This window comes from Muntiacus reevesi, chromosome 8 (genome assembly GCF_963930625.1).
Source record: "Muntiacus reevesi chromosome 8, mMunRee1.1, whole genome shotgun sequence".
Lineage (NCBI taxonomy): Eukaryota > Metazoa > Chordata > Mammalia > Artiodactyla > Cervidae > Muntiacus > Muntiacus reevesi.
In genome coordinates, this window is record NC_089256.1 from 5,119,712 (window position 1) to 5,191,800 (window position 72,089).

General features: G+C 39.4%; 1 pseudogene; it reads right to left on the bottom strand.

The window, feature by feature from the left end:
• Nucleotides 1–11,779: 11,779 nt before the first annotated feature.
• LOC136173551 (gamma-enolase pseudogene) lies at nucleotides 11,780–47,526 on the bottom strand (annotated as a pseudogene).
• Between the last annotated feature and the right edge of the window lie 24,563 nt (nucleotides 47,527–72,089).

The following is a 72,089-nucleotide window of genomic DNA, read 5'->3' on the forward strand; positions in this document are numbered from 1 at the left end:
CATGACTGTGTGAATATACTAAAAAAAAGTCACTAAATTGTGTATCATAAATGGGTGAATTATGTGGTATACAAACTATATCTCAGTAAAACTGGTAAAAACAAAAAAAGAAAACACCAATGAGCCAAACAAAGCATATCTACAAGCCTGACATTGCCTGCAGACTCTCCAGTTTAGGGTCTCTGCTTTATACCTCCTTATTTACTGAATGTTTTATAGTAAGCACCCACTGCCATGACAAACCACCATAGAGCTGGTGGCTGAAAGGACAGACATGCCTCTCATCATTCTGGAGGCTAGGGTGTCCAGATCAGGGTACTGCAAGGTAAATACCATTCTGCAGCCTCTTCTCTTGGCTTACAGGCAGCCACCATTCTCTGTATGCTCATACGACATATTCTTTGTCCACGTGATAGGAGAGACAGCAAACAAGCTGTCTGGTGTCTTTTCTGATAAGGACACTGATCCCATCTTAAAGCCCTACTCTTAAAGCTCATCTAATCTTAATTATTCATCAAAGGCCCCTTCTCCAAATGCCATCTTACTGGGTGTTAGGGCTTCCATATCTGGATCTTATGAGAGCACAAACATTCCGTCCAAAATAAGCATGAATTACTCTGAATTAACTATGCTTTTAAAAAATACTTTAATAAAAATAATGAAACCAGGACTTCCCTTACGGTCCAGTGGTTAAGAACGTGCCTGCTAATTCAGGGGACGCTGGTCTAGGAATTAAGATCTCACCTGCCATGGAACAACTAAGCCTGTGCGTTGCAACTACTGAGTCCATGTGCCATGATTAAGATCTTAGGCAACTGAAAATAAATAAATAAATATTTTAGACAATAATGAAATCCCTCCTTCCTATACTTTGGTTTTATCCTACAAACTGGGAGTAAGCTCCATGAGAATGGGGGCTGGTGAATCTCAGCTATCTGACATAGAATTGGCTCTCAAAAATGTTTGTAAAAAGAAGGGGTGAAGGAAGAGAGGGCTAATCGGGGCCTAGGACTGAACCTACTGGCATTTGATGCTAGGGTAAGGGGTGGGAATTAAGAATAGGAAGTAATTGAACCTACAGAGCTGCAGAGATGCGGAGTCAGGCACTCTGAGACTTTCATCCTTAAATTTCACCCTTTTCATTCAGGTACCAGGGTTTGTCCATCCTGTTTTAAAGACAAGCAGTGAATTGATGTGCAAGTAATTCATCACTGTAGGTAATCCTTGTGCCCTGCCTTAAGTGATTCCAAATGACACAGATGCAGTAAGGTTGTCTACACATGGACATGAATCAGGTCATTGAATTAGAGGTCAAGTAGCAGAACTAGACCAAGCCTCGGTGAAATGAGAGAACAGTGACCTGCTTATCGTGGGGTGCTCTCGGTGGACTCTGACACATGTGGCAGCATGGAGTGAAGTCAAGGGCAGATGTTATGAAAGCAGCCATGGGACTCTGTCCAGCATGCAGAAGTGCCTATAACACCTGTGCCTTGTCTGTTAGGAAACGCAAGAGTTTCACAGTTTTCACAGCTTTGCCATGAAAGGAATATTCATGTGCTGCTGATCACATCCCAGTTGTGTTCCTCAAACATTTCAATCTCTCCCCAACACATCTGACAACCTCACTTTCTTTCTTCCGCTTTCTTCCCTGCCCTGTTCCCTAAATTAACCTTCAAAGGTCTGGCCTGACATCTCTTACTTCCTAACAGTAAATATATCTAAAGTAATAACCAACATTATTGCTGTCAAATCACACAAGCAAGGAACTCAGCATCTGGGGAGAGATTTCCAAGAAGAAGCACAGACATCAGTGCTATGTTTCAAAATGGCCCTTTAAAAGACACAGTGCTAGGCTTCCCTGGTGGTTCAGTGGTGAAGAATCTGCCTGCCAATGCAGGGTACATGGGTTCGATCCCTGGTCTGGGAAGATGAGATCCCACATGTCTTGAAGCAGCTGGGCCTGTGCAGCATAACTCCTGAGCCTGTGCTCTTAAAGTCCAGGAGTCTCAAAGTACTGAAGCTTGAGCACCCTGGAGCCTGCTCCGCAACAGGAGAGCCCGCCACAATGAGCCAGGGCACAGCAACCAGGCAGCAACAAAGACCCAGTTCAGCCAAAAATATATTAAAAAATTAATATTTTTTAAAAAAGACATTGGCGGTGGATCAGGATGGGGAACACATGTAAATCCATGGCTGGTTCATGTCAATGTATGGCAAAAACCACTACAATATTGTAATTAGCCTCCAACAAATAAAAATAAATTTAAAAAAAGACATAATGCCTTGTATTTGTACAGATCTTTACACATAACAAGCACTTTCCCATGTTTATCTCATTTGATTTTTTTGAATCTTACAGGTACTGTATTCTGAAAGCTGAAGCTCAGAGAACGGACATGGCACAAAACATTTAAGACTGAAGGGAATATTCACACGGTGCAGACACTGCTGTTGGTGCTTAGGTGTGTGAAGCCACCTAATGTTCAGGACAACTTTGGCAGAAGGTACAGTTATTTCTCAGTGAGGAGATGGAACACCAAGAAGCCCTGTAACCCTAAGTCAAGAGCTCACAAGTTTGCAAAGGAAGCAGTAGGACAGAGGGGACGCAAACGCAGCCTGGCCACCTCCTGAGCACACAGCTTCAGCCTCTGGGCTCATCTGCCTTCCTCCGCATGAGTGGCAGAAACCATTCTGTGATGCCAGAACTTTTGCACCATCTGTTCATCCAGATCATTACTATTGTTTATGATGGCACTGAGGTAGTGGGAGTGTTGGAATTTCAGTAAAGGTAAGTGATTTGTAACCTTGTCTTTCTGAACTTTTACATCCTATAACTAAGCATGTGTGCACACACACACTCGACTTGTATGAATTGATGACATTTTTTCGATGATTGAAGAAAAGAATCTTACTCATTACTCTTTGGAGAAAAAGAATATTGTGGGTCTTCCCAAATCCCCTCAAAACAAGCTTCATGAAGGAGATGCAGGAGTTGGAGACTGAATAGAAGGTGGGGCAGGTGGAGAGTGGGGGCTTGGGGGATGCCTGAGAAAGTAAACATATCAAGACATGCTCATTTTGCTTCTATTATCATGTGCCTAATTCTGGCAGCTGTGAAAATGTCCTTTTCATGGATATTTCCCTCAAAGAGCTTACACTGTCAAGGAGACAAGCCCTACAGATATAAAATAATTAAGAGAACTCCACTAACACAATTGTGAGAGCGTGTGGTATTGACAAGTGATTCTCATTTTGGACATGAGGATCTACGGCCAGGTACAGTTACTATGCACAATCTCTGTAGTGGCATGTGATAGCCTGCAAGCGTCCTTTTTTACATACCTCTGTGTATGTGTGTGGCAAGGAAGTGTGATTATACTTTTAATCTCTATTGACTGAGAATATATATATATGTGTGTAGATAAATCCAAGAACACCCTGGAATAAGTATCCTGCATCCATGGGTGCAGGCCCTTCATGTTTTAAGAAAAAAGAAAATAAAATGAGACCGAATGAGAAGTTGTGGGACTGAGCATAGACAGTGAACAACTAGTGAAATGTGAATTGAAAGAAGCATGAGATGTTCAAAGCAGAGCGAATACAGATCAGATGAAAGCATCACTTTTGAATCGGTGGGGCCTACAGGAAGTGATGATATTTTCTAATATTTATTTTATTTCTTTATTTCTTTATTTTGGCTGCTATGGGTCTTAGTTACAGTTGACAGGATCTTTTCCACACCAAGTGGGCTTCTTAGTTGCAGCAGGTCGACTCTTAATTGCATGCATGAGGGCTTTAGCTCTCAAACCTAGGTTCCCTGCCTTGAGAACATGGAGTCTTACCCACTAGACCATCGGGGAAGTCCTCAGTAATGCCATATTTAAGCTCTACTTTTTTCATGGTTTTATCTCTTTATAATCTTATATAGTTAAGCAAGGACCTACTTGGAAGGACTTCCCTGACAGTCTAGTGGTTCAGACTTTACCTTCCAATGCAGGGGGCATGAGTTCAATCCCTGGTCAGGGAACTAAGATACCACATGACTTGCAACCAAAAAACATAAACAACAGAAGCAATATTGTAACAAAGTCAATAAACAATTTTTTAAAAATGGCCCACATAAAAAATTCTTTACAAATTAAAAAAAAAATCTACTTGTAATACAATGGCTTCCTATAATTTTGTGGCCAAATGTATCATGAAAATTATTCAAATGGCTATATTTTTCCAGTGCAATGTTTCTAGGCCACTTAGGTAATCCATAGTAGTAACATATGAACTAGGCCAGATGACCATTGACACATACTTTACATCCTTACTGGTAGGGAAACTCTGAAGTGAAAACTATAATGTCACATACAGATTTCAATAACTACTCAAAGACAAAAATAGGCATATATTTAAGATTCTTTTCATCAAGATATGGTTAAATGGATCTTGCCATGTCTGGACTGCTTAACCCTCTGGAGAGGAATAAAGGCAGCATTACATCAAATACCTCAGTAATCTGCCTATTTATTTTATCATTGTTTTGAGAAGTACCAGTGATTCTTTATGATTTTCCGAAGAACATGAAACAATAGTGGAAGGAATGATTCTGAGAGCACAGGGCTAACATTTTAGCTTTATAGCTTGACATCTGAGATTACACAGACAACCTTCAGTTTCCTATGTCCTCAAGCTCATAATATTTTACATCCTAAAAGACCTTGTGTTGTTTCCCAGCTTCAAGACAAGGGTCCTAAAGAGAAAAAGAGATGTTAGACACTGTATGGTGTCCCAAGTGAGCCAGATGAATGAAAGCAGAGCTAGAGGTGGAGGAATTAGGTTGTTTCACAGAGAAAGTAAGAGGGGGAGAGAAAAAAGGTGTGTCAGCTACTGTTGTAACAATGCAGCATGATAAAGTATCCCAAAACTCAGGGGACTGAAACACCAGCACTGCTTCTTATACACAGGTCTTTAGCTTTGCATACATGACTGCTCCAGGCTGTGGGTTGGTTCTAGAATGCACACTGGGACCAAACCTACTCTCAACATCTTTCATCTTCCTTGAACAAGTATGGACAAGTGAGTGAAACAAGTTCTTTCTGATACTCAGCCACCTGGGTTACTATCACAATCAAAAATCAAATGTGAGAAAAATCTGGAACTACTTAAGACTCTCTTGAGATGTAAGAAAAAGAAAAAAATACCAGTCATGATCTGGAAAATATGATTCTCTCTAAACAACCTTCCTGATCTCACACCTTTGCTTCTACCTCCTAAGTATACTTTCCGATGAGTTTCTGAACTGTGTCTACTTCTTCAAATCTACAAATACATGGCTAAACTCATAATTTAAAAAAAAAAGGATATTGAAGAAAGAAACAAAGATAAAAGGCCACATTTGATAATAAGCAGCAGACACCACTGTGTAAATCACTTTATTCTTTCTGAGCCACAGTCTCTACAAAATGGGACTTTTGACCATAGACAATGTTGGCAGCCTAAAGGACTAAAGTAACTGGATGGAAGGGAATGTAATTCCAAAGTCTTGAGTGTCTTCCTGAGAGATATGCAAGCATTAAACAAATTTAGCAGCATCCTCCCCTTAAATAAAAATCACCATTATGAGAGTTTCTAAAGGCCAAGTCTGAACCAAAAATAAATATGTTAGTAGATATTTATTGGAACAATTGCCCTGAGAAACAGGTTTCACTTTGCAGCTGGATTTTTTTCTCTGAGGGTAGTTTCAGGGTAGGGAGCGATATCAGCAACAGGAATGAGGAAGGTCACTGATGACTTAGAGGAGGCAGGTTTTCTCTTGGAATGGCACACAGACTACTAGAAACTCCAGTCCCATTACTTCCTTTCTCTCTGGCTCCATGTCTTCTCCACACTTGGCAAGATCAATTTCACTTGTCAAACAAAGGAGCTTCCATGAGCTTCCTCCTACAACCTCCTCACCTTGGATGATGAATAGCAGGGCAGGGTGGTGGAGCAACCCCTCCCTGCCATTTCCGCTTGTACTATTGAGTTTTGGAGACGTTGTTATTCCACTGGCCTTCAGGCTCAGAGCAAATGCCCAGACATGCAGGGACAGCACATTGTCGTGTTGATCACCAGAGACTTGCCAACTCTTGGCCAAAGAGGTGGCTGCTAAGACTGGAAAATCAACTTGGTAGGAGGCACCTGGCAGGCAGCAAACTCTTATACCAAGCAATGAAAACAAGGAAGGAAGGACTAGCCTCAGGCACGCGGGGGAATCAGGGCCCCAGCTCCTATCTTGCTGCCAGCTGAAGCCCGAAACTGCTCCCCTGATAACGTGGGCCAAATATGCCCCAGTCCTTTAGGAGCACCTTGCAGCATGTGGAATGGGGCCAGACTCACAAGCCCAGAGAGAAAATGAGCTTCAGGATCACAAAGCTGCCAGCTGGATGGTATCTATGCCCTGAGTGTTTTCTTGGTTTGCTTTTCTCACGTTCTCCCTCAGTACTGACTACAGTAATCTTTTCACGCCAGCCTATCTCAGTGGTGGAACTTTCCAGAGAAGGCAGAGCTCCCCCAACCCAGAGCAGTACGTGGTGGCATGGTCACTCTAGAAGAGAGTGTCTCAGAGGTGATAGACTTGGAGCTGCTTGGTTCAGGTGGTTTTCCCTATTACCAGCAAACTGGTAAATTTTCACTTTAATGGAGGAATTTCCCTCCCACAAAGAATGGCATGCTATTCCTTGTGTAGGGAGGAAGCTCCCTTGGGAGCCAAGAATGTGGTTTCTGGAATTAGACCTAGGACTTAATTTGGTGGACTTCCCCAGTGGCTCAGTGGTAAAGAATTTGCCTGCAATACAGGAAATGCAGAAGACACAGGTTTGATCCCTGGGTCAGGAATATCAGGAGTATCCGCTGGAGGAAGGCAAGGCAACCCACTCCGGTATTCTTGCCTGGAGAATCCCATGGACAGAGAAGTCTGTCGGGTGACAGTCCATAGGATCTCAAAGAGACAATTGAAGTGACTGAGCATGCATGCATGCACTAAATTTGGTCCCACCACTTACAGCTGTGTGGTCTTGAATAAGTTGCTTAATTACTGAAACTACTTTTCTCATCTATAAAATGGAGATAATAATTGTAATTTAAAGGTTGTTATAATGATTAAATAAAGTAAAGCTTGTAAAGTTCTTGGCACAAGGCCTGGAAGAACTGAATACATATTTATCATTATCACCTTATTATTATTATCATTACTCCTTATTCTTCCTGGAAATTTGGAGAACAGAGGTGATACTCAAAACTTTAGGGTAGAAGAAATTGTTAATTCCCCCATCTTTCTCTATTTTGGTCTCCCCATCATATGTGGACTGCTGGCTCCAATTAATTTAATAAGATCACACTTTCCAAGGTGGGAGGAACAGTCATTGGAAGTTCATAAAGCTCTTTCGTGAAGCAAGTTGACTACTCAACAACTGAGGCAACAAATGCTCCTCAGTTGCATCATGGATGCCAAATGCCCCTCATGTTTTCTGATGCAAGATTAAGGTCTTAATATTGATTAAATCATTTAAAAAATGAGAAACAGATTTCCCCTTCACCAACATTACAGTTTAATTTTGCAGGACAAGCTACCTGTATTAAGCATACAATTTAAGAATCCATGATTCACAACCATTATGGAGAATAGCAAGGAGATTCCTTTAAAAAACTAAAAATAGAGGTACCACATGATCCAGTAATCTCACTCTTGGACATATATCCAGAGAAAATCATAATTCAAAAGGATGTGTGCACCCCAATGTTCACTGAAGCACAATTTACAATAGCCAGGACATAGAAGCAACCTAAATCCATTGACAGACGAATAGATTAAAAAAAATGTGGTATATATACACAATAGAATATTATGCAGTTATAAAAAAGAACCAAATAATGTCATTTGCAGCAACATGGATAAACCTAGTGATTATTATACTGAGTAAGTCAGACAGAGAAAGACAAATATCATATAATATTACTTACATGTGGAATCTAAAAAATAAAATAGTACAAATGAACTTACAAAACAAAAACAGAATCACAGATATAGCAAACAGACCTGATTACCAGGGAGGGAATGGGGGAGGAATAAATTGGGAACTTGGGGTAGTTTTCTTCACTGCAGGCTAGACCAGTTATTTTGGACTTTCCATTGGGTCCTAGGTATTTTAAAACTACTATACATAAAATAGATAACTAAGAAGGACCTGACTTTCCAGATGGTACAGTGGTAAAGAACCCACCTACGAATACAGAAGATGAAAGAGACATGGGTTTGATCCCTGCTGTGTGAAGATCCCCTGGAGAAGGAAATGGCAACCCACTCCAGTATTCCTACCTGAAAAATTCCATGGACAGAGGAGCCTGGCGGGCTATAGTCCAATGGGAGGCAAAGAGCCAGACATTACTAAGACTAAGCACACACACACGATAGGGACCTACCATATAGTACATAGAACACTTCTGTATACTCTGTATGACCTATACGGGAAAGAAGCTTAAAAAGCGTGTGTCTGTGTGTGTGTGTGTGTCTGTGTGTCTGTGTCTGTGTATGCATATATACATACATGCATATAATTGATTCACTTTGCTGTACAGCAGAAATTAACACAACATTGTAAATCAACTATACTCAAAAATAATTTAAAAAGAAAGAAAAACCGGAAAGGATAAAACCAAGGTTAGAATTCTTTCCACATTATCCTCCTGCCTCCCTCAGTAAAATGCTACTATAAAGACAAAAAAAAAAAAAAGACAAGAGTTCATGATTTATGACTCATGATGAGGGACCATCGAAAGGAAAAGTTAAATTGGAGAAACAACATCCCCCATCCACTGGACTGAAAATTCTCCTTTCCCATACTCAATACAACAAGATTCACTAAATAAAATATAAAAGAAGAGAGATGTTCCAAATGGCCAGATCTTTTCCTTTGATGAGGGGTATTTTTAGATAAGTGGGAAAGGACAGGGATGTTCAGGTCATAGAAATAGAGACCCTGAGGGCAGGGCAGAAGAAAATGGAAATATCACCAGGGACACCCCCCCACACCCACACACACACGTTTTAAAGTACCTAGGAACCAATGGAAAGTCCAAAATAACTGGTCTAGCCTGCAGTAAAGAAAACTACTTATATCTGCCCACTGTGGAGTGCCAATTTTGGTGAGACTAAAGATACCAGCAAGGAGATCAAACCAGTCAATTCTAAGGGAAATCAACCTTGAATACTCATTGGAATGACTGATGCTGAAGCTGAAGCTCCAATACTTTGGCCACCTAATTCGAACAGCCAAATCATTGGAAAAGACCCTAACGCTAGGAAAGATTGAAGGCAAAAGGAGAAGAGGGCAGCAAAGAATGAGATGGTTGGATGGCATCACCAGTTCAGTGGACATGACCTTGGATAAACTCCAGGAGATGGTGAGTTACTGGGAGGCCTGGCGTGCTACAGTCCATGAGGTGGAAAAAAGTCAGACACAATTTAGCGACTGAACAACAGCAAAAGATACCAAATGGAAAGGGGAGGGAAAGGGTCCCGTTTGGTCCTATCTCCTCCCAAGCTGAGAGGCAGCAACAAAAAAACCAAATGAAATGTATTTTGAAATTCCACATAGAGGTCAATGGTATGGGTTAATGAGGCCAGGAAAATCAGGGAAGTCAGGACAGGCTCAATGAGTCAAAGAAACACTAGCATGACAGGTGGAGAGAATAAAAAGTAGAAAAGCTGAGATAAAATAATAACCACTAAAGAAATCAAATTAGAGAGAAAAAGTTTCCCCCACCTAAAGACAGGCTTAGACAATTACAGGAAATTACCTCGGCAGTTTTACTAAAACTTCAAGTAATTAATGCTATAAATCTTACAGGACTTGCCTCAGTGATGAAAAAAAGTGAGGAAGCTACTTGACTCATGTTGGAATCCCAATATGACCCAGAGGGCACAACTGGATAGAAAGAGCATATCAAAAGAAAATGTACATCTGTTTCTCTTATGAGCATAGACTCAAAAACATGAAGTAAGTAATAGTACATCAAATTCAGTAGCTTCTGCTTAAAAATGAAAGAGAAGGATTATTCTAATATTCCAGGTTTTTGTCAAAAAAAAGCAGCTATAATTTAAAAAAGAAATCAGAGGAGAACCTACAGTGTTTTGGGGTTTTTTTTGGTTTTTTGGTTGTTGTTTTTTTTGCCAAACTGGCCCCAAACTCCATTTCATAATACCAAGATTCAAAGAATGCTTAAAATGCATTTAAACAGGATTTAAAAGTATTTGTCTAATGCTTCAATCACCATGATCTTATTGCAGCAAACAGGAAGGCGAAAAAGGGGAAGAGGGGCATGACCTCCTCATTGAAAGACACTCCTCAAAGTCTCACAGAACACATTCACTTACATATATTTTGCTGGAGTTTAATGAAATGTCCACCCTCAGCTTCAAATGCAGCAGGGAAATGTGGCCTTTGTTCCAGGCAACCCTGTTCCCACTTAAGGCAGCAGATCTCCTCCTAAACTAGTTCTGTTGTTGAGTCACTCAGTTGTGTCCAATTCTTTGTGACCCCCATGGATCAAGTAGCCTGCCAGGCTCCTTGGGCTGGAGAAAATCCATGGGATTTTTCCAGGCAAGAATACTGGAGAGGGTTGTCATGCCCTCCTCCAGGGGATTTTCTCAACCCGGGGATCAAACCTGTGTTTCCTAAATTACAGGCAGATTCTTGACAGTGAGCCACCAGGACTTCCCTCCTAATATAGATGATAGATAGGTAGATGATAGATAGATGGATAAGAACAAGAAAGCTAGGATTGGGAAGAGTGGGACAAGGGTAGAGCCCGCAGGCACATATCTCCACCTCTGGACTGAGCCAGGTTGCAGTGAAGGCTTTCAGCACACACAGGGACCATCATCGAGGGCCCTTTCTGTTACTCTTCCCATTTCGGCAAGATCCCCACCTCAAGCCATCTAGTAATCTACATTCACAAGAAATACAGACACACGGTCCCCTAGAGTTATGGGGAAGTGATTTATTAATTAACAGGATGAATAAAAAATAAATAAAAACATACATTTATTTGGAAAAGGAAATGGCAACCCACTCCAGTATTCTTGCCTGGAGAATCCCACGGACAGAGGAGCCTGGCAGTCCACAGGGTCGCAAGAGTCAGACATGACTTAGCGACTAAACCACCACCACCAAACGCATACATAATCTTAGGCCAGGCCAGGGCACACAGGCAGCACCTGCCTTCATTCAGCGCTGCACAGGCCCTGCCTTCTACGCAACCTGGAACCCAGAGAGGGCAGAGTGGAGGCACCATGGGCTGAGCCAGCCAAGAAGCAGTGCAGCAGGGCAGCCTGGTGTCTGGAATGAAATTGCAAGCAGGATCGAAAGGTTCCAGGAGAATGAGCCAGGGGTTCCAAGTCTCAGGCCACGTAGAAGGATCACAGTATGCTGGGATTACAGACATTATGTCCTGGCAATCGAGCTTCATGCCCCAGCTCTTCTGTGATTCTCACTCATGAGCAGATTGTACTTAGCCAGGTGCACCAGGCGCCAGTATTGATCTGGCCTGTGAACAGTTCCCCCACGATATTGGCAATGAATGTGTCTTCAGTATCTCCCAAATGGTGACTCACCACGACCCTCAGCCATTCTCCTGGGCTAGCTTGCACACTTGGATGGCTTTGCTGATCAGATTGATCTGCCTAAACTTCAGCCTCAAGGGACACAACAAGACAGGCCCTAACAAAGTCCTGGTCCCCAATGATGTATCAGGAAGACTTAAAGTCTTAAAGTCATATCTGCTACCATAATAAACCTCTGAGGTGGCAACATCCATGCTGATGACCATCTTTTCTGTGTAGCCAGCCTTGTCAATGGCTGCATTTACCAGCTCCAAGGCTTTGCTTGGAAGCTTCTGATCTCCAGAATTTAGGAGGCAAAGCCATGTTCATCTCCCACATTGGTGGCATCTTTGCCATGCTATTCCTAGATGAGTGTGTGATAGACCTCCACCTTGAGTTGCATGACATCCTGAAAGCTCTCTGCATCCATGGGGAGGATCTAAACTCCTGTGTGGTCAGCTTGTTCCAAGCATGAGAGCCACCACTGAGCATGTTGTAGGCACAGGCAGGATGAGATCTGAGTTCTTGACCAGCTGAGCAATGTGGTGGTGAAGGGGCAATTCCAGCTTGACTGCCCCTGCTTTACACGTGGCCAAGGACACATTCAAGACGGCTTTGCCCCCAAACTTGGACTTGTCCTCAGTCTCATCCAAGTTCAATATCAGGTGGTCCAGCTTCTCTAATTCCATCACAGAGAGACAAGCTGATGAGGGTGCAGATGATGGCAATGTTGATGTGGTCCATTGCCTTCAGAACACGACTGCTTTGCAGTTTGTCCCTATCCCTTAGCTCCAGGGCCTCAGAGATAACAGTGGAGGCTCCATTGGGTACTGCCGCCTGGAAAAGACCTGAAAGGGGAACATGGAGTGAGGAGGAAGAGGGAGGACACTACAGGAATCAGAGGGTCCTTCAGCCTTCTAGCTCTGCACTCCTGTAGCCACATCCAGCCTTCTCCCCATACTGCTTCTTAACACCCACCCCTTCCACACACATAGACATGGAGGCAGATGCACAGGCAATGGCCTCCTCATCTGCCCAACTGGAGCCCCACATGCACAAATAGGAACCCGAAGAAATGAAACTATGCAGGCAGCACACACAATACACACATACAGCACACACACAGGGGGAAGAGGCAGGATGCATCTCCAAAAACCTGCTATTGTGTAGGGAAAGTTAAAGATGCATTTCAAACCATCAGTCCCATTCTTGGAATGAGAGAAACTCCCCTACTTATGAACAAGAAACATAAGGAAGGAGAACCAGAGTAGCATTATTTGTCATTGTGAAAATTAGAAACAACCTCATACGTGTCAAGGAGAATGGATTTTTTACATGAGGTATATTCAATATTCATTCAATACCATATTGCTACTGCTAAGTCACTTCAGTCATGTCTGACTCTGTGCGACCCCATAGATGGCTGCCCACCAGGCTCCCCCATCCCTGGGACTCTCCAGGCAAGAATACTGGAGTATGTTGCCATGTCCTTCTCCAATGGGTGAAAGTGAAAAATGAAAGTGAAGTCATTTAGTTGTGTCCGACTCTTAGCGACCCCATGGACTGCAGCCTATCAGGCTCCTCCATCCATGGGATTTTCCAGGCAAGAGGTCTGGAGTGGGGTGCCATTGCCTTCTCCCAATACCATATTACATAATGCTAAAATGAATGATCTTTAGGTCATGTATAAGGCAATATGTATCAAAACAGATAAATCTCAGAAATGGAAAGTAAAATCTGGTACTATCTACACAAACTTTGAAAATGTAACACTTTAAGGATTACCTAGGAGTCTGTGGTGGGTAGGGCAGGAGGGAAGAGCATGTACATGTATATAAATGGAATAAAGTGTGAAAATGTACTTGAGAATGATAAATACAAGATTCATAATGGAGGTCACTTCTTAAAAATGAAGAAGGGAAATGGGATCTGGGTGTGTTAGAAGAAGTACTATATTAATTAACTATATTAATCGGTACCGAGGGGTCCTTTATGCTACTGTACTTATCTGCTATCATTTAAATATGTTAGAATTTTAAAAATATTAAGAATTTACTAGTAGCCTGTAATTTTAAAGCTGTTTCTTTCACAAAAAGGCCAATATTTGTTTCAAAAACATAATTTTTTGGATAGAGTATTACACATGTAAAGTAGTTTCCTGACTTATGAAACAACTTCCTTTTAACAAACTCTGAAGTATATCCTTAAATTTCATTAAGTGTCAATTCTGTTTAGCTCCACATACTTGCAAATTCTTGGGAAATACTTCTGTTGATACGAATTTAAAGACTTGTCATTGGATAGTAATATAGTTAATTATTAAAGCAAGAGATAGGGAAAACCTGGAACCACTTAGATTCGGTGTTAGGAACTAAGCTTAAAAAGAGTTTGGGAAGGTAATGTTTACACTGCTATATTTAAAATGGATCACCCTGTACAGCACAGGGAACTCTGCTCAATGTTATGTGGCAGCCTGGATGGGAAGGGAGTTTGGGGGAGAGTGGATACATGTGTATATATGGCTGATTTCCTTTGCTGTTCACATGAAACTACCATAACCTTGTTAATCAGCTATACCCCAATACAAAATAAAACGTTTCAGTTCAAAAAAATAAATAAACAAATAAAGGAAGAGATAAATACCTGCCCAACGTGCTCAGACAACTGGAAGAAAAAAATATGGCTAGTTCTTGTAACAAAAATTTACCAAAATGTAATCATTTCAACTGTGCACACACTGACTGCTCTAACTGGCATGTTATGTAATAAAAGCTTGCAAATATAGTATTACTCACAGGATATATGTTCCAAAAACACCAGTGGATGCCTGAAACTACAGATAGTACCAAACTGTAAAAATACTGCTTTTTCTATATGTACATCCCTTTGATAAAGTTTACTGTTTAGGCACAGAAAAAATTAACAATACTAACTAATAATAAAACAAAATACTTATATACCATAATAAAGTTATGTGAATGTGCTCAGTCAGTCAGGTCCAACTCTTTGCAACCCCATGGACTGTAGCCCACCAGGCTCCTCTGTCCATGGAATTCTCCAGGCAAGAATAATGGAGTGGGAAGCCATTCCCTTCTCCAGGGGATGGCTGACTCTTTACAACATAGGGATCCAACCTGTGGCCCTGCGTCTCCTGCATTGGCAGGCAGATACTTTACCACTGAGCCACTTGGAAGCCAAAAAGTTGTGTGAATCCCACTTCTCCCTCCAAATATCTTGTCCAAATTTCATGTCTTTTCCATCTTCACTAAGCACTTATCACACACGCCTGTTCCATAACTTCTGCAGTTTAAAGCACAACAGCAAAACTAGCACAAATTTCTTTTTACTTCTTTCCACAATTTCATGGAGAAAAATTGTTCTTACCATAGATTTCAGCAATCTCAGCATGTGATTTTTTTCTTTCTTTATTAGGTCAGGAACTTTTGCCTTTTCACTTGAAGAAATCACTTCACAGCTCCCCTTTGGCATATCTGACACCAGCATCACTACTCTTGTGCTTTGGGGCCATTATTATTGATAAAGGAAGGGTTATTTGAACACCAGCACTGAGAAACTGCAACAGTTGACCTGATAACCCAGAGGGCCTCCAAGTGACTAACTGGTGGGAAACACTGAACAAAGGGATGGAGCAGGTGGGATGGAGTGGGATGGTGCAAGATTGCATCACTCTAGAAAAAAATGGGTACCATTTAAATCTTACAAATTGTTTATTTTGGGAATTTGGGAATTTCATTTAGTATTTTCAAACTGTGATTGACAAGGGTTAACTGGAACCACAGAAAGTAAAACTGAGGATATGAGGAGTATCTCTGTAACTCCAGTTAAATTCTACAGAGATTGCTACTTTCAATTTTACAATATTTGAGATAAGACAGTGACACAGTAAAGAAAAACTCAATAACATTTATCTCTTCCCCTCTTCATTTCTTGTGTGGATCTAAAGTTTTAACCTGTGTATGTACTAAGTTATACTAAAACTATCAAACAAGGCATCTTAGCCAGTGGAAAAACCCCAGACTAAGGAGTGAGTAAGACTTGGATTTCATTCCAAGCCCTGCCACTCTCTAAATGTTTGACCTAACTTGAGAAGTTTCTTTATACTGAGTTTCAGCTTCCTTGTCTATTAAATTAAGATAACAGTATCTACCTTATAAAGTGAAGGATCAATGCACACACTCGTGTAAAATGTAAACAATAGTCATACAACACATACCAGCAAATTGGATTTTTAATCTAGAATATAATATGCATTAATTATATTTTATGGGCTTCCCTCATAGCTCAGTCAGTAAAGAGTCTGCCAAAATTCAAGAGACCCGGGTTTGATTCCTGGGTCAGAAAGATCCCCTAGAGAAGGAAATGGCAACCCACTCCAGTATTCTTGCCTGGAGAGTCCCATAGACAGAGGAGCCTGGCAGGCAGTCTATGGGTTTCCACAACTAAACACACACAGCAGCAATTATATTTTATAGAAATATGTGCATTTTATTTTTTAATTGAAGCATAATTGATTTACAACGGTTCAGATATACAGCAAAGTGATTCAGTTACACTTGTGGCTCAGCTGGTAAAGAATCTGCCTGCAATGTGGGAGACCTGGGTTCGATTCCTGGGTTGGGAAGATACCCTTGGAAAAGGGAAATGCTCCCCACTCCAGTATTCTGGCCTGGAGAATTCCATGGACTGCTTAGTCCGTAGGGTCACAAAGAGTCAGACATGACTGAGCGACTTTCACTTTCATGTATATATAATATATTTTCTTTTTCAGATTCTTTTCCATTAGAGGTTATTACGAGATATTAAATATAGTTCCCTGTGCTATACAGTAGGTCCTTATTCTTTATCTATTTTATACATAGTAGTGTGAGTATCACCACTCCAGTGTTCTTGCCTGGAGAATCCCAGGGACAGGGGCCTGGTGGGCTGCCGTCTACGGGGTCGCACAGAGGCGGACACGACTGAAGCGGCTTAGCAGCAGCAGCAGCAGCAGGGTGGGTATCTGTTTTCAAGCTCCTAATTTATCCTCCCCGCATTCCCTCTTTGGTAACTGTAAGTTTGTTTTCTATGTCTGTGAATCTATTTATGTTTTTAAATAAGCTCATTTGCATCATTTTGTTTCAGGTTCCACAGGAAATATGTAAATTTTAAAAGTACATTATTATTAGTCTACTGCAAGGCAAGTAATCATAGCTTCAGTTCAAATTATAGCTTACCCCTCCCACAAAGATAACTGATTTAATAGATAAGTTTTTTAGGGTCTTATTGTTCTGCTATGATGTCCTAGGAGCAAATGGTACACAGGTGGAAAGTGATTCAGAAAAAAAGGTCCAACTTTTAATTATTGAATTCTAACATGGCTAGCAAGAGTAGCTTCTTACTCCGACCAACACTACCTGACACCAATTATAACCCTTTCCTTTTTAAAGAATTACGGAATGTGATTGACTCCTTGCTTTTCAACTCTGAAAGATCATTCTGGAGATTTATTACTAGCTAGTTGAGTTGACACAAGTGTAAACAAGCAAGCTGTAAAAGTGTTTAGGAAAAATATGACAAAATATCCAATATATTTATTCTACCAATACTATGGGCAAGGCTCAGTGCCAGGGCTAGCACCATTGGAGAGTATAACAATGAAGCATATATGAATATTCCCTTAAAAACTTTAGATGATAGGAACTTGAAGACCATCTAGGTATTGCCATTTTTAAAGGCATACTTACAAATTTAGAAATATCGAAAAAGCAGGAGAAAGCAACTGGAAGAAAAATGCATTTTAAAAGATAGAGATAAATATAAGGCATCAATTTGTTAACGAGGCAAAGATAAAATGTTCCAGGAGTTCAGAATAAGGAGTATTACTTCCAGCTGGGAGAGCAGAGAAAGGAGGTATCATGGAAAATGTCACCAGGAAGATGAAATTGGAGACAGGAGAGGCAGCATTTGGACTTCAAACACAGGGTAAGCCATGCCTGCAAAAAGAAGGAAGTAACACTGGGAGGTGAACAGAGCATCAGGGACATGGAGAGGTCTTGTGTAGGAAGGATATTGATTCAGGCTTGCTGGCACATAGGATAAATCAAGAGAATCTGTCAGAAATGGGGTCAGAGAGGTAAACTGAGGATGGATTTGGAGGTTCTCCAGTGCTACACAGAAGGGTCTTATTTTATATCACATACACAACTGACAGGAAGAGGACAATGCAAAGCAAAAATGGACAGGTGTGTTCTTTTACTGTGTCAGCACTATCTGCAAATATCAGAATCATCTTTGATTTCAACGTCACAAAGAAGCAAGACTTTTCCATGCATTTTGGAAAATCATTAAAACAAAGGACAGGTGACTTAGCCTGCTTGAAATGTGATCAGGGTAAAGAATTTTGCATTTCATTTTAACTTTTTATTTACTTTTTTAAACTTCTTAGACACATATTTTTACATTTTTAATCTGGGGCGAAAAAGTTTTCCAGTATCTTTCACCATGAAAATGAGATTTTCATACCTGATATAAAGAACACAATGTATTCAAAATTTCACTTAGCTTGGAGTGGGCTGTATTGATATGGGAAAGCTTTAAGTTGCAAGTGATAGAAAACTTCAATAAAACTAGCTTAAAAAAAAGAAATAAGGGGTCAGAAATGGTCCAACCTCCTGCGGCAGCCCCTTGCTTCCACCCCGACCCTCTGCAGGTCTGTGGGTTTGAGAGGTGCAGGAAACAGCAAGGATAAAACCAGGAGCAATGGCGTCCAAAAAGAAACAAGCAGTAAAAAAAAAAAAAAAAAAAAAGTTTGACTGTGGAAAATGCCAACCAGGAGAATGAAATAAAGGGTGAAAAAGAGCAAGATTCTAATAAAGAGCCCTTAGCCCTCCCTTTGTAAGCTGAGTTGGTGACTGTTACATACCTGGAGGAAATCATAGGCTCTGTTAGGCAGCCCATCCTGGTGCATGACTCAGAGGCTTAGAGAGCCACAGGCAAGAATGAGAAAGAATTTGGAAAGGATGGGGGAGAAGGTGAGATGGCTGAAGGAAAAGCAGCTGAGTCATAGTCTGTGGGCAGTTAGCACCAAACACACCCCCGCGCCCCACCCCACCCCAACCTCACCATGACCATTCTAATGAGTTTTGCCATATGCCTTAAACCCTGATGTTTTCTCTGAAGTTAATAGGGAGACACGCCTACTTCATAAATATACATATCTGCGATGTGCCTTTGTTGTAAGACTTTGGAGTTACTTGTTTCTTGTGGGTCTCCTACTACCAACTTCTTATTGAAAACGTTGTGTTTTTGACCCAACCTGTAAATTTTTGCCAGCAGGAGAGATTTACCTATTGCATGGAGAGATCTTCATTATATATTGTGAAATCAAGAAAGTAGTTTCATAAAGTAAATAAATAAGACCAACAAGGAGCTACTATATAACACAGGGAGCTATATTCAGCATTTTGCAATAACCAACAAGGGAAAGTGAGAGATATGAATCTATATATGTATATATATATCTGAATCATGGCACTACATCTGAAACTAACATAATATTATAGATCAACTATAATTCAATAAAAAGATTTTAATTAAATTTTTAAAGATGAGTTGGGTACATACTGAAAAACTAGAAACAAATGAAGAAAACAATCAACTCTTAAGCCAAAAAGCCATAAGTGTGAACCAGGTATACATTTGCATGTTGAGTTTTCCCACGCTTGAGAAGATAACTGAAGTCATGAGCTGGGAGGAAGGGATAGGAGAGAAAAGCACAGACTAATTAAGGGCACAGGAGAAGATGACACTGACAATCTTAAACTCACAGCAGCAGCTGAGTTGTCCTCACTTCTTCCATTGTGGGGCATCAAGTAAAGAGTGGAAACAGAATAAAAGAATTACTTGCAAAGATAAAAAATAAACAAACATATAAGAATGACTGCATCATATAACTAGAAATCCAAGACAGACAGTTTCCAAAATTGGTTAATTCAGCAACTCAAAAACATCACCCAAAACCCGAGCGATTTCCCTTTCCGCTCTCTATCCTCAGCATGCCACTGGCCTTAGGGCTAATGCCCTTCATGGTGACAAGGTGGCTGACTCAGTTCTAGGCAGCAAATCTCAGTCAGCAAAGCCCAGCTGAAAAAAAGGAGGGCATCAGTCCTGTGTGGCTGCTTTCATGAGCCAGAGAACCTTTACACAAAGCCCCTCAACAGACTTGCCCTCTCATTTCACTGGCTAATTGCCAGGAAGAATTCTATGCCTCTTCTTAAGGCTGCAACCAATCAGGATTAGCTCTGGGTTAATGAATCAGAGGTAAAAACCTAAAAAATTAGGATCAGTCACCAAGGAAAAGTGAATGGCCTTGGGCTGGCAACCAACCATGCATGCCGTATAGTCTACCACTCCATCCTGGATGACTGTGTATATATAATGTTTAACTTCTCTGAAGCATGACATTCTCATCTGTAAAATAAGGATTTTTATAAGTTCCCTATCTTACTTTTCAATGTCCTATTAATTATCTTGCATGACATGTTATCTTCCTCTTCCAAATTTTCTTCTCTTTATTTGTATTACTTGCATTGTTGAAATTTAGGAAGTTGGTGGTTTAACACTGCAAAGGCATTTCAGAAAATATTGAGATGAACAGATAATAAAGAGGTAAAAAACATTTGCCATTTATACAGAAAAAGGGCTAATTTTAAATATATTATATGTATATATATATAAAAAACTGAGTGACACTTTCACTTTTTATAAATATAGATGTGTATATATATACATATGTTATATATATAGCTATTTGTGTTGTTGTTTAGTCACTAAGTCGTATCTGACTCTTTTTAACCCCATAAACTGTAGACCCACCAGGCTCCTCTGTCCATGGGATTTACCAGGCTAGATTACTAGTGTGGGTTGTCATTTCCTTCTCCAGGGGATCTTTCCAACTCAGGGATCGAACCCATGTCTCCTGCATCTACTACATTGGCAGGTGGATGCTTTACCACTAAGCCACCTGGGAAGCTCATATATATGTATATATATATATATATGAAAGAAAGTCCCTTCAAATTGGAAAGAAAAAGTCAAATTAAAAAAATGGATAAGGTTCATAAAGAAACAGATCCTGAAAGAAGAAATACAAATGATTCTGAAGTATATGAAAATGACACAGTTTAGTTATAATGAGAGCAATTTGCATTAAAACTGCACTGCAACACAATTTTTTACCTATTAGACTGGGCAAGAGCCAAATGTTTGGTAATGTCTTCTATGGGCAAAACTTCAAGAAAGCAGGAGCTGCATGTGATTCCTATACAATTGTAGATGGAGAGACCTCTCTGGAGGGTAAGGAACTGACAGTGCTCCACAACACAAATACACACGCTCTCTAAGCCAGTGAAGAGTCACTTGATGCTAAGAGCCAACGCACTGGAAAAGACCCTGAGGCTGGGAAAGACTGAGGACAGGAGGAGAAGAGGGCAACAGAGATGAAATGGTTGGATGGCATCATCAACTCATTGGACATGAATTTAAGCAAACTCCAGGAGATAGTGAAGGACAGGGCCTGGTGTGCTGCAGTCCACTGGGTTGCAAAGAGTCGGACACAATTGAGTGGCTGAACAGCAACAGCTGAGCCAACAGAATCAATTTTAAAATATTGTCCCATATTGTACCTCTGGTAACAAGATGATAAGCTGCAAAGTTATTTTTAAAACAAAATACTTGATTGAAAAGTAGCCATACTCCAATAAAAATTAATAAAAGATTAACAAAATAAAATGCCTCTATCAAAAACAGATGTACAACTACAACTTACACGATTTAAAAACTTACTGTAGACAGCAAGGAAATGTAAAAAAATTCCAAACTAAGATGCTCTTTAGAAATTGGTAGACTTTTATCTTACCACTAACATGAGAAATATCCACTCTAGAATAAAAAAGTACTTCTCTCAAGCTAATAAAATCAATAACCCCAAATCATAAACAGACTATTGGACCCTGCTGTAACTCACACACCACATCAACATGGATTGTGAAATTCAAGGAAAACATTGACTTATCAAGATTTGGTTTAAAAATGAAGGTAAAGCCCCTACCCCTGATGATGTTAAAATATTTTTAGGAAAGCTTAATATCTCCACAGTCAAGTGTCTGTTCTTGGTGGTATCAGCAATGTTCAAAAACTTCCACTGAGTCTTACTTCTATCCCAATGTACCTTCCCACCTTTGAAAAGTGATACCAAATAAACTAACAAGAATACATGTACTGTGAAAAAAATACTAGAAACATCTAAATATCTGTCAATAGAAGACTGAGTTAAAGAATTAAACATACTGCGTGGGTGGTTAAGTCACTAAGTAATGTCTGACTTTTGTGATCCCATGGACCATAGCCTGCCAGGCTCCTCTGTTCATGGAATTCTCCAGGCAAGAATATTGGAGTGGGTTGCCATTTCCTTTTCCAGGGGATCTTCCTGACCCAGGGATCAAACCCAGGTCTCCTGCACTGCAGGCAGATTCTTAACCAACTGAGCTCCCAGCGATTACCTAATATACTGCATACATACAGAGAAATAATATGTCTGAGGAAGAGCAAAAAAAGGAAGACTGAGGTGCTAATATACTAAAGTGTGTGTGTGTGTGTGTGTGTGTGTATCTATATATGGTGAAGATATCGCATTCTTTGGACGTATAGTCCAAAAGAATGCACATGGTATGATAATGTTTGCTCAAGAAAAGTAGAAAGATAGATACTATTTTTGCTCATATTTATTTATTTTAATTTTTATTTATTATTTTTGCTCATGAATAGTTTAAAAATGAATCATGTTGATTCCCAGTGTGAAGGAAAATGACAGCTGAGATACAGAGCTAAGAGAAAACTTTTTTCACTGTAAGTTATTTTATATTTTTGAATATTTAACTATATAGATACATTGCCCATTCAAAGTTAAATAAAATGTTTTAAAATTATTTTGATAGAGGCCTCATAAAACTAAGTTTGCTTCAACATCTATCTCACAAAATGTAACAATAATCATCATAAGTTGAAAAACACTCCTACAATATAAATTTCTATTCAGGAAAACGTAGACTTTTTAATTTTAAAAAATACATAAGTAGGGACTTCCTTGGCAGTGCAGCAGTTAAGACTCCATGCTCCCAAGGCAGGCAACCCAGGTTCAATCCCTGGGTCAGGGAACTAGATCCTACATGCTGCAACTAAGATCCGGCCAAATTAATAAATAAAGGCAACAACCAAGAGAATATATAAGTAGATTTTTTAAAAGTATTTGCTTATTGATTATTATTGCCTGTTCCTAAAAATTATGCTTCTGGGGCAGTTGATAGTTTATAACTGTGAGCATCTGGAAATTGATTATGTATAGAAATCCAAACTTTGGTATCCTGCAACCAGCTGCTGTGGCAATCATGTAGTTCACTCACAAGGAGCCACTTCAGGACAGGAGACAAGCCAAAACATTTCCTTATTTCCTGATTCATCTGTTACAAACCAACAAAATATGACTAGACCCATGATAAAGATCAACCCTCAGCTTCACCTGTATCATTATGGAGATTGGACTTTCTTTAAAGATGAGAATCAGGACCACAATTTAAGCAAGTGCATGTATCTATTTTGAACACTGGGCAATAAGAAACTTCCATGATTTTAGCTACAGGAAGCTATTTGAGGAAACTATGATAGCAGGAAGACTGTCCAGAATAGTCAGCCACTCCCAGAAATGAAACTCCTCCTTGTACATTTCTGATTGGATACCAGGGATACAATTTTTTGACTGTGCTTCCCATACATCCTTCATATCCTATTTACAAATAAATTCATTTCTATATTATCTACATTGACTTCTTTAGTAATAAACTATGCATAAAACCTACTCAAGAAATAGCAAAACTTTTTAAAAACCAAAAGATAAACATAAAAAGTTTTAATATTTCCTTCCTACACTCCAGCATCATGTACTCCTTGTGGTGCATGCAATCTAACATAGAATATCAAAATATCAAAACTCAGTAGTTTTCTCATAATTTTCATAATATGAGAATTTTTGCTTGTGACTATAGTTATAATTAATATCTGTACCTGAACCACCTCCCCCACAAAAAAAGAAAAAGATTTCATGGGACTTCCCTGGAGGTCTAGTGGTTAAGATTTTGTACTTCCAAAGCAGGGGGAAGGGTTCAGTCCCTGGTCTATGAACTAAGATCCGACATGCAGCACAGTTCAGTTCAGTCCAGTTCAGTTGCTCAGTTATGTCCGACTCTTTGCGACCCCATGGACTGCAGCACACCAAGGCTCGCTGTCCATCACCAACTCTCAGAGTTTACTCAAACTCATGTCCATTGAGTTGGTGATGCCATCCAGCCATCTCATCCTCTGTCGTCTCCTTCTCCTCCCACCTTCAATCTTTCCCAACATCAGGGTCTTTTCTAATGAGTCAGTTCTTTGCATCAGGTGGCCAAAGTATTGGAGTTCCAGCTTCAGCATCAGTCCTACCAATGAACACCCAGGACTGATCTCCTTTAGGATGGACTGGTTGGATCTCCTTGCAGTCCAAGGGACTCTCAAGAGTCTTCTCCAACACCACAGTTCAAAAGCATCAATTCTTCTGAGCTCAGCTTTATTTATAGTCCAACTCTCACATCCATACATGACTACTGGAAAAACCACAGCCTTGACTAAATGGACCTTTGTTGGCAAAATAATGTCTCTGCTTTTTAATATGCTGTCTAGGTTGGTCATAACTTTCATCCAAGGAGCAAGCGTCTTTTAATTTCATGGCTGCCATCACCATCTGCAGTGATTTTGGAGCCCAAAAAAATAAAGTCTGCCACTGCTTCCACTGTTTCTCCATCTATTTGCTATGAAGTGATGGAATCAGATGCCATGGCCTTTGTTTTTTGAATGTTGAGCTTTAAGCCAACCTTTTCACTCTCCCCTTTCACTTTCATCAAGAGGCTCTTTAATTCTTCATTTTCTGGCATAAGTGTGGTGTCATCTGCATATCTGAGGTTATTGATATTTCTCCCAGTAATCCTGATTCCAACTTGTGTTTCATCCAGCCCAGCATTTTTCATGTTGTATTCTGCATATAAGTTTAATAAGCAGAGTGGCAGTATACAACCTTGACATACTCCTTTTCGTATTTGGAACCAGGCTGTTGTTCCATGCCCAGTTCCAACTGTTGCTTCCTGACCTGCACACAGATTTCTCATGAGGCAGGTAAGGTGGTCTGGTATTCCCATCTCTTTAAGAATTTACAGTTTTTTGTGATCTACCCAGTCAAAGGCTTTGGCAGAGTCAATAAAGGAGAAATAGATGTTTTTCTGGAACTCTCGCTTTTTTGATGATCCAGCGGATGTTGGCAATATGATCTCTGGTTCCTCTGCCTTTTCTAAATCCAGCTTGAACATCTGGAAGTTTATGGTTGATGTATAGTTAAAGCCTGGCTTGGAGAATTTTACACATTACTTTACTAGCATGTAAATTGAGTGCAATTGTGCAGTAGTTGGAGCATTCTTTGACATTGCTTTTCTTTGGGATTGGAATGAAAACTGACCTTTTCCAGTCCTGTGGCCAATGCTGAGTTGTCCAAATTTGCTGGCATAATGTGTGTGGCACTTTTACATCATGTTTTAGGATTTGAAATAGCTCAACTGGAATTCCATCACCTCCACTAGTTTTGTTTGTAGTGATGCAGCACAGAGTGACCTAAAATTTTTTTTTAATTCATAAAAAAAAGATTTCATGATTCTGAACTACACAGAAGGCTGTGTTCTATTTGTTTTGAATGACATGATGATTAAGAACTCATTATTTTCGTCCTTAAGGAGCATGGAACTCAGAAGGGATGTTGCAATCTATCCTTTCATCTAAAATCTACATTACCAGAAACTGACAACTACCATACATTCAAATGATTTGTAGAGGGAAAATTAAAGGGCATTTCAACAGGAATCTTCAAGAAAGATATGACTGAAGAGGCTAGGTTACACCTTGGGTTTGAATAACAAGGAGCTTTTCAACAAATGGAGATGAGCATGGGCAGGTCATGCTAGATTGTGATGCTGTTCTATATGGGGAGAAATGCAAAAGCAATATGCCAGAAGGATGTAGAATATTCAAAGGACAAGGAGAGGTGAGCTGGAAGTGTGAACTGGGAGTCAGACTGTGAAGGACCTTGAATTGCTGGCTAAGGATGTTGGTGTTTACTTAACATTCATTAAAAAGCTCTGGAGAAATTGTGACAGAATTTGAAGAATTCTAAAACAAGAGTTAGGAAGCCCAGTTCTAACTCTACTTACAATTATTTGAGATCAAGAAAATTAATCATTCTAAACCTTATTTTCTTTCCTAGTTGAAAGCTTCTTTCATCTCTAATATTTTATGATTCCTCAAGGACTTATGAGCTTGCTTTTCTGTGAGCTGGAATACAGTTAAAAGTTCAGTTCAGTTCAGTTCAGTCACTCACTCATGTCCAACTCTTCGTGGCCCCATGGACTGCAGCATGCCAGGCCTCCCTGTCCATCACCAACTCCCAGAGTTTACTCAAGCCCATGTTCATTGAGTCAGTGATGCCATCCAGCCATCGCATCCTGTGTCGTCACCTTCTTTCGTCCCCTTCCGAGAATCCAGTTAACAGTATGAAAAGGTTAAAAGTATATCATAATAATCCAGAGGAGGGTAATGGGGGCCTACACTAGGGAGTGGCAATGGAAGAAGGCCATGGTGTCCACAACATTGAAGCAATCACTACCCTGCTCTAGGCTCTACTTAAGAAATTTTCCAAGTGACACTGGGAAGGAAGAAAGAATATGAATGGCATTGCCAAGATCCTACCCTAGGGCATAATGAGTAATTGCATAATGAGTAACAAGTGGATAGGAGAGAGAAATTCAAAACTTGTTAGCTTACATCACCAAGAGAATTTCAGGACCATTAACAGAGAGATTGGCATTTTTAAAGGATAATATTTTAGGAGAAGGAGGTGAGGACACTTTGCAGCCTTTTGAGTTAAATATGTGGGAGATTGTCCAGGTCAAGATGTCCAGTAAAAGGACTTCCCTGGTGGCCCAGTGGTTAAGACGCTGTGCTCCCAATGCAGGGGCTCCAGGTTCAATCCTTTGGGGAACTAGATCCTGTGTGCCACAGTTAAGACCTGGTCAAGTAAATTTAAAAAGAAAAATAAATAAACTGGGGAAAATTTATTTTTTAAAAAAATATCTACTAAGAAGTTTTTAACTTGACATTGAAATTATAGATTTGAGAGTCATGCCTCCAAAAAGGAAAATTCAAGATGAGAATTATAAGTAAATGTTTTCAAAGACTTCATGAAGACATAGGAAAATGCCCAGGAAACTATTCTCAAGTGGAAAAAAAATAATCTATATATTTTTGTTGTAATGTATTTAAATATATGTTCCTAGACAAAAGGTAAAAACAAAATGATCAATATACTATCATTCAATCAACATTATGAATATATGAGTGAATTTTATCCATTTTTCTTCCAGTGTTCTATAATGAACATATGTTATTCTTATAAACAGAAAAGAAAAACAGCAAAAAATAAAATGCAAAAATAAGAGTGACAATCAAATTTTCTGTTAAACATTGATAAGATTTTTAACATAAATGTCTCTTAAAAAAAAGAGGTTTGTTTCAAAAATCCTTGTACTGACTAAAAATCACACTTCACGAAAGTCCAATGGACACAATGCAAGAATCAATTTTCTCAAGACTACTTGGTTCCAGTTATAAATAATAATCTATTTATTCTCACATTCCTAGTAGAATTGGGCACATTTTATCTGTCTTCTTCTATAACAGGCTTCTGTATTCTTAAAAGAGAAACAGAGATATATCTGGGCATGGAGAAAACATTTGAGGGAGAAAAGGTAACTCAAAGTGTCAATATAGAAAACTTGAGCTTCAATACAGGACTGCCCTCATTAAAATCACTCCATCACCAGGTATTAAAACAAAGATTTCAATTTTAATGTTACAGTTTAATACATGTTGGCAGCATCTTATTCTCTGGAGAAAAATTATATCAAACATAGGAGGAATTTTAAACTGAAAAAAAAGCATTTTTATTAAATCTAGAATTAAGTAACCTAATTTGTTGGGTCAGATGTAACAAAAGTATAAAAAACAAAGTAAATATATTGGCTTTGTCTACTCAGAAACTCACATTTGTACTAACATTAACTACAATTAGCCTGGAGCAGTATATAGTAGATAATCAACAAGATACAAGATTCCAGGAATCCTCTGAAATTGGTTAGTATTTTTCCTTCTTAACTATCTTGAAGGGAGCTGTTTTATACCAAGTGGCCTGAGACATTCATTTATCCTAATGAGAACTCTCCCAGGGCCACTTGGATATAAACATAAACATAATTGATCCATGTGATGTCATGACTAAAGAGACCAGACAGTGAGAGAAGCAAAGGAGAGGTCATTCCTTATGTATCATTTAGGCGGGAGGTAACTCAGGTACCAGTTGCTCAGCTGTAATTTCTTCGCCCAATGAGAGTGGTCCCTGGGTCATCCTAGACTGCTAATCCCACATCTGAGGCACTAGAGTAATGTCCAGCTGAGTACTTAACCTAGCCTAGAACAGGCCTTCAAAAAGAACTATAGCTGCACCATAATTGACTTTCTAATATCCTCTGCTTCTGATCTCTCCAGGGTTCTGGAAAACAACATAGCATATGTAAAGGATGACAGGCTTTGAAACTACAAAGACTTCGATTTAAATTCCAATACCACCATGTGACACTTATTATGTGACCTTGGACAAGTCATTTAACCATCTGAACCTGAATTTTTGCATCTGTAGAAATAAGGGGAGGGAATTCCCTGGTTGCTCAGTGTTAAAGAATCCTCCTGCCAATGTAGGAGACACAGGTTCAATCCCTGATCCTAGAAGATCCCACATTCCACAGAGCAAATAAGCCCATGCACGTACTACTGAGCACGTACTCTAGACGCCGAGAGCTGCAACTCCTGAAGCCTGTGCACCCTAGAGCCATAAGAGAAGAGAAGCCACTGCAATGAGAAGCCTGCACACCCCAACTAGAGAGTAGGCCCCACTCTCCACGACTAGAGAAAGGTCTGAGCAGCAGCAAAGATGCAGCACAGGCAAAAACTAAAAACATAATTTCGTTCTTAAATGAGGGGTGAAAATTTTACCACAGGAGATAATCATGAGACTTAATTGAGATAATTACATATTGATACAAATATTATAACTGTATAAACAATGCTAATATACAAAGAAGTCTTGTATTTAGGTTCTCTAAAGAAGCAGAACCAACATGAAAGAGCTGATTGATAGATTCTTATATACATACATACATGCATACATAGTTAGATACATAGACACAAGGATAAATACATAGATATCAATACATAGACAGATCAAATACATAGATAGATAAACATATAATCGACAGATACATTCATTGAGAGAAAGAAAGTGTGAAGATTATGGAGACCCAGAAGAGCTGATGATATAGTTCAGTTCAGTTCAGTCGCTCAGTTGTGTCCGACTCTTTGTGACCCCATGAATTGCAGCATGCCAGGCCTCCCTGTTCATCACCAACTCCCGGAGTTTACCCAAACTCATGCCCATCGAATCGGTGATGTCATCCAGTCATCTCATCCTCTGTCATTCCCTTCTCCTCCTGCCCCCAATCCCTCCCAGCATCAGGGTCTTTTCAAATGAGTCAGTTCTTCTCATCAGGGGGCCAAAGTATTGGAGTTCCAGCTTCAGCATCAGTCCTTCCAATGAACACACAGGACTGATCTCCTTTAGGATGGATTGGTTGGATCTTCTTGCAGTCCAAGGGACTCTCAAGAGTCTTCTCCAACACCACAGTTCGAAAGCATCAATTCTTCGGCGCTCAGCTTTCTTCACAGTCCAACTCTCACATCCATACATGACCACTGGAAAAACTACAACCTTGACTAGATGGACCTTTGTTGGTAAAGTAATGTCTCTGCTTTTTAATATGCTATCTAGGTTGGTCATAACTTTCCTTCCAAGGAGTAAGCATCTTTTAATTTCATGGCTGCAGTCACCATCTGCAGTAATTTTGGAGCACAGAAAAATAAAGTCTGACACCGTTTCCACTGTCTCCCCATCTATTTCCCATGAAGTGATGGGACCAGATGCCATGATCTTAGTTTTCTGAATGTTGAGCTTTAAGCCAACTTTTTCACTCTCCTCCTTCACTTTCATCAAGAGGCTTTTTAGTTCCTCTTCACTTTCTGCCATAAGGGTGGTGTCATCTGCATATCTGAGGTTATTGATATGTCTCCCAGCAATCTTGATTTCAGCTTGTGCTTCTTCCAGCCCAGCGTTTCTCATGATGTACTCTGCATATAAGTTAAACAAGCAGGGTGACAATATACAGCCTTGTCATACTCCTTGTCCTATTTGGAGCCAGTCTGTTGTTCCATGTCCAGTTCTAACTGTGATGATATAGTTTCAGTCAAAAAGCCAACAGACTTCAGATTCAGGAAGAGCCAATGTTTCAGTTTGAGTCCAAAGGCAGGAAAAGACTGATGTTCCAGCTCAAGAAGTCAAATAGGAAGAGATCTATCTTAATTGTCATGATGTTAGCCCTTTTGTTTGATCCAAGACTTCAACTGATTGGATGAGGCCCACCCACACTGGAAGGACAATCTCCTTTATTCAGTCCAAAGATTCACATGTTAATATCATCCTGTAATACCTTCTCCCACACACCCAGAATAATGTTTGACCAAATACCTGGGCACCTCATGGCCCAGTCAAGTCAACACATAAAGTTAACCATCACTACAAGATCTTAGTGGTTCACAAGGAGCATTCATGCTTCTTAGACCAATGGCTACAACAAGCATGATCTGACAGCAATGGCAGACATGCATGAGAACATGCCCATTTCATATACAAGTCATATAAGCATCCATTCACATCACATCTGCTAATGTCTGAGTAGTTCAAGCAAGCCACATGGCAAGCCCAACATTCGCAGAGCTTGGAAATATACCCACCTCTGGTAGGAGAAACTGCAAAGTGATAGAACAAAGGGCTTGAATACAGAGAATAGCAAAAATTGTGGGCAAATGATACAATTTACTATGGCAACCCAGTGCCAGACACATGCTAGATATTCAGTAAATTTTATTTGTATGCCTTTCCCATTTCCTCCATCCCGGTTCCACTTGCTCTTTTCCAAGATTTTTCTCATTCCTCTTTGCAATGTTCTATACTGAATACAAATATAATTTTTTAAAGAATTAAGATAATGCTATTAATAAGAAAATGCTCATTCACTCTATGGAAAGTTTCATGTACCAGCCAAGATGCTTCCTTAACTGACCCACAGTATCTGTTAGTTCATGGCCCTGAGAGGCTTTATAATCAATTAGGAAGGTATCATGTGTATAAGTAGTTTACATCCTATTCTTCAATATGCCCTACTTCACACTTGCCTGTTTCAAATTTCACCTGCTGTTATTTTGCTCAATTAACTATGTTTGTTCCACAATTATCTAATCTTTTTAATATGTTCTGGGAGTCTTTAAAGCTCTGTTCTCATCTTTGCCCTGACTAAATAATTTATCATCTGGCACGTCAACAGTCTGGCCATTCTGCCCAGCTTGTCAGAAACTTCTTTGAAAATATGAACATTTCAAGCCCCAGTGTAGAAGGCATGGATGTTGTACAACTAATTTTGTTACAAGCTGTGACCTGCCTTTTTCTCCTCCTTGTTTTACTAATCTCTCAGCTCATTTTTAAATCCATAATAGAATATTACATCTCACCACAATGCTGCCAGTTTCTTTGTGTACTTCTTTCTGGAACAAATATGAAGATCTTATCAAGATGTCAACAGTCACAGTGAATAACTTAAAGCAACATGAAAATCAGTCATAAAGAACTGAAAGTTTCAGGTGGAATTTTAATCTTTAGAAGCCAATGTTTAACGTGAAGATGGGTATTTAACCCTTAAGATATGTTCTTTCAAAGGAACAACATTATATTTATTGCCTCTTCTAGGATCTCTCAGGGCTTCCCAGGTGGCTCAGTGGTAAAGAATCTGCCTGCCAGTGCAGGAGCCGCAGGAGACACGGGTTCTATCCCTGGGCTGGGAAGATCCCCTGGAGAAGGATGCGGCAACCCACTCCAGTATTCCTCCATGGACAGAAGAGCCTGCTGGGTTACAGGCCATGGAATTGCAAAGAGTTGGACATGACTAAGCAACTGAGCATGCACGCTGAATCTACCAGGATGTATAGACGTGCTCAGGCACTTCATTTTATTTTAATTCTCACCACAACCTTACCATATTTTTACTGCTATATCTTGTTTACAGATAAAAGAAATGAGTTAACTACAAGGACTTGACCAGAGTTGTCAGCAAAGATGTGAAACTCCCAATGGTGGATTCTGAAGTCCATCTTTCCTCTAAACCTCACTTAATGCACTTAATAACTCTCATTTGTTCATCTATGACTTTTAGTGATAAAATTCTCACCATCCCACAGATATATTGGGCATTATATTTCAAAAATGAATTCAAGCAAGAAGACAGAACATAAGTTGTTTCAAACTATACTCTTCCCATTAAAAAGAATATATGCATACATATGTATATATATACAATATATATGTACACACACACATATGTGGCTTCCCTGGTGGCTCAGGGGGTAAAGAATCTACCTACAATGCAGGAGACACAGAAGATGTGGGGTCGACCCCTGGGGGTTAGGAAGATCCCCTGGGGGAGGAAAATGGCAACCCATTCCAGTATTCTTGCCTGAAAAATCCACAGACAGAGGAGCCTGGAGGGCTACAATCCAATGGGTCACAAAGAGTTGGACATAACTGAGTGACTAAGCATGCACACACACATATATATGTGTGTGTGTGTATATATACATATATATATATATGTAGTGAAAGTGAAAATTGCTTGGTCCTGTCCGAATCTTTGCAACCCCATGGACTATACAGTCAATGGAATGCTCCAAGTCAGAATACTGGAGTATTCTTATCCCTTCTCCAGGGAATATATATATATATATATATATATATATATATATATATATGTATACACACACACACATATATATAGATAGATAGATACACACCCATATATATATATATATATATAATGATCTACTATGGGAGTCTTCCCCTCCCAATTTGAAAATCAATCATTTATAATATTAAAATCAGTTCAGGAAAACTATCACCTCGATATCAATCTCCAAATTCACTAGACTATTTCTTGTTTTCACTGTATACTATCTCCAAGTATTTTTGGTCAAACATTCTTATTAGTTAAAATTTTTGCATATCTATCTTCAAAGCAAGTTTATTGATTTACACATCATTTACCTTGACTACTTTGATCCACATGTTAACTGTTTCACAAGGCTGATGCTTTTCTTATTCTTTAGAGAACACATATAACTAAAAGTTTTAGTATCTTTTCCTCCACCATTAATTGAGAGGAAGGATAGAGACTAGTGGTAAATTGTAAGCTTCTTGAGGTTCTCAACAGAGTCTTATTTGCCTCTGACTCTGAGAGACTGCATGGCCCAGAGGAGATACCCTATGTCCAAGATCAGTAGCGGCAGCCTTAAGGAGATACCCCACGTCCAAGGTAAGAGAAACCCCAGTGAGACAGTAAGTGCTGAGAGAGGGCATCAGAGGTCAGACAGACTGAAACCACAATCACAGAAAACTAACCAATCTAATCACATAGACCATAATCTTGTCTAACTCAGTGAAACTGAGCCACGCCATGTGGGGCCACCAAAGAGAGACAGGTCTCGGTGGAGCGTTCTGACAAAAGGTGGTCCACTAGAGAAAGGAATGGCAAACCACTTCAGTATTCCTGCCTTGAAAACCCCATGCACAGTATGAAAAGGCAAAAATATAGGAAACTGAAAGATGAGCTCCGAAGGTTGTTAGGTGCCCAATATGCTACTAGAGATCAGTGGAGACATAACTCCAAAAAGAATGAAGAGAGGCAGCCAAAGCATAAACAACACCCAATTGTGGATGAGACTGGTGATAGAATTAAGGTCCGATGCTGTAAAGAACAATATTACATAGGAACCTGGAATGTTAGGTCCATGAATCAAGGCAAATTGGAAGTGGTCAAACAGGAGATGACAAGAGTGAATGCCAACATTTTAGGAATCAGGAAACTAAAATGGGCTGGAATGGGTGAATTTAACTCAGATGACCATTATATCTACTACTATGAGCAAGAATCCCTTAGAAGAAATGGAATAGCCATCAGAGTCAACAAAAAAGAGTCCAAAATGCAGTACTTGGAGACAATCTCAAAAATGACAGAATGATCTCTGCTCGTTTCCAAGGCATATCATTCAATACCACGGTAATCCAGGTCTATGCCCTGACCAGTAATGCTGAAGAAGCTGAAGCTGAACAGTTCTATGAAGACCTACAATACCTTTCAGAACTAACACCCAAAAAAGATGTCCTTTTCATTATAGGGAACCAGAATTCAAAAGTAGAAATTCAAGAAACACCTGGACTAACAGGCAAATTTGGCCTTGGAGTACAGAATGAAGCAGGGCAAAGGCTAATAGAGTTTTGCCAAGAGAATACACTAGTCATAGCAAACACCCTCTTCCAACAACACAAGAGAAGACTATACACATGGACATCACCAGATGGCCAAGACCAAAATCATATTGATTATATTCTTGGCAGCCAAAGATGGAGAAGATCTATACAGTCAAAAAAAAACAAGACTGGGAGCTGACTGTGGCTCAGATCATGAACATCTTACTGCCAAATTCAGACTTAAATTGAAGAGAGTAGGGATATCCTCTAGACCATTTAGGTATGACCTAAATCAAATCCCTTATGATTAACAGTGGAAGTGAGAAATATATTTAAGGGACTAGATCTGATAGACAGAGAGCCTGATGAACTATGGACGGAGGTTTGTGACATTGTACAGGAAATAGGGATCAAGACCATCGCCAAGAAAAAGAAATGCAAAAAAAGCAAAATGGCTGTCTGAGGAGGCCTTAAAAATAGCAGTAGAAAGAAGAGAAGTGAAAAGCAAAGGAGAAAAGGAAAGATATTCCCATTTGAATGCAGAGTTCCAAAGAATAGTAAGGAGAGATAAGAAAGCCTTCCTTAATGATAAATGCCTAGAAATAGAGGAAAACAATAGAACGGAAAATACTAGAGATCTCTTCAAGAAACTCAGAGACATCAAGGGAACATTTCATGCAAAGATGGGCTCAATAAAGGACAGAAATGGTATAGACCTAAAAGAAGCAGAAGATATTAAGAAGAGGTGGCAAGAATACACAGAAGAACTGTACAAAAAAGATGTTCACAACCCAGATAATCACGATGGTGTCATCACTCATCTAGAGCCAGACATCCTGGAATGTGAAGTCAAGTGGGCCTTAGGAAGCATCACTACGAATAAAGCTAGTGGAGGTAATGGAACTCCAGTTGAGCTATTTCAAATCCTAGAAGGTGATGCCGTGAAAGTGCTGCACTTAGTATGCCAGCAAATTTGGAAAACTCAGCAGTGGCCACAGGACTGGAAAAGGTCAGTTTTCATTCCAATCCTAAAGAAAGGCAATCCCAAAGAATGCTCAAACTACTGCACAATTGCACTCATCTCACTTGCTAGTAAAGTAATGCTCAAAATTCTCCAAGCCAGGCTTCAGCAATATGTGAACTATGAACTTTCAGATGTTCAAGCTGGATCTAGAAGAGGCAGAGGAACCAGAGATCATATTGCCAACATTAGCTGGATCATCAAAAAAGCAAGAGAGTTCCAGGAAAACATCTATTTCTGCTTTATTGACTATGCCAAAGCTTTTGACTGTGTGGATCACAATAAACTGTGGAACATTCTGAAAGAGATGGGAACACCAGACCACCTGACCTGCCTCTTGAGAAATCTGTATGCATGTCAGGAAACAACAGTTGGAATTGGACATGGAACAACAGAGTAGTTCCAAACAGGGAAAGCATTACGTTAAGGCTATATACTGTCACCCTGCTTATTTAATTTATATGCAGAGTACATCATGAGAAATGCTGGGCTGAATGAAACACAAGTTGGAATTAAGATTGCTGGGAGAAATATCAATAACCTCAGATATGCAGATGACACCACACTTATGGCAGAAAGTTAAGACGATCTAAAGATTCTCTTGAGGAAAGCGAAAGAGGAGAGTGAAAAAGTTGGCTTAAAGCCAACTGAAAACATTCTGAAAACTAAGACCATGGCATCTGGTCCCATCACTTCACAGCAAATAGATGGGGAAACAGTGGAAACAGTGTCAGACTTTATTTTTGGGGGGCTCCAAAATCGCTGCAGATGGTGACTGCAGCCTTGAAATTAAAGATGTTTACTCCTTGGAAGAAAATTTATGACCAACCCAGACAGCATATTAAAAGCATAGACATTACTTTGCCGATAAAGGTCTGTATCATTAGGGCTATTGTTTTTCCAGTGGTCATGTATGGATGTGAGAGTTGGACTATAAAGAAAGCTGAGATCTGAAGAATTGATGCTTTTGAATTGTGGTATTATAGAAGACTCTTGAGAATCCCTTGGACTGCAAGGGGATCCAAACAGTCCATCCTAAAGGAGATCAGTCCTGAGTGTTCATTGGAGGGACCGACATTGAAGCTGAAACTCCAATACTTTGACCCTGATGCGAAGAACTGACTGATTTGAAAAGACCCTGATGCTGGGAAATATTGAAGACAGGAAGAGAAGGGGACGATAGAAGATGAGATGGTTGGGTGGCATCACCTACTCAATGGATGAGTTTGAGTAGACCTTAGGAGTTGGTGATGGACAGCGAGGCCTGGCGTGCTGTGGTCCATAGGGTCACAAAGAGTCAGACACAACTGAGAGACTGAACTGAACTGAACTGAGAGACTGAGCACAAACCTGGCCCATGCCAGGCATGGAATCAAAGCTTGTACAACTAACAGTGGATGAGAGAGCTGATTTTTTAGGAAGAGATCAGAGTCAAGCCTTTGTTACACTTCTCTGGCTCCAGAAAAATATCTGTTGTCAAGGACATATGAGACCTTACATTCTTTCCCCAAATATGAATTTTCTCATGAAATGAATCTGTCTTGCCACCATAACACTCAAATCTCCACTCTTAAGATAAAATGGTTTATAGGAAGGGGTACTGACCTGAGACTTTGACATTTAATTTCAACCTTTTTGCTGTCTTAACTGATGACTTTGCACAGGTCTCTCCATCCCCCTGAATTCCTTTTGTATCAACTATTAGAGAAGCTTGGAATATATAATTATGAATAACACTGCAGCTACACCCAACTAAATAAGAGGCTGCCTGTAATTATTTTCTTGAAGAGAAGTTATATAGCATTTTTCAAATATTTATGTAAATATTTTTTTTAAAATAGTTAATTGAACCAGTCCGATACTGAGAAAAGTTGTTCTTTCTTCTTTATATTCCTAAGTAAAAAAGCAGATAAAGCCCAGAGATAAGTAAGGATGTGGCTAGGTACAAACATGATTACCATCCTTCAGCAACTTCCACGTAAACACAATGTGTATAGATTCCCAACTCTGTTTCCTTACAAGGCCTACCTTTTTGGTAGAATCTCTAAGGAGAGAAAAAGACCGTCAAATTAAGGCTAATGAGTGATGCAATAAGAAACAAGTCAGAAATTTCTTTGTGCTGATCTGTTTCTGTTCAAGGAATGATTAAATTACAAAATACTATTATAGGAAAAGACAAAGAAGGGTGGGGGTTGGGAGAGAGACTTTTTCCTCAAATAGTTGAAAATTTCCGTATTCAAAGAAATAACATTTTATTTATATAATTAAATATATCATGTAATTCCTTCTGCCAAACATACACTGTATCTAAAAATTGTCTCTTGGCCTTTTGTCAGACTCTGATGTTTCTAATGTGAAAGGATGAAATAAGTTATACTGAATGAATGGAAAATTCTACCATCAGATGGCAATTTTCTGTCAGAGATCTGCCCTTTATCTCCTAAATTAGATCTAGTTGCCTTCCTGGAAATAAGCATTCTTATCAGAGACTAAAGCAGTCCCCCCCCAAAAAAGAGAAAGTTTAAATACTCTAGAGTTTAATCAAGCAGTCTTCTGACTTCCCAATATTTATTACTTTGACAGAAAGCAAAGTCACGTATGGAATATAGGTGAAGTAAAAGAGTGTACATTTTTTAAATCCTCAGTTTTTTCTCCTCCATGCAATCGTTTCCATAAGGAAACTCCACAGTCAAATGTTTTCTCTAAAAAAGGCTGCTCTTTGACAGACTCCTGGCAAATAAAGTGGATTGGGGAAGTTTTTCCTGGTTTAAACGTTGCATCCTTCACAGGAGCAGTTCTATGATTTTTCTTCCCATTCTACAATGTTTCCCAACAAGGATGTAAAACTCAGAGCAGAAATTTCCAAAGCCAACTTTTGAGCCTCTACTAATAGTCACAGGCTCTCAGGATGTCATTTGAGCATGGATAAGACAAAATTCAAAATTATCCCGTCTTTATATGTTTCCTAGTAGCTCAGTCAGTAAAGAATCTGCCTGCAGTGCAGGAAACCTGGGTTTGATCCCTAGGTTGGGAAGATCCTCTAGAGAAGGAAATGACAGAGGAGGCTGGCAGGCTATAATTCATGGCTGACAAAGAGTCAGACATGATTTAGTGACTAAACCACCACCATAACATCTCCTTTGTATAGCTGAGTACACTGAAGCTCAAAAAAGTTAAATAACTTGCCCAAAGGCAGACAGCCAGCAAATGACCACTGTCTGTTTACCCCAAAACTCACTATGTCATAATAGTATGTGGACAACCTGCTGATCTTCTCGGTTTCCAGTCTTGTTTTCACCTCAACGGTGACAGAATAAAATATAATTCCTCTAGATACTCCTCTTATCTCACACAAGATAGATCCTTTATTATTATTATTTTTGGCTGCACTCGCTCTTCATTGCAGCACACAGGTTTTCTCTAGTTGCAGCACGTGGGTGTCTCGCACTGTGGTCTGAAGGCACGGTAGCATTCAGGTTCAGTGGCTCTGGCACACAGGCTCTCTAGGTGTGGCACGTGGGCTTAGCTGTCCTGCAGCATGTAGGGTCTTAGTTCCCTGACCAGAGATCAAACCTACATCCCCTACATTGGAAGGTGTATTCTCAACCACTGGACCTCCTGGGAAGTCCCAAGATTAATCCTTTACTCCTGATTTGACTTTACATTGTGGGCATTTTTAAAAAATATTTTAAATTAAACACAACTCTTTTCCCTCTGAAAACAAATCAAGTAAAGCCATGCTTCCTTAATGAATCCCACACCCACAAAATTTTGAAACCAGGAAGTAAGCTACACAGATGTATAAAGAAACCCACTCTAGTAATAACTTTCTCCTTAAGAATTTATGGTGTTTTCATATCTATCATCTCATTTCTTACAACATCTTTCTATAAAACTTAATTACTACATTTCATGATTAGTCATAGTTTCCAAAGACTGCTATTTCTAAACTAGCTCGTCTAAAGAACCTGCAGGAGAAGAGAAAGATTTATTTCATCATCTTAGATTTAGCACAGTTTTTTCCTAAATAAAAACAACTGAAGGGTGGAGAGTATACATTCTAGTTGAATATAATTCTAACCCATACTTATAACCCAGTGGCTTTTCACAAAGGAGTGCATCTTTCCATTCTGACACTACTGCCAGCTCTCTCCTCTCCCTCATTTCCCTTAAAGAAAATTTGGGTAGATTCTAGAATCATGATCAAGTGAATTTCTCCATCATTTTTACAGCATGCAATACATACACATGTGCACACATGCCTATTTATTTATTTATTAGAAAAGCTACAATATTATGTCTTAATTACAATATTGTGCTCAGGGGTTCAGTTGTTCAGTCGTGTCCAACTCCTTGTGATCCTATGGACTACAGATCACCAGGTTCCTCTGTCCTTGGGATTTTTCAGGCAAGAATACAGGAATAGGTTGCCATTTCCTCCTCCAGGGGATCTTCCCGACCCAGTGGTGGAACCTGCATCTCCTGAATTGCAATATTATGCCTTCCTTATTAACGCCTGGTGATTCTGCAAGCCCAGGCAAAAAGAATTTGTGTCATTTTCACTGGGATTCCACAAGATTTTAATTTCTCACGATTTTCTTTTCTTAAAAACTAGTAGTAGGGACTTCCTTAGCAGCACAGTGGCTAGGACTTTGCACTTTCACTAGGGAGGGCCCAGGTTTGATCCCTGGTTGGGGAACTAAGAGCCCACAAGCTGCACAGTGCAGCCAAAAAAAGTTTAAAATCCCCCCAAAAATTAGTGAGCAAAGCAACACTTGCAATTATACAAAAAGAAATACTGCTACCATACCTTTAAACATAACTAGGTCAGTAATTAGACTCCAAGTTTGATAACAAAATTAGCCTCAGGTGGTTTCACAGGTACTCATCTAATTCAACATGTCTTTAACCAGTGCAGACATTAATTTTCATGGCATTTGCTAGATATTCACTGCAGCAAGGGACTGCAATGGAAAGAGGTATCTTCAGAATCTCAAAAGTAAAAGGACACTAAGACTTATCCAAAATGCACAGTTGCAGCCCCCTGTTGTGAATCAGACTTACCTGGAATAAGAGGTCATATTATGGTGTCCAAATGTTTCCAATAACTACCTAAAAGCTTTCACCTTTGTACAGAGGATGAGTAAAAAATAGATTTTCACCACTCATTATTTAACCTTATTATCATGCAGAAGATCACACTGATGCAAATTACCCACACTGGTACCAACTCATCAAGCAATGTTTGCTCTTACTATGAAACACATATTCCACCCCTTTGCCAAAAAGCTGTCCCTGTGATTAAAAAGGATTCTTAGAAAAAGGAACGCAATCCACATTGAAAATGAGAACTATCACTGAGTCTCCAACCTTTACTTTTTCTCAGATGAGAAAGATATGAATTGAGAAATATCTTTATTTTCTTCCAGAGACCTATCAAACAGGGCATCAGGCAGAAGCTGCATAGAGGTCTCACATGGAGAACTTCTTTAATTTGTATTGAACACTATGATTATCACCAATGAGTTCACAGGTGATACACAACTCTTCTCTGCATGTAACAAGTGGTGCTGGGCAAAACTCTGTCATCCTAAGACATGTATTAGTTTGTTTGAGCTGCCATAACAAAGCATTACAGATTGGGTGACTTAAATAGCAGAAATGTGTTGGCTTGCAGTTATGGAGGCTAGAAATCCAAACTTAAGATGTCAGCAGGGTTGATTCCATCTGAGGGATCCAAGGGAGAATATGTCTCAGGCCTCTTTCCTTGGTTTTAGATGGCTGTATTCTCCCTACATCTCTTCATATTTTCTTACTTTTATGTATATCTCCATGTCCAAATTTCCACTTCTTAAGAAGACACCAGTCATGTTGCATTAGGGCCCACTCTAATGAACTCATTTCAACTTGATTATATCTATAAAGATTCTATCTCCACATACAGTCACATTCTGAAATGACAGGGAGTTGGGACTTCAACATGTGAATTTAGAGTGGACATGGCTTTGCCCATTGTGAGACGCTGCTAGCTAAATATCATACACAATTTAGGCAAACTGTGCCATGTCTTATGCAGTAAGTTATTGATTTTGATCATCACCAAATTTTAGTAAGAATCTGGTACAGATTGTTGTTCAGTCGCTAAGTTGTGTCCAACTCTTTGGGACTCCATGGACTGTGGCTCATCAGCCTCCTCTGTTCATAGAATTCCCCAGGCAAGAATACTGGAGTGGGTAGCCATTTCCTTCTCCAGGCACAGATACAGGAGGTCCAAATAGCATAAGACCCCAAATTCTGCCCTCAAACCCTAACCAATTTAACTGAGAAACTGGATACACACACAAAATAAGTTACAATACAATGTACTTGTGATGAAGAGTAAGATAAAGTTTTATAAACTGAATGATACTTTCCTTTTTATTTTAATTATACATTTATCAGCACAACCAAAGGACATGTTTGAGCAGCAGCCATCACAGCTGTGACTTAATCAGAATGATTAAACACTTGGCTGCTGCGCAGGAGCAGGAAGGCCGAGAGAAGCTACTCCAGGTTCAAGGTCAGGAGGGGCGGCCGTGAGAAGATACCCCTCGTCCAAGGTAAGGAGCAGTGGCTGAACTTGGCTGGAGCAGCCGCGAAGAGATACCCTACGTCAAAGGTAAGAGAAACCCAAGTAAGACGATAGGTGTTGCGAGAGGGCATCAGAGGGCAGACACACTAAAACCATAATCACAGAAAATCAGCCAACTTGATCACAGGAACACAATCTTGTCTAACTCAATGAAACTAAGCCATGCCATGTGGGGCCACCCAAGACGGTCGGGTCATGGTGGAGAGGTCTGACAGAATGTGGTCCACTGGAGAAGGGAATGGCAAACCACTTCAGTATTCTTGCCTTGAGAACCCCATGAACAGGATGAGAAGGCAAAATGATAGGATACTGAAAGAGAAACTCCCCAGGTCGGTAGGTACCCAATATGCTACTGGAGATCAGTGGAGACATAACTCCAAAAAGAATGAAGAGAGGGAGCCAAAGCACAAACAACACCCAGTTGTGATGGGACTGGTGATAGAATTAAGGGCAAATGCTGTAAAGAGCAATATTGCATAGGAACCTGGAATGTTAGGTCCATGAATCAAGGCAAACTGGAAGTGGTCAAACAGGAGATGGCAAGAGTGAATGTCGACATTCTAGGAATCAGAAAACTAAAGTGGACTAGAATGGGTGAATTTAACTCAAATGACCATTTTATCTACTACTGTGGGCAGGAATCCATTAGAAGAAATGGAGTAGCCATTATAGTCAGCAAAAGAGTCCAAAATGCAGTACTTGGATGCAATCTCAAAAATGACAGAATGATCTCTGTTTGTTTCCAAGGCAAACCATTCAATATTATGGTAATCCAAGTCTATACCGCAACCAGTAATGCTGAAGAGCCGAAGTTGAACGGTTCTATGAAGACCTACAAGACCTTTTAGAACTAACACCCAAAAAAGATGTCCTTTTCATTATAGGAGACCAGAATGCAAAAGAAGAAAGTCAAGAAACACCTGGAGTAACAGGCAAATTTGGCCTTGGAGTACAGAATGAAGCAGGGCAAAGGCTAATAGAGTTTTGCCAAAAGAACACACTGGTCATAGCAAACACCCTCTTCCAACAACACAAGAGAAGACTCTACACATGGACATCACCAGATGGTCAATACCGAAATCAGATTGATTATATTCTTGGCAGCCAAAGATGGAGAAGCTCTATACAGTCAGCAAAAACAAGACCAGGAGCTGACTGTGGCTCAGATCATGAATTCCTTATTGCCAAATTCAGACTTAAACTGAAGAGAGTAGGGATAACCACTAGACCATTCAGGTATGACCTAAATCAAATGCTTTATGAATATACGGTGAAAGTGAGAAATAGATTTAAGGGACTAGATCTGATAGACAGAGTGCCTGATGAACTATGGACGGAGGTTCGTGACATTGTACAGGAGACAGGGATCAAGACCATCCCCATGGAAAAGAAATGCAAAATGGCAAAATGGTTGTCTGAGGAGGCCTTACAAATAGCTGTGAAATGAAGAGAAGCAAAAAGTAAAGGAGAAAAGGAAAGATATTCCCATTTGAATGCAGAGTTCCAAAGAATAGCAAGGAGAGATAAGAAAGCCTTCCTCAGCGATCAATGAAAAGAAATAGAAGAAAACAATAGAATCGGAAAGACTAGAGATCTCTTCAAGAAAATTAGAGATATCAAGGGAACATTTCATGCAAAAAAGGGCTCAATAAAGGACAGAAATGGTATAGACCTAAAAGAAGCAGAAGATATTAAGAAGAGGTGGCAAGAATGCACAGAAGAACTGTACAAAAAAGATGTTCATGACCCAGATAATCACGATGGTGTCATCACTCACCTAGAGCCAGACATCCTGGAATGTGAAGTCAAGTGGGCCTTAGGAAGCATCACTATGAATAAAGCTAGTGGAAGTAATGGAATTCCAGTTGAGCTGTTTCAAATCCTAGAAGGTGATGCTGTGAAAGTGCTGCACCCAATATACCAGCAAATTTGGAAAACTCAGCAGTGGCCACAGGACTGGAAAAGGTCAGTTTTCATTCCAATCCTAAAGAAAGGCAATCCCAAAGAATGCTCAAACTACTGCACAATTGCACTCATCTCACTTGCTAGTAAAGTAATGCTCAAAATTCTCCAAGCCAGGCTTCAGCAATACGTGAACTGTGAACTTTCAGATGTTCAAGCTGGATCTAGAAGAGGCAGAGGAACCAGAGATCATATTGCCAACATCAGCTGAATCATCAAAAAAGCAAGAGAGTTCCAGAAAAACATCTATTTCTGCTTTATTGATTATGCCAAAGCCTTTGACTGTGTGGATCACAATAAACTGTGGAAAATTCTGAAGGAGATCGCAATGCCAGACCACCTGACCTGCCTCTTGAGAAATCTTTATGCAGGTCAGGAAACAACAGTTGGAATTGGACATGGAACAACAGAGTAGTTCCAAACAGGGAAAGGATTACGTTAAGGCTATATACTGTCACCCTGCTTATTTAACTTATATGCAGAGTACCTCATGAGAAATGCTGGGCTGAATGAAACACAAGTTGGAATTAAGATTGCTGGGAGAAATATCAATAACCTCAGATATGCAGATGACACCACACTTATGGCAGAAAGTTAAGACGATCTAAAGATTCTCTTGAGGAAAGCGAAAGAGGAGAGTGAAAAAGTTGGCTTAAAGCTCAACATTCGGCAAACTAAGATCATGGCATCTGGTCCAATCATCTCATGGGAAATAGATGGGGAGACAGTGGAAACAGTGGCAGACTTTATTTTTTGGGGCTCCCAAATCACTGCAGATGGTGACTGCAGCCATGAAATTAAAAGACGCTTACTCCTTGGAAGGAAAGTTATGACCAACCTAGATAGCGTATTAAAAAGCAGAGACATTACTTTACTAACAAAGGTCCGTCTAAACAAGGCTATGGTTTTTCCAGTGGTCATGTATGGATGTGAGAGTTGGACTCTGAAGAAAGCTGAGTGCCGAAAAATTGATGCTCTTGAACTGTGGTGTTGGAGAAGACTCTTGAGAATCCCTTGGACTGCAAGGAGATCCAACCAGTCCATCCTGAAGGAGATCAGTCCTGGGTTTTCATTGGTAGGACTGATGCTGAAGCTGAAACTCCAATACTTTGGCCACCTCATGCGAAGAGTTGACTCATTGCAAAAAACTGATGCTGGGAGGGATTGGGGGCAGGAGGAGAAGGGGACAACAGAGGATGAGATGGCTGGATGACATCACCGACTCGATGGGCATAAGTTTGGGTAAACTCCGGGAGTTTGTGATGGACAGGGAGGCCCGGCGTGCTGCGATTCATGGGCTCGCAAAAAGTTGGACACGACTGAGTGACTGAACTGAACTGAATAAATGGAAAAAAAACACCTGGAAATTGCCTTCAAGTCTAATAGGCCAATATCTGAGATCAACGTACAATAATACATCAACAGAACATTTGTATCTGGTTTACCTGCTCTGAATGCTAGTCTCTACACTTGTGCTAGCAAGTGATACAGCTGCCAGCTGTTATACCGGTCATTTTATTTGGTTTTCCAACACCAAAATATGTATTATAAATTTACAAATGTTGATTATGAAGCTCAGGAGCCCTTAGTTGACATGGTCGAGGTTTTACCACAACTTGGCATTGAAAACAGGTCTAGATTTTGGGTTCTTTCTGCTTCTGCCCACTACCCTGCTTCTCATAAAGTGGTAAGGACTGCCAACTGTAGAAAATTCATAAAGAGATGGGAATACCAGACCACCTTACTTACCTCCCTGGAAACCTGCATGCAAGACAAAAAGCAACAGTTTGAATCGGACATGGAACAATGAAGTGGTTCAAAATTGAGAAAGGAACATGCCAAGGCTCTATAACATTACCATGAGAAATGCTAGGCGGGATGTAGCACAAGCTAGAATCAAGATTGCCAGGAGAAATATCAATAACATCAGAATGCAGAGGATACCACCCTAATGGTCAAAAGAGACATCAGTTTGCTGACAAAGGTCCGTATAGTCAAAGCTAGGGTTTTTCCAGTAGTCATGTATGCATGTGAGAGTTGGTTCATAAAGAAGGCTGAACACTGAAGAGCTGATGTTTTTGAACTGTGGTGTTGGAGAAGACTCTTGAGAGTCCCTTGGACAACAAGGAGATCAAACCAGTCAACCTAAAGGAAATCAACCCTGAATATTCATTGGAAGGACTGATGCTAAAGCTGAAGCTCCAATACTTTGGCCACCTGATGCAAAGAGCTGACTCTTTGGAAAAGAACCTGATGATGGGAAAGATTGGGGGCAGAAGGAAAAGGGGGTGACAGGATGAGATGTTTGGATGGCATCAGAGACTTAATGAACATAAGTTTCAGCAAACTCTGGGGGATGGTGAAGGACAGGGCAGGCTGGTGTGCTGCTTCTACAGGGTTGCAAAGAGTCAGACATGACTGAGCGGCTGAACAGCAGCAGCAAGGACTGCAAACCTTGCATGGATAACACTACTTTGTAAAGTTTCTCAGCCAATCTGCACCTGATCCAGGCAACTGTCTCATAAATGCGTTTTGTGGGCCACAAGGCCAATATGTGACAGGTTGTGAGTGAATCAATAACAACTCAAAATGAATCTTCTACCAATGTTGGGTCAGGAGCTATCTACCCATCCTCTTACATGAAAAATGTACTTGTAAATTATATTATAGACAGCCCACTGCAAATACAAACAAGAATAAAAATACTGTGTTCTTTGGAACCATTTCTGTTTCCATAGCCTTGATGCCATGTTTACAAACCTGTTGCTATAGCTTCATAAACTTGAACAGGTTCCTACATGTATGGGTCTTGTTGCTACTGACTATAAGAAATAGACACAGAATTGAACAGTCAAGGAGGAGAGAGAGAAACACAACAAAGCAGTTATTGGGGTAATTGAGCTTACATACTAGTGATTCTCAAACCAGAGCCGTCCTGTCCCTAGGGAGACCTCAGAATCACCTGCCATTATATATTATGTCCTAGGATGATGACAATGATCCCCCACATCCTTGTGCTCTTTCACTAATGTATTTTTTCACTAATGTAATTTTTCTTATCAAGAGGTGGGCTTCCCAGGTGGCGCTAATGGTAAAGCATCCACCTACAAGACAGGAGATAGAAGAGATGAGTGTTCAGTCCCTGGGTTGGGAAGATCCCCTGGAGAAGGACATAGGAATTTACTTCAGTATTTGTCTGAAAGAATTACATGGACAGAGGAGCCTGGCAGGCTAAGACTATAGACTCAAAAAGAGTCAGACACGACCAAAGTGACTTAGCACGAATGCATGCTCATCAAGAGGTGAGTCTATTTCCACTCCACTTAAAACTGGGCTATCCCTGTGACTTATTTTGACTTTGGCACTTTCTGAGTTTTGGACCTACATCCTAAAAGAACTTACAACATCTGTTTTTACCTTCTGAGAAGCCAGATACCTTGGAAGAAAACTGAGGTGGAATGATGAAGTACCATGTGGACAGAGAATGCTTCCAGCCCCCTAGGCATCTTTAATAAGGCCCCAGACAAGATGGTTTGACTGAAGTCATCTTGGACCTTCCCACCTCCCAGCTGCCAGCTGAATGCACAGCTGAGTTCAGCAATCTGAGTGAGCCCAGGGAATACTAACAGAAGATCCATTACGCCAACCCACATGATCATGGGAAATTAAATGGTTGTTGTTTAAAACCACTCAGTTTGGGAATGATTTGCAACAAGAATAAATACCTGAAACACCTGAGAGCTTTTCTGAAAAACCCACGCACCCCTAACTTCCTCCCTTGAACTCTGTTGTACTAACCTTCCTAGGAACTTGAGATTTATTAAGTAAGAATCAATAACATGACCTTTTATTGCTCAGTTTGTTCAAGTGAAGACAATTAGCCATAGTACAAGCCACTTTGTGGTAAGTGCTGAAGTATAAATGTGCAAGAATTTTGTTCTTTATCAGAAGTGACCTTCACCCTTGTCAAAAAAAGTTGAGAATTTCTGCTTCAAAGAACCACTGAAAATGATTCTCATTCAACAATATTAAAAAAAAATCAAACTGATTTTTAAAATGGGCAGAAGACTTGACATTTCTCCAAAGGACAAAATCAAATGGCCAAAAAGCATGTGACAAGATGATTAACATCGCTAGTTATAAGGGAAATGTACATTAAAACCATAATAAAATGCCACCTCACATCTATTAAGATAGCTACTATCAAAAAAAAAAAAAAAAGAAAATAACAAGTGTTGACAAGGATGTGGAAAAATTGGATCTCTTGAGTATAGTTGGTGGGAATGTAAGATGATGCATGTACTGTGGAAAAGAGTATGGTGGTTCTGAAAAAACTAAATACAGAATTTCCATATGACCCAGCAATTCTTCTTCTAGGTATATATCTGAAAAAAAATGAAAACACTAATTTGAAAAGACTGGTGCACCGTGAGGTTCACAGTAGCACTAGTTACAATAGCCAAGATTATGGAAGTAAGCCCAAGGGTCCATTCCAGACAATGAATAAAAAATATGTGATATATAAGTATAGATAAATACATAATATGATATTCTTCAGCAATAAAAATAATTAAATTATATCATTTGAAACAACATGGATAGACTTAAAGAATAATTTGCTTAGTCAAATAAGACAAATAATGTATGCTATCACTTATATGTGGAATCTAAAAAATAAACAGCAAATATATGTAGTAAAACTGAAACAGACTCACAGATATACAAAGCAAATTAGTGGTTACCAGAGTGGAGAGGATAGTGGAAGAGGAAAGTTAGGGGTATGAGATTAAGAGATACAAGTGACTCTGTATTAAACAGATAAGCAACAAGAAAATGGCTATAATTTCCTGTGCCGTTTATATATGCTATGTATACAGATAGCAGAGGGAATTATAGCACTATCATGTGATAACTTTTCAGTTCATTTCAGTCGCTCAGTCCTGTTCAACTCTTTGTGACTCCATGGACTGCAGCACAATAGGCTTCCCTGTCCATCACCAACTCCGGGATCCTATTCAAACTCATGTCCATTGAGGCAATGATGACATCCAACCATCTCATTCTCTGTTGTCCCCCATTCCTTCTGCCTTCAATATTTCCCAGCCTCGGGGTCTTTTCAAATGAGTCAGTTCCTTGCATCAGGTGGCCAAAGTGTTGGAGTTCAACTTCAACATCAGTCCTTCCAAATGAATATTCAGGTCTGATTTCCTTTAGGATCTTGTTGCAATCTAAGGGACTCTCAAGAGTCTTTTCCAATACCACAGTTCAAAAGCATCAATTCCTCAGGACTCAGCATTCTTTATGCTCCAAATATCACATCCATACATGACTACTGGAAAAACCATAGCCTTGGCTAGATGGACCTTTGTTGGCAAACTAACGTCTCTGTTTTCTAATGTGCTGTCTAGGTTGGTCATAGTTTTTCTTCCAAGGAGCAAGCATCTTTTAATTTCATGACTGTAGTTACCATCTGTAGTAATTTTGGAGCCCCAAAATATAGTCTCTGTTTCCATTGTTTCCCCATCTATTTGCAATGAAGTGATGGAACCAGATGCCATGATCTTAGTTTTCTGAATGTTGAGCTCTAAGCCAACTTTTTCACTCTCCTCTTTCACTTTCACCAAGAGGATCTTTAGATCTTCTTAACTTTCTGCCATAAGTGTGGTGTCATCTGCATATCTGAGGTTATTGATATTTCTCCCAGCAATCTTAATTCCAACTTGTGTTTCATTCAGCCCAGCATTTCTCATGATACCCTGCATATTAGTTAAATACGTAGGGTGACAGTATATAGCCTTAACGGAATCCTTTTCCTGTTTGGAAATACTCTGTTGTTCCATGTCCAATTCCAACTGTTGTTTCCTGACCTGCATAAAGATTTCTCAAGAGGCAGGTCAGGTGGTCTGGTGTTCCCATCTCTTTCAGAATTTTCCACAGTTTATTGTGATCCACACAGTCAAAGGCTTTGGCATAATCAATAAAGCAGAAATAGATGTTTTCCTGGAACTCTCTTGCTTTTTTGATGATCCAGCTGATGTTGGCAATATGATCTCTGGTTCCTCTGCCTCTTCTAGATCCAGCTTGAACATCTGAAAGTTCACAGTTCACGTATTGCTGAAGCCTGGCTTGGAGAATTTTGAGCATTACTTTGCTAGCATGTGAGATGAGTGCAATTGCGTGGTAGTTTGAACAAGCTTTGGCATTGCCTTTTTTGGGGGTTGGAGTGAAAACTGACCTTTTCCAGTCCTGTGGCCACTGCTGAGTTGTCCAAATTTGCTGGCATATTGAATGCAGCACTTTCACAGCGTCACCTTTAGGATTTGAAATAACTGGAATTCTATCACCTCTACTAGCTTTGTTTGTAGTGATGCTTCCTAAGGCCCACTTGACTTCACATTCCAGGATGTCTGGCTCTAGATGAGTGATCAAACCATGGTGGTTGCCTGGGTCATGAAAATCTATTTTGTATAATTCTTCTGTGTATTCTTGCCACCTCTTCTTAATATCTTCTGCTTCTGTTAGGTCCATACCATTTCTGCCCTTAAGTGTGCCCACCTTTGCATGAAATGTTCCCTTGGTATCTCTAATTTTCTTGAAGAGATCACTAGTCTTTCCCATTCTATTGTTTTCCTCTATTTCTTTGCATCGATCACTGAGGAAGGCTTTCTTATCTCTCCTTACTGTTCTTTGGAACTCTGCATTCAAATGGGAATATCTTTCCTTTTCTCCTTTGCCTTTAGCTTCTCTTGTTTTCTCAGCTATTTTTAAGTCCTCCTCAGACAACCATTTTGCCTTTTGCATTTCTTTTTCTTGGGGATGGTCTTGATCCCTGCCTCCTGTACGATGTCAGGAACCTCCATCCATAGTTCTTCAGGCACTCTATGTCTATCAGAAAATCTCTTGAACCTATTTGTCACTTCCACTGTATAATCATAAGGGATTTGTTAGGTCATACCTGAATGATCTGGTGTTGTTTTTGCTTTGCCTCCATCTGTTCATTCTTTCTGGAGTTATTTCTCCAGTCATCTCCAGTAGCATATTGGGCACCTACCGACCTGGGGAGTTCATCTTTCAGTGTCCTATCTTTTTGCTTTATCATACTGTTCATGGGGTTCTCAAGCGAGAATACTTAAGTGGTTTGCCATTTGCTTCTCCAATGGGCCACGTTTTGTCAGAACTCTCCACCATGACCTGTCTATCTTGGGTGGCCCTACACGGCATGGCTCACAGTTTCACTGAATTAGACAAGCCATGGTCCATGTGATCAGTTTGGTTAGTTTTCTGTGATTGTGGTTTTCGTTCTGTCTGCCCTCTGAGGGATAAGGATAAGAGGCTTATGGGTAGCTTCCTGATGGGAGAGACTGATTGAGGCGGTAGCTGGGTCTTGTTCTGATGGGCAGGGCCATGCTCAGTAAATCTTCAATCCAATTTTCTGTTCATGGGTGGGGCTGTGTTCCCTCCCTGTTGTTTGACTTGAGGCCAAACTATGGTGGAGGCAATGAGGATAATGGCGACCTCCCGCATGCACCTCTCACTCAGTGTTCCCGACCCTGCAGCAGGCCACCGCTGACCCACACCTCCACTGGAGACACCTGGACACTCACGGCAAGTCCAGGTCAGTCTCTTGTGGGGTCACTGCTCCTTTCTCCTGGGTCCTGCTGCACACAAGGTTTTGTCTGTGCCCTCCAGGAGTCTGTTTCCCCAGTCCTGTATAAGTTCTGGCAGCTCTGTGGTAGGATTAATGGTGACTTCCTCCAAGAGGGCTTATGCCATACCCAGGTCTGCTACATGCAGAGCCCATTAAAAATGATAACTTTTAATGGAATATAATCCATAAAAATACTGAATCAGTATACTGTATACCTGAAACTAATTTAATGTTGTAAATCAACTATACTTCAATTTTTAAAAAAAGGAAAAAAAAGATAAACTCCTAAAAAATTATGTTCACACAAAAACCTATTCATGATAATTCATAATTGCTGAAAACTCAAACATCCTGCAAGTAATGAATGGATAACAAACTGTAGTACATCTCAACTGTAGGATGCCCCAGGATCTCCAGAGCAAATGGAACCATATGAAGATATTAGCTTTGAGAAGATATGGATAGAAACACATAGATCTTAATTTTGTGCTATATGCCTTTTTGATACATATCCCCTCAAACACTGTGACTAGGAAGCTTCCTGGCAGAAATGAAAAGAGCAGGTCTATGCCGTGCAGATAATGGGTAAAATAAATGACGTGCTGCATATGGCTTGAGATCAGTCTATTCTCTATCACATTGGAGCAATGAGATCTAAGTAGATGTGAAGAATGAATAAATGACCAATCTCTGCCCTCAAGAGGTTCAGAGTTTAGGAAGGAATTACTCACCAACAAATGGTGACTGTCCAATATATTAATACTAGATAGGGTAAGAGTAACACATAGAGAGCTATGGGAATGCAAGGCAGGGGGCTGATCAAGGGAATCAAAGAAGACTAAGAGAAGAAATTACAGCTGGTTATTTTTAACAGTCATTTTCAGGGACTACCCTGATGATCCAGTGGTTAGAATCCACATTCCAATACAGGAGTCATGGGTTTGATCCCTGGTCGGGGAACTAAGATCCCATGCCTCAGAGCAATTAAGCCTGTGCACCACAACAAATGAAGACCCATTGAAGCCAAAAATAAATAAATAAATATTAGTATTAAAAACAACCACAACAATCATATTATCAGGGAAATGAAACTTAAAACCTTGAGGATAGAAGTTCATGAATGCTAGGATGTCTAATAAAAAAAAAGACAAGTAATAACAAGTTTTGGCAAGAATGTTAAGAAATCTGAATCCTTTTACACTGCTGGCAGGAATTTTAAATGCTGTGGTTGCTTTATAAACAGTTTGGTAGTTCCTCAAAAAATTAAAAGTAGAGTTACCATATGACACAGCAATTTCACTTGTAGGTGTAGAGCAAACAAAAATAAAAGCATATGGCCACACAGAAGCCTGTATACAAATGTTAATAATAGCCCCAAAGAGAAATAAGCCTCCAAATGATAACAGATAAATAAATGTGGTATGTCCATACAATGAAATATTACTTGGTAATAAAGTACTGATACATACTACAACACTGATGAACCTTGAAAACATCATGCAAAGTAAAAGAGACAAGTCACAAAAAGCCACATATTGAGTAATTCCCTTTATCTAAAATGTGCATAATAGGCAAATCTACAGAGACAGAAGGTAGATTAGCCATTGCCAAGAGCTGGGGAGAGGAGAAACAGAGAATAACTGCTAGTGAATAAGAGGTTTCTCTTTGGAGTGATGAAAATATTCTAAAATTGATCATGAACATCTTAAAGGCTGTTAAATCAAACTCTTTCAATAGGTAGATTTTATGAAATGTGAATTACATCTCAACAGAGCTATAAAAGTTCTAAAGGAAATATGACAAAATCCTAATGTTTCTCAATCCTTGCAGGGCTGGGGGAGTAGGTTAAGTTCATCAGAGGACAGCAAGGCAAGGGAACTCCAGGAGAGAGGAACAGCCGTGAAGGTATTAAAGACCATGTTGTATTGGGGGATTAGTGACAAATGCAGTATGGTCCTAAAGGAGAATACTAAGTGTGGAGTGTGGAGTGGTAAGAGCTGAAGCTGGAAAGGGGTTTGCATTATTGGAATTTGCATTGAACTCTGAATTTGTCCTGAAGGTAGCTAAGAACCTTGAAATGCTTTTAAGTAAGAGAGTGAGTCATGTTTTAGGAATATTGTCTGGCGGTGTGGGGTGGATTGTTGAGGTAGCGACTAGGGTCAAGAGAGACCAGTTGGTTGGTGACGATGATCATCTTCCAGAGGTTGGTCAAGGACCTGACACATGTGATAGTAGTGAAAAGAGGGGATATTTGAAAGTTGAGTTATAAAAAAATCAAAAAGACTGAAAAAGTCACTTGTCATGGTAAGATTTTTAGGTTGGGGAAATAAATTCTTGCTGATATCAGCTTTAAACCTTAGAGTAAAAGCCAGAAAATTCAGGATGCAGTGTCCAAGAAAATGCACTGGTGGGATCTCCTGCTGCAGGGGCATAAGGACTAAAGGCTCAGATGCTCTGAATCCACTGATGTGTTAGCACTGAGGCTGAGCTGCCTCCAAGTGCTCTCTGCCAATGACAGGTGGTTGGAGCACTAAAGCAGGTCCCTTCCTACAAAACATAGCCCTCCTCTCAGAGACAAATTTGACTCAAGGACTTCTTACTGAAGCTTTCTTAGAACTGCACTGCAGGGTGAGGTTCCATTTATCCCAACCTTCTTCCTTCCCTCTCTCCTTCACTGAGGTCTGACCTCCATGGGTCTGACAACTCTCTCGGTCTCTTTCAGCTTATTCCCATTTTCCCCTTACAAGTGTCTCTAGACTGAATTCTTATGTCTCCCTAAAATTCATATGTTGAAATCTTAACCCCCAATATGATGGTCTTAGGAGTCAGGACCTTTGGGCGTGTGTGTTGCATCCCTATGTTCACAGCAACACTGTTGACAAGAGCCAAGACATGTTGCTGTTCATTGTTCAGTCACCCAGTTGTCTCTGAAGCTTTGCAACCCCGTGAACTACAGCACACTGGGCTTCCTAGTCCTTCACTATCTCCCAGAGTTCCCTCAAACTTACGTCCATTGAGTCAGTGATGCCATCCAATCATCTCATTTTCTATCGCCTTCTATAGCCCTCCTCTTTCCTTCAATATTTTCCAGCATCATGATCTTTTCCAATGGATCAGCTCTTCACATCAGGTGGCCAAAGTACTGAACCTTCAGCTTCAGCATCAGTCCTGAAAATTCAGGGTCAATTTCCTCTAGGGTTGACTGGTTTTATCTCCTTGCTGTCCAAGGTATTCTCAAGAGTCTTCACAGCACCACAGTTCAAAAGCATCAGTTCTTCAGCACTTAGCCTTCTTTATGGTAGAACTCCCACATACCTACGCGACTACTGAAAAAACCATAGTTTGACTATAAAGACATTTGTTGGCAAAGTGATGTCTCTGCTTTTTAATATGCCATCTAGTTGTGTCATAGCTTTTCTTCCAAGGAGGAAGTGACCTTTAATTTCATGGCTGCAGTCACCATCTGCAGTGATTTTGGAGCCCAGGAAAATGAAATCTGTCACTGTTTTCACTTTTTCCCATCTTTTTGCCTTGAGGTGATGAGACTGGATGGGATGCCGTGATAGAAGCAACCTAAATATCATCAACAAATGAATGGATAATGAAAATACTGGGTATATGTACATAAATATGGACATACATATGGAAAGCTACTTAGATATAAAAAGAATGAAATAATGCCATTTGGAGCAACATGGATGGAACTAGAGATTATCAGTAAGTCAGAAAGAGAAAGACAAATATCATTTATACGTGGAATCTAAAATATGACACAGGGGCTTCCCTGGTGGCTTAATGGTAAAGAATCTGCCTGCCAACGCAGGAGACGTGAGTTCAATCCCTGGTCCAGGAGTATCCCACATGCTGCAGAGCAACTAAGCCTCTGCACTGCAACTATTGAACCCAAGTTTTAGAGCCTGGGAACTGCAGCGACGGAACCCTCGCACCACAACTACTGAGATCTGCATGCCTTAGAGCTTGGGCTGCACAAAAGAAGCCACCGCAATGAGAAGCCCATGCACTGCAACTAGAGAGTAGCTCCTGTTTGCCACAACTACAGAAAAGCCTGCACAGCAATGAAAATCCAGCACAGTCAAAATTAAATAAATAAATAAGATTATTTTTTAAAAAGAAAGCATTCTTTAAAAAAACAAATAAAATAACATTTGGCTCAAATGAACTTATCTCCAAAACAGAAACAGACTCACAGACATAGAGAACAGATTTGTGGTTGCCAAGGGGGAAGGAAGGTGGGAGCGATGGATTGGGAGTTTGGGATTAGTAGATGCAAGCTAGTGTACATAGGATGGATAAACAACAAGGTCCTTCTACATAGCCCAGGGAACTATATTCAATATCTATATAAACCATAATGGAAAAGATTCTATAAATATAACTGCATCACTTTGCTCTGTGGCAAAAATTAACACAACATTGTAAATCAACTATATTTTCATTAAAAAAAAGAAAAAAAGAACATTTAGGGGTATGTGTGTCTGACCCATAGTGACTCTAGTTTGTCAGTCCATCTTAGACCCACAATCCTACCACTCACTTCTCTATGTAACTGAACAAGGAATGTGCCCAAACCCGATAAGGTCCCCATCTATTTTTACCCTTGCCTTTGTCTGATATGAAAACTGGAAGAGTGCCTTTTTCTAATACAGATGTTAATGATCATGAGACTCCTGTGGGGGAAGGAAAAAAATCTCAGTTCCAGTCGGTACAGACATGTTTCTTACTTGATAGTCAAATACTACTTTCAGTTTTGTTCCTGTTAAATCTTCCAGTACCCATTTTGGTGGTACACAGTGCAGCTGCCAATAAATCGGGAGGTCTTCCTGCCCGATTTTTCCTGCCTGTATGTAACCTACCCACAACAAACTTCTTGTACTTCTTGTACAAACTTCTTGTACTTCTTGGAGATGTACACCTAGTTTTTCAGTCTCAAAGTTCCTTCTCAGTTCAGAGAATATTATTCAATATCTCTGTCTCTCAACAACATGAGAGGGAAGCCTTTATGAATAGACTTAGTGTTTTGTCCTTTCAAAACAAAAACTCTCAGCGGCCTCCTTCACCTCCTTTCTCCATGTGATAATACAGTGAAAATACAGCCATCTGCAACCCTGAAGACCTTTCTTACCAGAACCTAACCCTGTGGGCAATCTGATCTCACACTTCCAGCTTCTGGAACTGCAGTTAGACTCTGCTGCTCATAAGTCACTCAGACTTAAGTGTTTTGTTACAGCAGCTCACACTGACTAGGTCAGAAATTGGTACTCAGAGGTGAGGGTGTGCTGCTATAAGGAATACTTGAAAGGGTGAAAAGAGCTTTGAAACTGGGTAACAGGTGGAATCTGGAAGAGCATGGAGGTACATGCTAGAAAAAACCTCCATTGCCACAAGCAGACTATTAGGGGCAGTGGTGCTGAGAGCTCGCAAAGGAGAGGAGACCTCCAGGGAAAGCTCCAGTCTTCTGAGAGATGACCTGACAAGCCACAAACAGTGCTGGCAGAGGCGGACAGTCAAGGCTACCCTGAGGTCTCAGACAGAAATGAGGAACATGTTACTGGACAATGAATGAAAGGCAATCCTTGTTAAACAAAGTGGCAAAGAACTTGGCTCCATTGTGGAAGGCAGAATTTGTGAGTGATGACATCGGATAGTTAGCTGAAGTGATTTCTAAGCAGAGTGTTAAAGGCACCGACTTTTGAAAAGAATTGTTATGCAAAAAGAAACTAAGTTCAGTTTTAAGATTTGGAAAACTCTCGGCCTATGGATATTACAAAGGATGAGAGCGCTTTAGGAGAGGAACACTAGAGTGTGGTCAAGTGGCCATTTGATAAAGATTTTAGGCTGAGTATGAACCATGGACCTAGTCAGCTATCTCAACAGAAGTTGGGCACTATTCTCCAAGCAAGTGGAAAAATGACCCCAAAGGCAATTCAGAAAGCATCAGAGCTGCCAGTCCACAACAATTCCAGGACAACAGAGGTGGGTCAGAGTGCAGAAGGGATTGAATGATTCCAAAGTCAAAGTATTGGTGCCTATGGGCCCCACTGCAGCACAGGCCATTCTGGCTGCCCCTCCAGCGGGTATAAGCAAATTTTAGCAGTCTCTCTGTGGGTCTCAGATGGGGAAGAATCTGCTTGCAGTGTGGGAGACATGAGTTCGATCCCTGGGTCGGGAAGATCTCCTGGAGAAGGGAATGGCAACCCACTCCAGTATTCTTGACTGGAGAATTCCACAGACAGAGGAGCCTGGTGGGCTACAGTCCATGGGGTCTCAAGGAGTTGGAAACAACTGGAGACTAACACTTTCACTTTCATGTGGACCGAATGGACAGCCTCCACCTGGGGTTCAAAGGATGAGCCTGTCTAGCAGGTCTCTGGCACAGGACCCCAACCTGGCAGAGCCCCAGGATCCATGCAGAAAGCTGCTTCAGGGCTGGCCTGCTGTGCCCACGGGTGACCCTGCCGTCACAGTGGGCCTGGGAGGCAGAGCACTGAGCCAAAGAGAATTGTTCACAAACCTTGAGATCTTGTGGAGTTTGCCATGGAGTTTGGACTTACTCGGAATCAGTCGCCCCTTTCTTTTTTCTTAGTTCCCCCTCTTGGAAAGGAATGTCTGTCCTATGCCTGTCCCACCTTTATATTTTAGAAGCACATAACTTGTCACAGATTCACAGCTGGAGAGGAATTGGCCTCAAAATGATTGTACCGTGAGTCTCATCCATATCTGATTTAGATGATATTCAGACAAGACTTTGAACTTTATACTTTAGTTGATGCCAGACTGAGTTAAGACTGGAGGGAGCCAGCAGTGGACTGTTGTAGATTAAATGTTTGTGTACCCCAAAGTTCATAAGCTGAAGTATTAACCTCCATATGATGACATTAGAAGTGAGGGAGCCTTTGAAAGGCGATTACGTCATAAGGGTAAAGCTCTCGTGAATGAGATTGGTGCCCTTATAGAAAAGAACTCAGGGAGTTTTCTTTGCCCCTGCAGCCATGTGAGGATAATGAGAGGGTAGTAATCTGTGAGGTAGGAAGTCGACCCTCCTCGGGCACTAAATCTATTAACACTCAGATCCTTGAATTCTCAGACTTCATAACTGTGAGAAGTATATTTCTATTGTTTATATGCTACCTAGCTATGGTATTCTGTTATAGTAATCCAAACAAGTTAAAACACAGGTGTTTTCTCCAATAAATTTCTTTCAATCTAATCCCATCTTGACATCTGCTTCTCAGAAAATCCAAAATAATAAAAAGAGGGAAAGAGATAAAAATAATGTTTCTTATTCCTTTAGCCTAGCTTTTTTTTTTAGTTGAAATTCAATATTCACTCAGCAAACGTTTTTGAGCACCTAAGCAATGATCCATAGAGTAACCAAAATCAAATACCACAAAGAATTTCTTGGTTATGGTTCTTTTCCCAGGTTCTATGGTTTTGTATTACATATTAACGACCCAGACGTGGTTCAGTATATTTTTTATAGAGAAGTATTAGTTCTCATATAAAAATAAACATTATATGATACTAAAGGAACAAAAATAAAATTAAACCTTAAGGGTGCCCCAAATATTTCAAATATATTTATGTACAAAGAAAGAGAAAAGACTAAAAAAAATAATAATAACAACCAAAATAATGAATGTTGATTTCTTAGAGGTAGAAATTATGAATTAGAATTCTGAGTTATTTTCCATGTTCACTCTCTCCATTATATTTTCTACTTATCAAAAACTTATGCAATAAACATTTTGGTAATGAGCAAGATTTCTGTTTTTGAGGTTACTGTAGAAAGAGCTAAATTCTTTGAGGCAGATAAGAAAAGGTTACTTTCTAGTTTCAAAGACCTTAGCTAGACTCTTTTAGTGTGTTGCCATGGGAATAAAATAAAAATAAGAATTTCTATGATTTTTTTTAGTCTAGAAAGATTCATATATAGTGTTGAATCCCCTAGATTATCTGAATCATCCTTCTTCAATATGATGTTAATGTTCCCATAAGTCTTACTGTTAAAACCAAGTTTAAGAGCTCATTCTTACAAACTGTACTATAAATTATGAGAGACCACTCTTACGTATAAAAATAAACACACTCCCAATGCTCATTAACATTGGAAAATGTTTAAATTCAATATAATTCTCAAAAAAAAATTTTTGTGACAGTGATGTCCGTGTTTGAGGTACACTTCTGTTCCCTTTCCACTACACTCTCACTTTTTTTCCTTCTTGGTCTTTCTTCATAAAAACTCATCTCTTCACCCTGGCTGCTTTTTTGCCCACAGCAAGAAAGTCAGATGTGGCACAAGCCTGTACCTAAAAGATAAAAAGTAAAGGACATTACACTTTCATCCTTGGGAGATTTCACTTTGCTTGCTTCATTATGTCTATAGCAAGCTAGTCTTTTAACATTTGTGCCATGCAATTTCTCAACCAGAATCCAGTCAAGAATGAAATATAAATTCTTTATAACTCTTGCCAACACCCCAAACAACCACTCAACTGGAGCTCCAGATTAAAAGACCCACTAGACATGGAAAAATACGAAGGTTACCATTCAAGAACTTTGGGACAAAGAAGTCATCTAGTAAAAAACAATAGCATTATTAGAACAATGAAATCATTTTCTTTTCTTTAAGAAGACAAATTTCATTGCCTAAAGGATTACACAATATTTAATTTCAAATAAAGATCTCTGGACCAAAATCTCCAGCTTTAAACCCTTGCTATAATAGACTGGACCAAGATTGCTGTGTCCAGGTAGCTCTCGGTGAGTGGTGAGAACCATTTGATTTTGCAATAAGGAAAGTAAATTGGGAAAATACAGAGTCTGTTTTGGAGGAACTAAGCAATCTTTTATACGTTTCTATGAATTTGACTAGTGTGCCCAGTCTCAAATTAATACATTAAAAAAAGAAATAACTGCTTTAATTACACAAAATCAACTAGACTTTAAATGCAAGCAATCTCATTTCACAATACAGAACAACAAAGGCGAAAATAAAGGTGATCATTATTGCAAGGTTCTATATTAATTACTCACTTGTAATATAACAAAATTGGACTGAGAATTAAAGAAAGCAAAATACTATTCTCAGTTCCATCCTCTAGCAGCTTTACAAATTAGAGCAAGCAAATTGAAATTCCTTGTCAGTTTACGCATCTACAAAATGGGTTTTTATACCTTCTCTGTCAACATCAAGGAATTATTTGACATCTGAATAAGAAAATGGCATAAAAGTGCTTTGAATATCATCAAGCAATGAGATAGAATGATAAAATGCTCTCTCCCTCTCTCTTTCACACACACACACACACAGATCTCAGTTCAGTTCAGTCGCTCAGTCATGTCCGACTCTTTGTGATCCCATGGACTAAAGCATGCCAGGTTTCCCTGTCCATCACCAATTTATCAAAGCCATCTATGAAGATCAACTTGGGTGAAAAAAGAAATAAAAATATTTAAGAGAAAGTTAAAGATATTCTTTATCTCATTAAAGAAAATAAATCTGTGTTTTATGTTAGTAATATTTAATGATTTCAGTAGATCAAATATTTGTTTATTATTTAATATGCATATATGAGAAAAATAATAAAATTAGAACCTTACCATATACCATTCACCAAAATAAAATCTATGTGACAACCAGATCTGAAAGAGACATGTGCTCCCCAATGTTCATCGCAGCACTGTTTATAATAGCCAGGACATGGAAGCAACCTAGATGCCCATCAGCAGATGAATGGATAAGGAAGCTGTGGTACATATACACCATGGAATATTACTCAGCCATTAAAAAGAATATATTTGAATCAGTTCTAATGAGATGGATGAAACTGGAGCCCATTATACAGAGTGAAGTAAGCCAGAAAGATAAAATACGGTATACTAATGCATATATATGGAATTTAAATATATATGGAATTTAAAAAGATGGTAATGATAACTCTATATGCAAAACAGAAAAAGAGACACAGATGTACAGAACAGACTTTGGGACTCTGTGGGAGAAGGCAAGGGTGGGATGTTCTGAAAGAATAGCATTAAAACAAGTATACTATCAAGGGTGAAACAGATCACCAGCCCAGGTTGGATGCATGAGACAAGTGTTCAGGGCTGGTGCACTGGGATGACCCAGAGGGATGGAATGAAGAGGGAGGTGGGAGGGGGTTCAGGATGGGGAACACATGTAAATCCATGGCTGATTCATGTCAATGTATGGCAAAAACCACTACAATATTGTAAGGTAATTAGCCTCCAACTAATAAAAATAAATGGAAAAAAATAAAATAAAATCTATGTGACAAAAACAATGAATTTTTAAAAATTTAAACTAACCAGTTAAAAAATAATGAATAATCTCTCATATGAAAAGGAAGGCCTTCTAAACATAAAAGGAAAAGTAAAAAATCATAAAACAAATCATTGTTAAAATTTAATAATAAAAATTAAAAATTTATGCATATCATAACAATATCATAAACAAAAATTAAAAGGCAAATGACAACATGAGGCAATATGTACAATATTCTAATAAAAGACTGGCATTCTTAACATATAAATAACTAGAAATCAATTAATATAAAGATTATAATCAAAAATTTGATATGACAGTTCACAAAATAATATAGTTAATAAACATATCTTTTAACTGTCAGTTCTCACCATAAGAAAAACTGTAAATTAAAATAAAGCATAATCATTTTTCTCCTATGAACTTAAGATTTCAAGAAACCGAGCATAATTATAAACGGCTGATGATAATTTAATTTGTTAAAGCATTTCTGAAAGGTCATTTGGCCATATAAATTATTTTACATGTTTAAGACAAATTTGCTGAGTGCCAATAAAAGTCAGATACTCTGCTGCAGACTGGAGAGAGAGCAAGATGTGAAAAATTTCCCTTAGGATCTGATGGGGAGAAGCCAGCATTAAATCACTTTACAAATAGTTATAGTAATGTAGTAATGGTGTGAGATGACGACTGGAAAAAGGAAATGCCATTGCCTTGGGATCTATTTTGGATGTAGAAGTCATAGACCTTGATGTGAGATGTGAGGTATCTGCTATCAAGAACAAGTTTCTAACGAGCAGTTGATCAACAGCACAACTGAGTAGATGGTGGCTCTTTCACTGGAAAGGATAAAGGAGGAACAGGCTGAGGAGGGAAAAGTTGGGCAGGTGTGAAGATGTTGGGAGTGACACCTTTGGGAGAATTTCAAAGATGTGAGGAACAGGTCAGAAAAGAGATCTGTTTGGGAAATAGAAATTTGTGAGTTGTCAACCTAGAGGTCATATTTAAGTCCATTAGTGTAGATAAGATAGGCTAAGAAAAGAGAACAGAGGGAGAAAGGGATACTGCTGTTGGAACGACTGAGTTGTGGAGAAAAAGAATTTTGTGGATGTAACACTTCTGAGAAGTCAAGTAAATGTAAGAACGAAAAGCATCTTTGGGGGACTTCCCTGGTGGTCCAGTGGTTAAGGCTCCACATTCCCAAGGCAAGGGACCAGGGTTTGATCCCTGGTCAGGGAACTAGATCTCACATGCCCCAGTGAAGTTGGAAGATTCCTGTGTGCTATAACTAAGACCTGGTGCAGTCTAATTAATTAAAATTTTTAGAAAATAACATGATCTCTTTAAAAAAAAACTTTAAAGTACCCTTGGGATTTTGCAGCCTGGGGATCATTGGTATTTCAGGAAAACAGTTTCAATTACTCTATTTCTAGGAATTTATTCTCAGGAAATAATTAGAAGATTACAGAAGACATTAGGTAAAAAGGTGTCACAGAATTTTTTTTATAGGAGAACACAGAAAGCAATCTAAATGACTGAAAATAATTAATTAAATTATGCTTCTTCTATAAATAGAATGCTATTAAGTCACTTAAAATGTTTTTGAAGATGTATAAGTGTACAGGAAACTTTTCAGGATATTTTTAGAAAAGTAGACTACAAAAGAATATAGCATAATTTCAAATTTTGTAAAAAAAATCACAAATACGGAATTCCACATAAAATATATTTAAAGACAATATATCAAACTTATCTCTGTGTAAGTTATAAATTATTTCTATTGGTTTTTTTTTTTAGTTTTCCTAATATTTCTACTGTGACTGTGTATTACTTTAATAGGGAAGAAAGTATAAATTATATATGTTTCAATAAGAGGTTGCCTATGTACCTCCAAGCATCCTACAGCTTAAGTGATGTTAAAATCATTTTTTACAATTCAAGTATCTTTCAAATTATGTGTCTGACCAATCAAAAATGTTTTTTATTTTTATAGTAAAGGTAGAATATATTTATCCAATATTTTTTCATATGTCAAAAATTCAGAAATAACAAAATTAAATCCACCAAATCAAAAAATGGTATTTAGCAATAGTTTATTGTATTTATAAGAACAGTTTGCAAGGTGGGAGCTTTCTGTTTTTTAATTGAAGTATAATTGATTTACACTCTTGTGCCAATCTCTGCTGTACACAAAGTGACTCGGTTATACACATATATGCGTGCATGCGTGCTCACATTCTTTTCTTTTTTTATCTTTTTTCCCATTATGGTTTATCACAGGATATTGAATATAGTTCCCTGTTCTATACATTAGGAACTTGTGGTTTATCCATTCTAAATGTAATAAGTTTGCTTCTACCAATCCCAGACTCCCAGTCCATCCCTCTCCCACCCCCACCTCCCCCTTGGCAGCCTCAAGTCTGTTCTCTATGTCTCTGAGTTTGTTTCTGTTTTGCAGATAAGTTCTCTTGTGCCATGTTAATTCCAAGACTGATATGAAGCTCAGGAGCATGAAGTTAAAAGTTGGCTTATAAAGTGAAAATGAGAAAGTTGCTAACCTTTACAGTGAGGATTTTCAGGAAGCAGGGTATTGGTTAAAAGGGATTATTTCAAAAAATTTTAAGGAAGACAACTTGTTGCTTTTATGATGGTCAGGGGCATTTATAAGAAATTTATAAGAAATAACCTAAATTAAGGTTATGTTCATGAAACAAACTAGATTCACTTTGCTTAAATGGCTTAAATGGTTTTGTCTGCTTGGGGATGTCTCAAGTTCAGTCTCCATTTTGTATTGAACACATAGAATAAATTTAGGTTATGAGGGAAATGGGAGAGAATGAATGATCCATGGGACAATCAAAGAGAAAGACTAGAAAATAAATGGTCTCCAAGATTTCTTACAAGTACCAAACCCTACACTTAGTAAGGCCAGCCCCTCACAGGAAGGGTTGCATAGCTTCATCTGAAGCTTCACTTCTTCTAAAGCCAGGACACCTGCATCTCTACTTCTTTAGCTGATTTTGCTGCTGACACTGCTAACTGGATAAAAAAGAGACCTTAAGTTCCCTTCCAAGAGTTAAACTGCTACCTCACTTTCTTTCCAAAGTGGGATGTTGTTATTTTGTTCAGTCACCAAGTAGTGTCCAGCCTCTGTGATCCCATAAACTGCAGCACACTGGCTTCCCTGTCCTTCATCATCTCCCAGAGCTTGCTCAAACTCTTGTCCATTGAGTCAGTGATGCCATCCAACCATCTCATCCTCTGTCACCCCCTTCTCCTCCTGCCTGCAATCTTTCTCAGCATCAGGGTCTTTTCTAATGAGTCGGCTCTTCACACCAGGTGGCCCAAGATGGAGCTTTAGCTTCAGCATGAGTCCTTCCAATGAACATTCAGGGTTGATTTCCTTTAGGATTGATTGGCTTGATCTCTTAGCTATCCAAAGGACTCTCAAGAGTCTTCTCCAGCATCATAGTTTGGAAGCATCAATTCTTTGGTGCTCTGCCTTCTTTTTTATAGATTTCACTTTTTTAGTTTATTTCACTTCTTTATTTTTCTTTATTTTATTTCACTTTTTCATTATTTTATTTCACTTCTTTATTTTTTTTATTTCACTTTCTTTCTAAAGTGGAATAAATGAAACTAAAAAAACAACCACTGAAAGAAAAGAACAGTAACTGATCTAGATTCTTAGTTTCAGAATCCAATATTCAAGCCCATTCATTACCTGTCACAATGACACTTAGGGAGGAGGCTTAGGGAGGAGATCTAGATAAGATCTTCCAGCTAAAAAACAAGAGAGCAGGTTTAGAAAGGATCATTGAGTTTCTGGCCTAGAGCAAGTCACTCTGGGGTGGGGGGAGGAATCTGTCTCTCACAATGTTACCATGTTTTCAAAATTAGAACTTAAAAAGTTCATAATACAAAACAATACCTACTTGCAAAAAAATTCATAGTAAAATAATTATAGGCAGTAAATGTATTGCCCCCACAACACACGCATAACCCTCAAAGAGATGCCTGCCTTTGCATTACAGGACTGAAGCCTTGGTGATAAAAATTACTTCAGGTAAGGAAACTCAAACTCAATATTTTGTTTTTGAGATTAAGAAGGATTCACAAAGTGCCATACTTCTGGAGCACGTTCATATGTACTTGTCTCTTTTCCATTCAGCTATATGTCCTCAAAAGTTCTCTAGCACTACTTATAGTACAATTAAAAATATCTTGCTTCTACTTCATTCAGGATTCCCTGGTGGCTCAGAGGGTCTCTCCACAATGCAGGACACCTGAGTTTGATTCCCAGGTCAGGAAGATCCCCTGGAGAAGGAAATGGCAACCAACTCCACTACTCTTGCCTGGAAAATATGGACAGAGGAGCCTGGTAGGTTATAGTCCTTGGGATCGCAAAGAGTCACACATGACTGAGCAAATTCCCTTCTGCTTCAATCTACCTCAAAGCTTGTCTTTTTTTAATTTGTTTTACTTGCTTCAAAAGAAATTCTGTATTGAAACAAAGACCTTAATTCACAGTTATAAATTCATCTTTAATAACGTAAGGGCTTCCCTCATAGCTCAGTTGGTAAAGAATCCACCTGCAATGCAGGAGACCGTGGTTTGATTCCTGGGTTGGGAAGATTCACTGGAGAAGGGATAGGCTACCCACTCCAGTATTCTTGGACTTCCTGTGGCTCAGGTGGTAAAGAATCGGCCTTCAATGCAGGAGACCTGGGTTCAATCTGTGTGTTGGGAAGATCCCCTGGAGAAGGGAAAGGCTACCCACTCCAGTATTCTGGACTGAAGAATTCCATGAGCAGTATATTCCATGGGGTCACATAGTCCATGGGGTTGCATAGTCCATGGGGTCGCAAAGAGTCAAACATGACTGAGTGACTTTCACTTTAATAACTTTAAAAATAAATACTAATAAGATAAATCTTATTTTCCTTACTAGTATTTATAATTTAATACTAATTTCTTTATTTACTTGGGCTCCAAAATTACTGCAGACAGTGACTGCACTCATGAAATTATAAGACGCTTGCTCCTTGGAAGAAAAACTATGACCAACCTAGAGAGCATATTCAAAAGCAGAGATATTATTTTGCCAAGAAAAGTCCATATAGTCAAAGCTGTGGTTTTTCCAGTATTCTTGTATGGATGTGAGAGCTGGACCATAAAGAAGTCTCAGCTCTGAAGAACTGATGCTTTCAAATTGTGATGTCAGAGAAGCACTCCATCAAACCAGTCAGTCCTAAAGGAAATCAACCCTGAATATTCATTAGAATATTAATTAGATGCTAAAGCTGAAGCTCCAGTACTTTGGCCACTTGATGTGAAGAGTTAACTCAGTGGAAAAGACCCTGATGCTGGGAAAGGGCATCAAGAGGCAGGAGAGGGGGATGATAGAGGACGAGACTTGGATGGCATCACCAACTCAGTGGACATGAGTTTGAGCAGACTCCGGGAGGCGGTGAAGGACAGGGAAGACTGGTGTGCTGTAGTTCATGGAGTCGCAGAGAGTCAGACATGACCTAGCGAATGAATAACAACAACAAGGAAATTCAGTTTTTTAATGGAAAGCATCCATTAGCACAACTACGTTTGTAATGCGTTAGAGTATCTTGCTTAGTAACCTTATTGTCTCCCTTACTAAAAGCCTATCATTTTTTAGTTATAGTTGACTTTCTGCCTCAATTTTTAAGAGATATTAAAAATCTACCTTCCATTTTGACAGATTAATTTTGCTAACTTCCAACTTTTAGAGTTTCAGGAGTTTTCATTAAAGTGAACTGTTATTAGAGATTTGTTAAAATAATTTAGTCAGCATCTCTTTTTATTACTATGTGCTCAGTTTCCAAAAGGTCTCTAAACTATATCTGCAAAGTACGATAGCCTTCTCAACAGACAAAATTGGTTATTTTCTACATAATGGTTAATTTCAACCACAGTAATATGAGAACTTATCTGAGATTTTAGAAGAGTTTGCCAACTTATTAAATCCAAATGAATCTTTTTCTTATTATTCACGAGCTGATAGCTATGTAAAACCTTAGTTTGATGTCAAAGAGGCAGACTATTTAATTTATTCTTTCGTTTTACTTGCTCACTAAATCTAGACTAGTTTCCATACATATACTAACTAGACCAGGATTTCCAAATGCAAATGCCTACCAGTGTCAGGGAAGTTGTGAATTTATGAGAAAAGCAGAACTACCCTGCACAGTAAGAGGATATGACCCATTCAGGGCAGGCAGGTGCCACTCACCCATCAGCCAACTTTTTCTAGGAGAGAGTATTGACCACATGAAATCAGAGCTTTTGGTTCATCAAAAGAAGCCAGAAATTTGGATTTATATTAATCTATCCCTTAACAACAAATATTTAAAAAAAAAAAAAAAAAAAAAAAACTCTTGAGAATTAAGTCACAGAAATAAAAAATGTTTGTTCCCCTTATTTTGTTGGGGCATCCCAGCTACCATTTTGTTATTTCTGGAGTAGGAAATCTCTATATGAAGTGAAATTCTATCTGCACCTGTTTCTTTAAAGGTATAAATCATAGTGTTTAAGTGTAATTATACTATCTGAAAGAAACATTAATAATCACCGTTATATCCAGTTTATAAAATCAGAAAAGATTTAATCTAAAGCTAACAGAAATGAAACACAAAATGGCTCAGTTTTGATGATGGAGATGAAGGAGAGAGCCTGGTTAAGAAAACTACAATGGGTTATAAGATGAGAAAGCCCAGATGCAGATTAAACAATGGTCAGGGATTTTTTTTTTAATGCAACTAAAATAGATGCACTTGAGAAGCTATGAAGTTCTAGAGGTTCTTCAACAGTCCCAGGAAACAGGGATGAAGCTGCAAAAGCTTTATTGGTTTATCAAAGTTGGAAGAGGCCAGCTCTGTTTTAAACAACTACTTCTATTGGCAACTTAGTGTAATAAACCCCTAATCAATCAATCAACCAAGTACAGTATATGGGGAAAGTTACTAACTTTTCCTTTCATTTACCATGTTACAATTAAATGTTATGCAAAGCACTGAAACATTTAAGAATCATATTATTAAACCGCCATCAAATCTTGGCAACCAAGACATAGCAAGGAATCAAAGCAAAAGAGGAATTGTATTGTACAGCAGCTGGTCCTTTTTGCAAGCCAATTTGTTTATAAGTGTTGGGTAGCAAGCTAGAAAGTTCTTATAGAATTCAAAAGAGGGCCAAGTGCTGAGGCAAGGGCACTGCCAGGTTCTAAATTATATATCCCAAGTACCACGAGGCCAAAACACCTCACACTTTAATTACCTCTACTCTGACCACATTCACTCTGTTACTTTTGATGATGTACAATGTTCTCATTCTCCTTCATTACCATAAGTTGGCTTGTTCCATAGCTAATGGTCTACACCTGAACAACTGGAGGACAGGAAATGGTTATGCTATTATCACTAACTTATCTAGCAGGGTCCTGATAGAAAGTATCAGCTTCATAAACTCTGATGTGAATCTGATGGATGGTGGTGTTTCCCTAGTGCTTCCTGGTAGCTCCTTCTGCTCTGGCTATAGCCAGTGAACATTTGGCTACCTTCTTATCTGGCTCTGCTGCCGGCTTTATCAAAAACAATCTCACTTCTCCCATCAGAATCTGCCATCCAGAAAGTATTTACAAAGTTTGCTTTTCATAGTACCCTTATGCGAGCTCCAAGTTTGTGTCTTGGTATTGAAAATGGTCTTTTTAAAAACTAGCTTTTTCTTCACATTTCACAAATTATTCCTGATGCAAGATCCTCCCAATTTCTTATAAAATCTGAAAATTACCCTAATATAGTCAGCAACCTTCCTTAGAGTTTATGATGATAAAGACTTGAACTCTGTCACTTCTGAAGTTCCTGGGATTGCAAATTCCTGCCTCTTCAGAATTACTATTTAATTCTCTCTTATGGCATCATTTGGTCCTTAATAGGTATTGACTCTTCTTTCTGGCAGTTCAAAGACACCTTCATCCTTATAGCAATAGACGAGGTTTAATTTCCTTTCTTTCTGATAGAAGAGCTGCCAAGAGAAATGGCACTGCTAAAAAGTGAACCTGATTCTATTCTCCATTTAGCTGGTGAATCCATGTGCTTAAGAGGGCATCCTGAATGTCTATCAGAGATCTCAGGAGAACACAGAATCTACCTTATTTGAACAGACCCTTGACAAAAGAGACCAGTGCTTCTCAAACTTTGGTGTGCATATAAATGACCTGGGGATCTGGTTAAATACCCATTCTGAGTCAGGCATTTCTAAACACCTCCCAGATGCTACTGCTACTGCTGGTCCACACAGACACTATTCTGAGTACCAATGATCCAGACAAGATGTCTTTTGAACTCTTCCTCTGACACTTTTTTCAGTTTTCCTTTTCTCCAAAGCACCCAGCAAATGGCTACATCTACTCTTGGCCACACTACAACAACCCACCCAAGCCTGCCTCGCAGGTACTGGCCCACCTCAGTTCCTCATTACTTTTTGTGTAATTCCTATAGGGACCTGTCCTCAGCAGGTTGCAACACTGCAAAAGAAAGCTAGTCAACTGACTCACATGAAATAGTCATAGCTGCTTTCTGAGCTATGCTTCATTTTATGAATCTCTCACTTGGTCTAAGGGCAGTGAGAGGAAGATTCTAGAGCAAGGGTAAGGGCTTTCTCTGGACTCCTTAAATCTCAACCCAGTGAAGCTACCTAAATTCGCCTGTGCCAGTTGATTCACTTCTCTCTTCAATGTTATTACTACACTAGAAACCTCCATTATCTGGCACCTCTCAAGTTCACCTGCCTAGAGTGACTCTGATTCTCCTTTTTGTCTCCTAACCCCCAAGTGGAGATGCTGTGACAGCTAACTCAGGAACTGAGACTGTTAAAAATGTTGAAGTGATTCTGAAATGCTATCAGATTTGGCAATATTACAGGAATGAATCAGACACAGAAGTATGTTTAACTTTGAGTTGAAATGAGAATGTCTTTATCGAAATTCCATTAAACCTGGCACTTTTCAGAGAGTTCTCCGACAGGAACAAAACTCAAACACAGTGTCTGCAAGCCTGCCAAGTTCTCCGTATCTGAATAACCTTCAATTTAGGGCTGGCCTGTATCACTGACTTCAGAAAATTACCTGTCATTCCAGTTTTGCTTCTTGTGTAATTTAGGTTTTGTTATAGTCAAGTCCAAGTATCACTTACAACATAACATTAAGATTCCTTTATGGTCATTATGTTAACCTCCATAAGCATACATGCCCATAGATGGGAAAGAGAAGAGATTTTAAATTTGAAAAATTTTAAATATTTCATGATCAACTGCTCATGTACCAATAAAGAAGAAACACCAGCCCTCAATTTTAGATGTATTTGTCCCTGAAAAATATTTTTAAGCAGAGTCAAAGGTTGGGACATTGGTAAGCTGGATGAATGTGCCCTGTCTCTTTCATAGATTAGCCATCAATAGAAATAGAAAGGAGAGGTCAAGTCAACAAGAGGTGAACCATAACATTAGGCTATGAAAAATAAGAGGATTACCAGGATGGGAATCAGAGACAGGAAGATATTTGTCTAGGATTTTCTCCATAACCCACAGTATGATTCTGATTACACCTTTTATATTTGCTTCTTTAAACAAAGATTATCCCGATTTTCCTAACAATGTTTTCAACAATTACTTAGAAAAGCACTGCCTTACTTTCCTAATTAGGCATTAGGCAAACAAAAATAGGATCTGATTTTACAGTATTGACAGAATGAACTCCGACACAGCCCAGAGGCAACAGAGCAGAGTATTGACAGACACAGACAAAGAGCCTCCTCTCCTGAACCCTGAAAGGTACATTAAGTGTTTCTTAGCGTTTCTTATTTTGGAACTCACCATTTCCTTTGAGTACAAAAATGGTTAACACTAAAAATCTGCCTGAAAGAGCATACACTGTGCAAGACAGACCAATGTGAGTGTCCTCCAGTAATTGGGAATATGTCTAAAGCAGAACACTCTAAAAAGCGCGGTATGCTTAGGACTTCCCTGGTGGTCCAGTGGTTAAGACTTCACCTTCCAATGTAGGGAGGAGAGGGGTGGGTTTGATCCTTGATCAAGGAGATAAGATCCCACATGCCTCACGACCAGAAAAAAAAAGAAAAGAAAAGAAAACAGAAGCAATATTGTAACAAATTACATAAAGGCTTTTTTAAAAATTGTGCACTTTAAAAAAAAAAAAA